The 60,948-nt window shown below is 49.9% G+C and overlaps 3 protein-coding genes across 4 annotated transcripts; 2 read left to right on the top strand and 1 right to left on the bottom strand.

Annotated features, from left to right (window-relative positions):
- Positions 1–249: 249 nt before the first annotated feature.
- DOLPP1 (dolichyldiphosphatase 1) lies at positions 250–17,499 on the top strand. The gene is made up of 8 exons (XM_005146224.3): positions 250–346; positions 8,779–8,879; positions 10,551–10,635; positions 10,903–11,002; positions 11,820–11,918; positions 13,182–13,310; positions 14,081–14,170; positions 14,642–17,499. The coding sequence occupies exons 1-8, from the start codon at positions 271–273 to the stop codon at positions 14,676–14,678; spliced, it is 717 nt and encodes a 238-aa protein (XP_005146281.1). The 5' UTR covers positions 250–270; the 3' UTR covers positions 14,679–17,499.
- A 1,252-nt stretch (positions 17,500–18,751) lies between these two features.
- CRAT (carnitine O-acetyltransferase) lies at positions 18,752–34,204 on the bottom strand. Its single transcript, XM_034067972.1, has 14 exons — positions 34,058–34,204; positions 30,086–30,349; positions 29,534–29,652; positions 27,284–27,337; positions 26,153–26,318; positions 25,440–25,614; positions 24,833–25,011; positions 23,984–24,084; positions 23,414–23,533; positions 22,761–22,883; positions 22,278–22,413; positions 21,780–21,842; positions 21,126–21,263; positions 18,752–20,823 (listed from the first exon to the last, which is right to left on the bottom strand). Exons 1-14 carry the CDS (start codon positions 34,202–34,204, stop codon positions 20,608–20,610), a joined length of 2,001 nt encoding a protein of 666 aa, XP_033923863.1. The 3' UTR covers positions 18,752–20,607.
- Positions 34,205–34,448: 244 nt separating this feature from the next.
- Positions 34,449–60,167, top strand: PTPA (protein phosphatase 2 phosphatase activator). Of its 2 annotated transcripts, none has more exons than XM_034067334.1 (10): positions 34,449–34,548; positions 36,649–36,749; positions 37,994–38,080; positions 42,871–42,996; positions 43,738–43,855; positions 44,408–44,507; positions 45,606–45,730; positions 46,223–46,323; positions 50,607–50,714; positions 55,692–60,167. In XM_034067334.1, the coding sequence occupies exons 1-10, from the start codon at positions 34,524–34,526 to the stop codon at positions 55,764–55,766; spliced, it is 966 nt and encodes a 321-aa protein (XP_033923225.1). In that variant the 5' UTR covers positions 34,449–34,523; the 3' UTR covers positions 55,767–60,167. The 2 variants fall into 2 exon arrangements, with proteins under 2 accessions (XP_033923225.1, XP_033923224.1); XM_034067333.1 differs by having other exon boundaries at positions 34,457–34,481.
- The last annotated feature ends 781 nt before the right edge of the window (positions 60,168–60,948 follow it).

The following is a 60,948-nucleotide window of genomic DNA, read 5'->3' as shown; positions in this document are numbered from 1 at the left end:
CCAATGAGGTGAGGAAATGACACCCGCCTTTCTCCCGATTGGCTGTCCCGCCCCCTGCGCCCTCCTCCTATTGGACAGCGATGTTAGTGGCTGATTGGTTTTGCCGCTCCCCGGGCTGGGTGTTTAATTGGGTGGCGATGGGTTGGCCGGCGCCTCACCTGCCGCGCAGCCTCATTGGGCAGCCGCTCTCCGCGCTCCCGCCCATTGGTCTCACCGCCCCTTAAGTACATTCTGATTGGCCGCGGTGGCCCGGCCCGGTATCCGGGTAAGATGGCCGCAGTCGGTGAGTGCTCGCTGCCCGCTCCGTGGCGGCCGGTCTCCCTCACTCACGTCGAGTATCCCGCAGGTAAAGCTCCGCTTCACCCCAACCGCGCTGCCCTCCGCTCCGCTGCCCGCGGCGGGGCCTTCCCGGCCGCTCCACGGCACCCCTGAGGGCCGGGATGGCAGCTGCGAAATAGTGAGCCGTTGAGCGGCCGGCCGGAGGCGGCGGGGCGCGCGTGCGCCGGGGCGCGCTGCCACATAGTGAGCCGCGGTATGGGGAGGGGGGGAACGGGACGGGACTGGGCGCTGCGCATGCGCCGGGCTCAGGGTACCGAGCCCCAGCTGTGAAGGGGCTCGGGGGGGATGGCGGCGGTGCTGTCCCGGAGCCGTGGGGACCCCCCTCTCGCCGCCCTCCACTGCTCACACCCCGGCTTCACATCCTCCGCAGCACCCCCGGTCCTGGGAGGCTGCCCCTGGGGCATCCCGCACCCCACAGCAGCATGGTGGGGCGGGTGAGCCCCTCCTCGCCCCGCTGTTGGGTGTGTGGGTGATGGTGGAGGTTTGAGGTGGTGGGTTAGGAGGCAGGCTGGCTCCGGTGTGTCCCTGTGGCATGGTGGGGTCTCTGCCCCTGAGCTGGGCCTGGCTGCCGGGCAGGGTCTGTTGGAGTGAGTCCAGAGGAGGCCATGAGGATGATGAGGGGCTGGAGAGGTCCTGTATGGAGCCAGGCTGAGAGCATTGGGGCTGTTCAGCCTGGAGAAGAGAAGCTCCATGGAGACCTCAGAGCAGCTTCCAGTGACTGGAGAGGGACTCTTCAACAGGGACTGTAGCGGTAGGACAAGGGGTGGTGGGCTTAAACTTAAGCAGGAGAACTCTAGTTTAGCTCTTAGGCAGAAGCTGTTCCCTGTGAGGGTGCTGAGGCGCTGGCACAGGGTGCCCAGAGAAGCTGTGGCTGCCCCATCCCTGGCAGTGTTCAAGGCCAGGTTGGACACAGGGGCTTGGAGCAGCTGCTCCAGTGGAAGAGGTCCCTGCCCATGGCAGAGGTTGGAGCTGGAGGAGCTTTAAGGTCCCTTCCAACACAAACCACTCTGATTCTCTGGTCATGCTGGCAGCAGGCAGTGCTGGGGTTAATGCCGGGAGCATGGCAGGCACAGGGCTCCACTCAGGCCAGCTCCTGGCTAGGTGGGTTTGGGTACAGTCAGTGCTGAGAAGCAGCTTGTGCCATCGTGCAGGATGTACTGGGGCAGTGGTGTGATCCACTGAGCTCCTGCACCACGGCACTGCATGCCAGCAGCCTGCCTGCCCCTCGTTGTGGTAGGGAGAATCCCTGATCCATCCGTGTGCAAGAACAAATGGGTCTGTGTATGGATAGCAGTTGTCTAAGCAGTGTCTATTAGGAACTGCTCTTTAGGAGCTCCTCTTTAGGTGATTTGTGCTGGTTTTGGGTGAGATTGAAAAGGATCGTTCTTGGCTGTTTGTTGGGATCAAAGAGAATGGAAAAATCAGGGTATGGAATGTCAGAGTATTAGTATTGACAGTCTGGTCAAACTCAAATCTGGTGGTAACTACGTTCTCAGCGTTGCTAGTTCTCCTCTCAGGTCCTTAACTTGTCATAGAGTGTTGCTGTATGTCTTGGTCAGTAGCTGGGTTTTGGTTCTTGATGAAAGCTCCTCAGTAGTGCAGTACCTAAAGCTTCTGAAGTGCCTGGGGTTCTTTTGGGTTGGAAGTACTCATTTAGCCAGGAGACTGGAAAGTGACAACACTGAAAAGGTCTGACAGTGGAAATGTATTATTTCTTGTCATTGTTGTGTTCCATCCTCCCCATATGGCTGGTTTGTGGTTTTCTGTGATGCTTTATGTGAAAGAGTGATGTTTCCTTTCCTGTGTTGCATTTTCCTTCACCCTTTATGTTCTTGTGCCATCCACCTTCTCAGATATATTAATGTGATAGTCTGGGGGAGATGGGCGCAGAGTCTTTCCACTAGTACTGATATATTCATCTTTGAATCTCATCTCCTTATCTGAGCCTGGCAGCACGCACAGAGCGACCTGTGCGTTCCTTGTTGGATTGCTTTGGGAAATGTAGATGGTTCAAATTGCAGCATGAGTGTTATCTGTCACATCTTAAAGAATGTGACATAACATGATCATTTTCTTTCCGCACTGAGTGCTTTTACATGGGCAGATGGAGAAGATGATTGCCTGGAGGGGCTAAATTACCGAGATTAAGGTTATGTATTGAGATGAACACTATGGTTTGGACAAAACATAATTATGGAAGGCTATAAAGTGGAGGCAAAGGACTGAAACGTTAAAATAGCTTGAGGTACAGAAAAGTCTTAATTTATTTTCCTAGAATCATTTAGGTTGGAAAAGCCCTTTAAGACAGAAACATCAGTGTGTGTCTTGTAGTGAGGAGTCCAGAACTGAACACAGGATTTGAGGTGTAGCCTCACCAGTGCTCAGTGCAGGGGGTGATCACTGCCCTGGCCACAATGATACAGGCCAGGATGCTGTTGGCTTCTTGGCTGCCTGGGCACAAGCTGCTTGTGTTCAGCTCTGACAGTCAGCACCCCCAAGTCCTTTTCCATGAGCAGCTTTCAGCCACTCTTCCCTAAGGCTGCATGGGGTTATTGTGACCCAAGTGCAGGACCTGGCACTTTGCCTTGTTGAACTTCATAGAACTGGCCTCAACCCATTGATCGAGCCTGTCCAGATCCCTCCGGAGAGCTTCCTGTCCTACAGCAGATCAATATTGCCACCAAATCTGGTGTCATCTGCAGACTTACTGAGCATGCCATCGATCCCCATGTCCAGAGCATTGATAAAGATATTAAACAGAACTGGCCCAGCGCTGAGCCCTGGGGAGCACCACTTGTGACCAGCCACTGATAGGATTTAACTCCAGTCACCACCACTCTTTGGGCTCTGCCACCCAGCCAGTGTTCTATTCAGCAAGGAATACACCCATCCATGTCATGAGCAGCCAGTTTCTGCAGGAGAATGCTGTGGGAAGCTGTGTCAAAGGCTTTTTAAAGTCTAGCTGGACAGCGTTTTGGTCTGGCCAGATGAGTTGCAGTAAGATGGTAGGTCTGATACTGTTACCTGGATTTGGGGAAGTGTTCTAACTGTATTGAGAAGGCTGTTTACAGTCTGTATACAGCTCAAGTCCAGGTCCATTAAAGCTGGTAGCTAATGTATATTTATAAAATAGTGATGTTGGCAGTGTGCTCAGCACAATGGAGTTAATGTAGCCTTGTGCTGATAGAGAGGGGTCAGAATAAGAAATAAGATCCTGCTTTTACCAACATAAATTATTAAGCTGTCTTGGCATGTCATACACTGCTGCGTGGCAAACACATTCTGCTTTGGCTCATCCCAGAGGCTGCTGGCCTGGAAAGCAGCGTGCTGAGCTGCTGTGGCAACCAGCTCTGAAACACATCTCCTATCTTTACAGACTTCCAGTGCAGAACTGCTGTCATCCCAGCTTTCATCTGCCAGGAGGGATGGTCCCTCTCACTGTGACCAGGTGAAAAGCAGCCACTGCTGATTTGTCAGCCCATTTTTGGCTTCTGCTTATAAATGGGGAGAGATGTCTCCAGAAGGGTGCTCGTGCTCCCTGTCTTTTATCTCACGTTTCCTTATCAATAGTGATATAGTGGGAAATGCCAAACACACATTGTGTGGCTGCTCAGTTCTCCTGCCATGTCAGCTTTGAGCAAGAGAGAAACAGTGGATGAACACTGTGCTACTCAACTCCAAACTGGTTGCAGTAATGCGGTCTTGGAGGTCTGTCTGAAATACTACCCATAGTAATGAAGATCCAAACACAGGGAGAAGCAGCCAATAATGCCAGTGTTAGTTGACAGTGTGTTAAAGCACACTGCTGAGAGGATGCTTAAGAAACATCATCCTGATATTGCTTTGAGAAATGTTTGATCCTGGTGCTTTTTATATCAGCAACTACTTTGAGATGAAGAAGTGCTCCGGCAGTGCTGGGTTGCTGGCAGGTAGACAGGAATAATCCTTCTTCTGTATATCTTTCCAGTAATCAGCTGGTGATTGCATCAGGATTGTTAAGTCCTTTGATGGATATATAAAAGCTATACTCTGAAAATGTCTAATTGCTCCTTGAACCCATTTCCGCTCTGGATATCGCAATATCTTTGGCTCTGACTTAATGTGGTTGTTTCTTTTCTGCTTTTAAGTCCACTGCTCAGTAATTTCATCAGACCCTCTCTTTCTCATGTGCACTGGGAGGTAACAAACTGCTTCTCCATATCATTCAGGATTTATGGAAAGGTTTTATCCTGTTTTTCCTTTTTCAGCTAAAAATCTGAGCCATTTTCTGAATGGCTGCTGCACACTTGTTATTTCTGTGCCCTTTCTATCAGGCTTTCTGTGTTTACTATCCCTTTTTAGATAATGACACCAAAATAGCATAATAACTTTATAGTGCTGTAATACTAACTTATGTTTTGCTCTTAAAAATGCCTCTCTTGCCTTTTTGTCTGCTGCAGAGCATTGGATGCAATTCTGAAGGTATTGGCTCACGTGAAGCCTGAGGGGGTATTGTTTGATGATAAACTAGATCCTGTTGTGTGCATACACTTAAGGTTGTTTTATCTCACATGCAGTGCTTTGCATGGGATGAGACTGTGTTGCAGGCTTAAAACTCATCTTCAGGGACTTCCTGTCTGCAGGGTGAGTTTCACTGGAGAAACACGGAGTTCCTGCTTTGTTTGGGGTTTTGATTATTATTTGGAGAAAAGAACAACAACTTCCTCTCTTCGGTGCAGCTGGGATTCCTAAAGCTCTGGCACTGTCTGGACCTCCTCTGCTCCCATAGAATCATCAGACACATTCTTTAAGGAGAGAAACTTGCCAAACCCTTTCTCTGCGGAATGACAGAGAATCTTCCTGCTTTGTCAGTTGCAGATTTGGAGGGGCAGGTGTGCAGAATCAACCCATCGGAGCCAAGGTGCTCATGCTGTGTGTGTGTGCTTTGGCTCAGTGGGTCTCGTTGCTATCCAGGATCAGCACGTGTTGCTCCTATAGGAATGTTTGTTCTGATAACCCTTGCTGGGATTCCTGCTCAGGGTGGTAGCTCAGCAGGCAGGGCTCAGTTTGTAGCTAAGTCAGAGCTGTTGAAAGAAGCAGATACCACTCAGTTGTTTGGGTTCTTTAACATGGGGGTTTATATTTCATCTTCCTGCAGAAGTTTCATTTCTGATACTTTTTTATGCCATAATCTGAAGCCTCCTGTAGATATTTTTATGTCCCCCAGCTTGTGATATCAGGATATGCCCAAGTAAAGGGAATGATGATCCACCATGAATATTTGCTTGTGTAAATGGATGTGATACACATACCCTGTGTTGTCTGTGCAATTTGCACGCATGCATTTAGTCAAGCTCGTGCAACCAGCAGCAGTGCCATGAATAGATGCTTCAATAGGAAGTGGTGATGGTGAAGCATCTAGCTTGTGGTAGGATGTGGTTAGTGCTGTTGATTCATATTTTCACATTATATGCAGGTTAAGATAATGTGGTAAAGCTTGGATATTTCCACGGAAAGAGAGCTGGGTGAAGTGTTGAATTGGAGCAGAAGTAGATGCTGAATGAAGGCTGAAAAAGTCCAGCGTACTTCTGAGCTGTGTGTAATGTTTCACCTATTTAGTTCTTAGCCCAAAAATGAGGTAGGTGGGGGCTTTATTTTTGCCTCTTGAGCCACAAATGATGTCCAGAGAAGGCTGCACTTAAAGGGAGAATTTAAACCAACCCCCAAGCTGTATATTAAACAGATTGTCCTTTTGCGTTTTGTAGGAGGCTTTGTCTCTATTCTCAGTGGTTTGAGGAATTGCTTTAAATTCCCATGTTTGTAAAAGGAAGGAAAATGAATTGTTATAAAAAGATGTGTGTGGGAACCTGCTTGCTGGGTCTGACTGGACTGCAGGCAGTCAGCTCTCCTGCACATCCCCTTCCCTGGGAATAGGTCTCTGAGCACACTGGAGTGTGAGTGTGTGTAGGAGCAACACAGCAATCCCGTTCCAAGGCCCCGGGATCAGCACTGACCTTTCTCTCTGAGCTTGCTTTCTTCACGGGGGATTTGCAGTCATTTTGGGGTTGGGTTAGTGCAGTTCTGCCTTGAACTGCTAATCCAGTGAGTATGGTTGGGATGGTGTTACTGAGTTCATCTCCCAGGGCATAGCACAAGTGCGGCCTTCTTAGTGCACAGCTATTTATTTGCCTCCTCCCCTAGAAGAAGTGGCTTCACAATGTGATTTCTGTTTGATTGCTATTAGTCACAGTAATATGAAGTATTACTAATGCTATCTCTGTTCTATTTTAAATGGACAGTTGATACGTTTGGGGAACTATTGTGTTAAGATTGTCTGAGGGAAGGATTTGGTTCTCTGCCTGAAGGCAGTATCGGGGAGTGATAGTTTCTGGTTCTCTTCAAAGTGTGGGTTGTGTGCCAGTGAAGTCCAAGTGGCTTGATTTATTGGGTATATTATTATACATATTGAATTTGGTACTGCTGATGCTATTTAAAGTGAAAGATTACCTCCTGAAGTATTCTTCCACCATCTGCACAAGAAATAGAACCCCTCTGAGAAGATAAATAATCTGGTTTCGTTTCTACGTGACAAAATTATGGCTTGTAGTCTTGAAGTGCTAACTAAGCCTTTATATACCAGGGATTAACAGTGAAGGGTCTGGAGCGTGGTGATTTCTCAATGGTAAGCCATCTTCAGCTGGTAACCCTAGAAGTGGGACTCTTGGAAAGCATTCTAAGGCTTTTGGGGCAGCTTTGATTGTCTGGTGGTTTGTCTCATGAATTCCTCATCATTTGAGACTTAACTTAATAATTAATTTTGTTGAGAGTTTGTGATTTATATGAAACCATAAGGGCTTGATTCTCTATTGCCAGGTAACTGATACTGTCACATCCACTTTGCATTACCACAGTACATTGCTGTTTTGCTTTGGGAACACTTGGAACCCACCTGATCCAAGGCAAAGCTGCCTTGTTGTGCAAGAAAAAAACCCATTTCAGTGTCTTCTAATGCTTTTCAGGTTAAAACCAAACCAGATCCTCTCTTTTGAGGGAAACCCCAGTGTTCTTGGCGGTTTTGTCCTCCAAGTCTCCCTAATTTCACTGGTGTTGCAAACTAAACCTCCTGCTGCTGATGTTGCTGGTGCCCAGACTTAACCCAGAGCCTGGAATTCAGGAGGGATCTGCGTGCTGTACCTGATGAAACCACAGTTATGCTGCAATAACATCAGCAGTGTGAACTCTGTAGCAGTGCAATAACTTTTTTAATCAGCTCCAGTATTTGGAGGTTGAGGTTAAAGTCCATTTTGCCAAGTGCTGTTTAAAATGTGGGTGCGTGGGCTGGGGAGACTTAGGCTCTTGCAGTGGAATTGATCTAGGAATGAGTCCAATGCTCAGCCTTGCAAAGGCATCCTGTTTCCTTCTGGGAGGAGGGAGGAAGGGTAAATGTGTGTGGGGGCTGATCCTTTGTGTTCAGTGATGGGATGGAGAAGATCTGAGGACCAATATAGAAAGTACCATCTCTCTTATGGTGCTCAGTGGGTTTGTTCTGCATTTTGTAGCAACGACTGTCTTTTCTCTCTGGTAGATAGTTCTCATTCTCCTGATGGGAATTGTTGGTCTTTTAGCAAAATTACTTGTGATAATTTTTTGTTTCCTTGGAATTTATGCTGACATCTTCTCTCTAAATACTGTTGTATGTGTCCTTTTCCATGGAACGTAGGCAAGAGAAGCTTAGATCATAGCTGCTCCTTACTGCTGCTTGCCTACTTCTGTGTCTGTGATAGCTCAGGATGAAGGTTTTGAGGTACCTTATGACCTCTTTTGAGGTCCTGTTGTGGCTCCGCAGTTCTCTCTGGGGGATAACTACACTCTTAGCTATAGGGGTGGAAGCCTAATGTCACTTCAATGTGATACCTGTGGGCTCCTCGTTAAAAAGCAGTGAGTTTTCTCCCTTTATCTCCTGCTATGTTTAGCTCTTTATTTCCTCCCCATTTTGCTAATGCTAGTGTTCATGCAGACACATGGTGAGACAGATTAGGGAGCTGATCCAGCTGAAAACTAACCCATTTTAGAAAGGGTGTGGGAAAGGATTTGTTTGGGGAGTGTTTGCTGGTAGTTACTGGCATCGGGAGGCAACATCAATGAGGGAGTGGGAAAGATGCTGCCTCCTTACCTTGAATTCAAGTGACTCTGGGCCCACACCCATGGTCATTGTTGTAAACTGGCTGGCAGGAATCTCTGCTGAGTGATGCCAAGCTCCTCTCATCCCTGCTTTAGAAGCCATGTGCAAGCACTGCTGTCCTCGCCTGGGCGCCTCTTGGGCTGGAGCAGCAGTAGGCAGTCTGCAGTGCTGAGCTTGCCCCTCTGCTCTGATTCAGGACACAAAACAACCCATGCTCTGGTGGCAGGCAAGTACCTGTGAAGCTCACACCAATTTGTTTCTCTTGTTTGTTTCCCTAGGTGATTTCTCTGGTCAGCTTTTAGCTTATTTGAGTCTTGGTCCAATATTCATTATTGTTGGCTTTGTAACGCTCATCATATTCAAGAGAGAGCTTCACACGGTGAGTCCTTCTCCCCCTTCCCAGCTTCTCCTTACGGTAAAAGTCTTTTCCTTTGTCACCTGGTGTTCCTGTATTCACACTTCTTTGCCTCTCTGTAAAGAGCAAGCTTAGGTAGAGTGATCTTCCTGCCAAAGAACAGCAGGAGACACTTATCACTTGTACCAGCTCAAAAGACTGCTTAGGCTTTGCTAACTTGTGTTACTGTGTGGTATGTTTTGGGCATTATTTGTCCAAAACCATCAAGGGAGATGTCCAAGGAGCTAAAGAGTGCTGTTGCAGAGTGAGAACACTCCCAGGATCCAGTAGGATTGTAGGTGGCCCTTGTAGGTTTCTGCGAGATGGGCAGCATATGCAGGAGATGATGTCTGTAACTCAGTAGGATGTGCTTTATTTCAACTACTGAGGCAGAAAAGGGGATACCAAATAGAACTTAGATTCCCAGGGGAATGGATCTGTCTGTGAAGGCAGCTGTCCCTGGTATTTGATCCAGAGCTCAGAAGAGGTTTGCTTCTGCCCAAATGACCAACAGGGGATTCTTGTCATACGTAAGACATGATGCTTTCTGCCTGCTCTGACAGGTAGCTGGGAATCAGCATCATGGATAAATTCCCTTTAGGAGGTATAAACCTCTTGTGAAATTTGCCCTCAGTAAACAGACAAAATAGGGGCCAGTGAAAGGGTTTTGGCAGCAGATTAGGGCCATGGTGTCATGGGAACCAGTGGCTCAAGGGACCTGGAATGGGACAAGGAGGTTAAGCCGATTCTAGCTAGGAGAGGCAGCTGTTAAGTTTTGGCAGCTCAGAGGTTTCTTGTTGACCCAAAAGAGAGACTAAGCTAGAGCAACTATTGCACAAACCCATGGGGGTTTGAGTGCAGGGGCTTGTGAGGTGTTGGTAGGGAGACAAGCATTGAAGTTGGTTTCTAGTTCTGTATGTGGGAAATCACCATTGAGCTGGAGAGGGATGTGAGCTGGCCTGCAGCAGCCTGAGCCGTAGCTCAGGACAGAGTGAGAAGCTGCTTCATCATCTGGAATGGAACCGAGTGTTAAGGAGGCAGAGTATCAGCAGCAGCTGGGAATCTGATCACAGCAGCAGAACAGGCTTAGGGGAGGTGTGTGGAGTGTGGAATTAAAGAGTAAAAATAACTGCTGCCGGTCTGACGGAGTTCAGAATGGGACTGCATTGTAGGCTGAAGACAGCAGCTTCCAGATGAAAATGTTCAGAGAGGGAAAAGCCAGAAAGCCTGAAAGTCACCTTTTTAAGGCTATTTACCCAAATAACAGTGTGTGCACTCCCCCTGTTGGTTGATTGGGAAAGGCAGTCCCTTGAAACCTGCCCTGTTGCTTGCAGGTGGAAGGATGCTAACAAAATTGTTACCCAGCCTCATAACAACCTCTTTCTGTGCATCATCTGAAAAGCTGCATATATACAATGATAGCAACCTCTTTCTGTGTATCATCTGAAAAGCTGCATATGCACAATGTGTTGCCAAATATACAGAGTGGGCTGAAAAAGAAATGCTTTTCTTCCTCAGGCAGAGAACTTTGAAGCCGTTGGTTTTAACTTTAGTAGTCAAAAAAGAAACATATGGTTTGGGCTTTTCTCAACAGAGAGAGCCTGGTAGGTGGGTGGATCTTCTAGATAGGATGACACAGTTGTCTTGCCTTCACAGATCTCTTTCTTGGGAGGGCTGGCATTCAACGAGGGAGTGAACTGGTTAATAAAACATGTAATCCGGGAGCCTCGGCCCTGTGAAGGTATGGAATGACCCAGTGGTGTCCTGGTGTTGAGTTTTGGAATGCTAACTGGGGGGGTGGGGAGGGTTAGAGGGTGTTTTCCATTTGCCTCATGTTGGCTTTGGATGTTTGGGTGCAAGAGGGCTGGCAGAGCCATCTGAGCAGAGCCGTGTCCTGTGAGCTCATGTGTGCAGACCGCAGCAGGATGGGCTGGCTTCGCATCCGGAGCGTTCCAGCTGCTATGGACAGAGTAGACCTTGACCATACTCTTTCTTCTTCTCTTCCCAGAAGCCCATTCAACAGTGACCACAAAATATGGGATGCCGTCCAGCCACTCCCAATTCATGTGGTTTTTCTCTGTCTATTCCTTTCTGTTCCTTTATTTAAGGTAAAAATTCAGTGTCAGGTTTTGGCTGTTACTATGTTGAAACACCTGAACTAGATGGCTCCCTTGCTGTGTGCCACTTCAATGGAATATGGGATGAAATCTAAGGAACTGCACAATTTACTGTGGCTAGGGTGGATGAAGCATGTCTATCTCCATCTGAAGTTAGGTTTGAAGGGTACGGGTGGGCTTCCCATGCCTATCTGGGTACAGGTCTCCTGATCTGCCTTTTCTAAGCTGTGATGATCCACCAGTGTGAGGGAAAAGGGGGGGAATAGGGAGGAGGAAAGAAGAGCTGCTTTCTCATGTGTCTACTCAGTTTTGTCAGTGGGGTTATCTGCACTCTTTTAGGTAGTATCTGTTGCCCACTTGCATGACCTTTTAGTTCGTTTCCCAAATACCAGTTGTACATGCTCTGCTGTGCTGCTCTGAAATTCCTGCTGGGGCATGGCTCTGTCTTGTGCCTGCAATGTGGAGGAAGACAAAACTCACAGTTCCTCCTAGCTTTGTGGATGATGGAGGGACTCTGATGTCTTGGCTCCCTGTTGCATATGCTCAGCATGTGCCTTTCCCATCAGCTGCAGTAATTGTGAGCATTCTGCCTTCCATCACAGTGATCCCTGTTAGCAGCTGGAGAGGGAGAAGTGTGGCTTTCTGGCTTCTCTGTGACTGCTGCCAGTGGGACAGATTGCTGCTGGGATGGTGTTGAGCTGCCCATGACCCCACTGGAGTAGAGCTTTCCTAGGGTTTCAGAGGTAGTGAGGAGCTAAGGGGTGCTGAGCTCCCTGCCACTGTGCTAATGGCTCTCCATCTCTTTCAGAATGCACCAAACAAACAATGCGAGGTTTCTGGATTTACTATGGCGACATGTGCTGTCCATCTGCCTCGTCACAGTGGCTTTGCTAGTCTCATATAGTAGGTATGGAGCAACTGTTTGTCTTATGCTCTCATACAGTCCTGTGGCCTTTAACAGCCAGCAGCCCTGTCATCCCTTGTCCTGCCTTTCTGATGTGATTCTTGACTGCATCGTACAAGTCAGAGCTTTGTGAAGTTGCTGTGTTGCTGAGACCCTTCGAATGAGCAAAGGTGCTACATGTGTGGTGCTTCAGAAGCATTTATAAAAGCCCAAATCAGCTGAGCTTGTCCCAAGTCTTCATGGGCTCCATTGCCATGCTGCAGCCTCACTGCCTTGCCCTCTTGCCAGCACTAATCATGAGAGCATCGCACCATGCCTTGGCACACCAGCATCTGCAGCATGTGCATTGCTACAGTTGATCAGTGTGATTGTTTTGCTTGAGTGATAGTTAATGAAAACATGTGTAGCTGTTTGACTTGCAGGGTTTAGTTGTATGAAGAATACAGAAAACGAACATTTGATACGTACTTTTCCCTGTAGTAGATTAAATATATATATATATACACACATATATATAAAATGAGCTGCAGTGACTAGAGACCAGGCACATTCAGGCTATGCTTTCCACAGAAAAGTAATTACCTGTTGGTGTTCTTGACTCTGCATTAGAGCTGATCCCTTATTCCTGGTTATTTTTAAAGTTCTGACAGGACAATTTCATAAGAGATATATGGTCTAATTCAAATAAAAATTAATCAGAGGAAATGCAGTGGCCTGTGCTAGGCAGAGGGTCAGAGAAGATGAGTTTAATGGCTTTGATATATGGGTGAAAAGAGTTCTGAATGTGACTCATGTCCGTGCACACAGGCTGCTATTAATGCAGGTTTCTGTTTGGCTGCAGCCTTTGTGCTGTCACATTTGGAAGCACCAAAATCATAACAAAAATGCTGTCTATGTTCTTAAGAATACTTTTAAGCTGCAGCTTTGGTGGCCTGGATGGGACTGTCCTGTTGGCTTTGGAGAAGTCTCTTGTAGGAGCCAGTGGTAATAGTTCTGCAACTAATTCAAAGATGCATGAAGAAGAATGTGGAGGGTTAGTGAGTTAAGCTCAAACTAAAGCACTCTGAGCTGAAACTGCTGTAACAAGGCAGTTTTTCCCCTTGTTTTCTCCACTTTTTTGCCAGCTTTTTAATGAGAAAAATAAGATCTCCACTTTAACATCTGGAGCATAACTTGAAGGTCTGAGGGTCCTGTGAAACACCAGCCCTTGAGTCATGCCTCCTCTTGTTTTAAAGCTTGTCTGGTGACTCTTCTCTTCCACTGCAGGGTTTATTTGCTTTACCACACCTGGAGCCAAGTCTTGTACGGAGGTGTGGCAGGAAGCATTATGGCTGTAGCCTGGTTTGCCTTCACACAAGAGATATTAACTCCTCTCTTCCCAAGGATAGCTGCATGGTAAGTCTCTTTATTCTGTGGAGGTTCTGTTCCTGCAAGGCTGCATTCTGTGCATTGCTGGTTTGCTCATTGAATGAGTTTCTTGCAGTGAGTTGTAGCACAGGTGTAGGAGAATTACCTGGCAAAAGAGATGTTTCCTAATCAACCAGTGTCAAAGATGTACTTTGCATGTGATGCAAAACAAACATAAAGGTACTTCAGGCTCCAAGCCTTTAGCTGCAGCTGTGCAAGCCCTGACTGGAAATGGGCTGCTCAGACTTCTATGAACCACCTAAGATATTAGAAGAGAGAATTCCTGGGTTCTGTTCCAGTTTTCCATACTGTTATGTAACCTGCTTGTTCCTCCATGTTTTCTTGTGTATGCATATACAAATGATCCTGTATCTGTACTTGATACGGGTGGAGGAGAGGAAGTTCAAGCAACTGTTCCATGTGTAAAGCCCTACTCAAGGGCTGAGGTGTGGCAAAGAGCTGGAGAAGCCTTTCAAGGAGAGCAGACATTTCTTAATGAATGTCTAATGACCTTATAAAATTGCAAATGCCATTTAAATGTGATGTAGTCTGGAAATATTGTGTAAGGAATTAAAAAGGAGAGGAGCTTTGTGATTAAGTTGAACAAGGAGCCCTCTTCCCAGCCTAAAGAATCATGGAATAGTGGTGCTAAGTCTGGAGCAGGTTTTTTTTCCTCTTTGTTTCTTTTTAAATCGAAACAATGATGAAGAAAAAGACTCATTATTTCTCTGTTTTCCCCCCACCTTGTCCATTTTCAGGCCAATTTCAGAGTTCTTTTTAATCCGAGATACCAGCCTCATTCCTAACATCCTGTGGTTTGAATACACAGTCACGAGAGCAGAAGCAAGGTAAGTTTTATTGTGGGGTGGAGGAGCTGTAGCTGGTTTGACTTGTCAGCTGGAGTTAGTAATTTATTCTCCTATATGTAGATAGCTGCTGTGGATAGAATAGTGCAGAGTAAAGGACTAGCAAGTTGTGGGTTAGCTACTGCACCTGGAAGGGGAGTCTGTTGGGGTGTGTGAGATGAAAGAATGTTTCATTTCAATAGTCTTTCAGCTTCCTAGCTTGTGGGTTTTGGAATTAATTGTTTATAAACATGCACCCACATGTGAGCTTGTGGACACTTAAGAGCTGGTGAATGTTCTAGGTCTGTAAAGAACAGGAAGAACTCAACTCCTTGTGGAGATTGGGGCAGATTTATTTTTGCATGGAGTTAAGCAGAGCCTTACTTTAATCCTCCCCCCTTTTGCCCACTGCCTCGGCACCCAGCAATGGGGCTGGGGCCACCTCTCACCCTTCCCTCTGTGTTGCTGTTGCAGAAACAGACAGCGCAAGCTGGGTACGAAGCTGCAGTGACTGGAAGCGTGGGGACCAGAGAGCGCGTTTTAACGGAGACAGACAAGAGCAGAGACCTGGGAGCAGCAAGGAGCCTTTTAAGAGACGGACCAAAGGAACAGGCAGGGACCATACCCGAAACCTGAAAGCCTTTGCTCTGCTTTAGCAGCTAGCTGGATGCTCCCTGATGCATGTGGGACCGTGCAGGAGTAGAAACTCATTTTCAACACAGATGCACATTGCCGGTTGGAATGTAACATCATGTCTACGTCAGGGGAAAAGGGGGGACAAAATGCCTGGTGTCATGTTTGGGGGAGGGAAAACCAAAACTGAATCCTTTCTGTGACTTTTTTTTCCTTTTTTTCTTTTTCTTTTTTTTTTCTTTTTTTTCAGCATGAAATATACACACTATTTATTTATTTTTTTAAATGGAACTTTTTGTTTCTGGGGCGGGTGAGGCCTTGACCGCGTGTTCTGGTTTTGCCTTTTTCAGTTGGGTTTTTCTTTTTGGAAGAAGAGGATGAAACTTAATCTCCAGCTGATCACACTTCATTAGGGCTTTAATTTCTCTAAGCTCCTTAGGAGGGAGGGATATGAGGATGGGGTGACCGAGGCAGAAGGGAGAGGAAGACTTTGTCCTTTCTGCAGCCAGTTGGGGAGATCAAAATCAATTCCAACTGCACTTTGTACAGATAGGAAGAAAACGTAAAGGTCTGATTTTTAACACTAGTGATGGTTCTGCAGGGAAGCCTGCACGGATACCATGAAGGGGAGTGCGTGTGTGTAAAACAAAGGATAAACTGAAATATACTGACTATTACTTTTTTCCACTGCTGCTCCTGGTGTGTAATTAGCAAGAGTGTCTTTCTCAGAATCTCTTTTAGGTGGCAAGATTATTGCACGTGTCTCATGTTTATTCCATCTCTTCCTTTATCCTTTTATTACCTCAGGGTTGCTGTGATCTGTACAGCTTCTGTTGTACTGAGCGTGCTGCCAATGGCCCTAGGGAGCCCATTGGTGAGAAGCAGTGCTGTGCTCCAGTGAGAGTCAGCCCAAAGCCTTACAAAATTCAGTTGCTTGTCTCTGTCTTGAGCACTGGATTTTTCCTTTTTCTGTTAAAGCTTAAGGGAGGGAGTTTTAAGCATGAACAAAGTGACAACCAGAAATGAATATCAAGGCAGGTGACTAATCACTAGCTCAGCTGCTGGCTGAAGTAGTCCTTTGAGTCCTGTTAGCATCCACCCATGAGCTTGTCCTAGCAGAGACTCCTGCCACCTATTACATTGGCTTGGTTGGGGTTCTGCAGCAGTAACCTTGAATGCTGAACTCCTACAAGCAAGTTTTGCTTTCCATCCTTCTTCCATTGGGATTCTGTGTCTGGCCAGTTTGCTCTCGGGATGCTGTTTCTCTGTGGGAATGTGTCTGCCATCTGTGTGTGCTGGTGATGCCTACAACCTCTGTGAACCATGAGTTAACCTGGCAAGGGCTATACTCACAGTGCTTCAGGGCTGTGCATGGACACTTTCTGTATTTCTAGTATATAATGCAGCAGTTCAAGTGTAACTACAGAGAAGTATTTATTCAAAGCACAACTGACTTGAACTTTCACAGATAAAGGACAGCTTCTGAACTGGCTCAATGGTCATCGGTGTGCCTTCGATGCAGTCATGTGAGCAGAGGTAAACTGACTGTCACATCTTGGTCTTGCTGCCTGTTTTACTATCTCCACTTTAATCAGACTCCTGCATTATAAAGCTGCTTCAAGTGAGATGTGTTTCTGTTCATCTTGATTATTTTTAAGTTTTCATCTGTGCCTGTTGCCATAGGAGTTTGTGTGTTCGTGGGGAGTGGGAGCTGCTGGAGAAACTGTTGGACAAGCAGTGTTAGCTGTGGAAAGATCTAGGAGATAGGAATGAAGGCTGTTTAAATAGCTCTTTCAGTAGCTATGGGAAGTAAACTGACTGCTTTCAGTTGTTACAGCTCATTATTATTTAAGGTCCTGTTTTGTATTTGCACAACATGAGCAATGCTGTTCACATCTGAAGTACCTGAGCACTGGGTCTGCTTGAAGGTGCATCAGAATAAAGATGCATCTTGCAGATTTCACAAGGACGTTGGATCTGACTTAGAGCAGCTCTGTTAAAATGTGACAGGCCATCAGATTGGAAAGCTGGTACTAATCACTTATGTCTTGCAAACCCATTTATTTGCTCTTCCTATCTTTGGAAGTCAACTCACAAAACCAGAAGGGAGATGACAATACTCTCCCCTAAGGACAAGGCTGGAAAAGTGGGTTGTTTCAGGTGTGGCTGGTGCTTCCCTAGCTCCTCTTAATCTGTTAACACACTGCTGTGGAAGCACCTATTGAGAACTAGAATATAGGGAAGAGGTTTCATCTCTTCATGGAGAGCGGTGTAGTGTACAAAGTTGTTCCACTTCATGTTCCCTTCAAACCCAAGCTTCCCACAGTTAGGAGTAAGGGAGAGGAAGAAGAGCTCTTGTAAGACACTGTAATAAATTCTCCTGTTCTCTGTGAGTTGTTTGTAATCTGCATCTTCTGCCTACTTTTGCTGTACCTTTCCAGAAACCTGTGCAATACTTGATACAGTAGAAATTCCTTAGTGATTCCATGGATTTTCTTAACTAAATGGTGCTGTGCAGGAAAAAGATTTGAGCTCTGCCTTATTATCCTACACTTGTATGAAGTCTCCTGCCACTAGTTTTCTGAAATGGAATATTTTCTTTGGAATATGTGGCTTTGCAAGCAGATGCTTTCTATCCCTCCCCTGTACTCAAGGGGGCTGGCTGGAGATATGAAGACAATAAAAGGAAGGTGACAGAATGCTGTGGTTCACTGTTCTTGCTGTCCCTGCACCAACATCCTCCCATAAGGTTGGTTATGCAACTTCTGCAGCGTCTAAGGAGATTTAAGCTTTTTTTTTTGTAGCATTTTATCTGTTTATTGTGTTTTCAGTGTATTCAAAGAACAGTTTGAAACTTTGCATGACATGGATTACAACAACCCAAACAGTATTTAACACAGCTAACAGCAAAGCATGCAACACTACCAGGCTGTGTGGCATAAATTGCACTCATACCCCAAGAGTTATCTGACTATTTTCAGCTTGTTTCAAACCAGTTATTTTCCTGCAACTTAATGGTTTTCTTTTGTACTTCATGTGCGGTTAAGACAATGGGCATCTCTTGATAGAACAATCAGAAACAGGGAGAACAGTATTCAATAAGTCAACACTGAAAAACATCAAGAAGGTATGAATCAGAACATCGCATTTTAGAACTTGTACAAGAAGAAAAGACTTCATAAAGGAAAAAACCTTGCAATGGTTTTAGTGTCCTTTCAAGCACTTAAAAAATCAGCTTCATTCATCTGAATTTCAGCTCTGTATATCATTAAGGATGCATTGAGTGGTTCATGAATCTTGTATCTCTTCTGGTGTGATAGTCTGCTTCTTGCAGCTGTGCTCTGCTGAAGCTAGTGGGATGTGGGATATCCAGATTTAGATCCAGAAAAGATCAATCCTATCTTCTGAGATACAGTCACAGCAGCACATACTTCTTAATCTTTATAGGCACTTTCCTTTGAGAGCCTTCCCCTTTGAGACAGAAGCTGCAAAGGGCCAGTCTCAAATACTTAAGTGATAAATACTGTAGCATCAGTGGTTGAAGGCATTGCAGACAGGGAAAAATAATTCCCTTAGCAACAGGGGTTGATTCAGTATGGGGGGAGGATCACTTTGGCAAAGATGAGTATTCTTTCAATGTAAAAGGTTCCATGAATCCAGATGTTATCCCAGCAAGGTCTGGTCTTTTATGTAGTACTTACACACTTCTGTTTTGATAACACTTGAGTATCCTCTTGCAGTTTTCAGTCTAATTTGTACTGAGAAGCCAATAGAGCAGAGGTTTGCTTGCAGGTCTGAAGTGCTCCTATTGCGTTGATTTTTAAGACTATCTCAGTCCATTTAGGATTCTTCTAAGAGATCAACTAAATCCATGTAGATGGTGTGACAGTGGCAGTTCATACAATCACTGGCTGTGCAGGTGAGTTTCAGTTAAATTTTCCTTTTTTTAAGGTTTAAGTATAAGCTTTGAAATAATGTCCTTTTCGGAAAAGAAAAATGCAGTTATGTTGGTTTGTGTCTTTCAAGAAGGAAATTAGAATGAGTTTTCTTACTTTAAACATGTTTAGTGCAAATTTCTTTATGTGTGTTCCCCAAGGCACTTTGATCATGTCCCTTGTTCTATGATCAGGAAAGCAGTACGATCAAACACTTCCCTGTTACCAAAACAGGCCATCTGACTGCTAATGCTTCTAGTTTAGGGTGATGTCCCAGCAGCCACTCGCTGAAGGGTGTGCAATTGAAATGTAAAATTCCTGTTGCAGAAATAGCACTAGAATTCCTCGTTACCATCTGGTTTTGCTAAATAAAAGTAGTCAGGGGCTTGGATTCTGGTAGATTCATTGGAAACAGTGCTTACAGAAACTCCTATGCTGCAACTGTATGTTTCTAGAGAATCTCAATATAGCCTCAAGTTTGTCAGCTGAACGTGGAAGTGCCATCATGAGTTCTGTCACAGAACAGAGCTGGCACAAGTGTGAGGTGCAGTAAGGAAGAACTCCAAGAGTGGTGTACTGTTACTGCAGGAATAGTGGCTGCCACAGTGCACAAACATCTACAGTGACCACAGGTTCTCAGCTTGCTTCCTGCTTTCTAAGACTTCCCTGCCTTGTTAAAGCAGAGGGGTGTGAAAGTAGTGGGGATTCTGCACCTGGTTTTCCTTTGGCTCTAATAGATTTGAACTCGGTGGCCAGAAATGGAAGTTATGTTCTGGAGCTCCTGGTCAGAAATGTTCTTATTTGTCCACAACTAAGATATAACTCATTATGCATAAATAGATTGTTTCTGAAAGCAGGGTATAAAACCACATTGTGTTAACATGTGTGCCCTGAAGGAAGCAAGGCTTGGGGCCTCTGGCTGCTGAACAGAAGGGCAAAATCTTTTCCTCAATTCCAAAGGAAGGTACAATGAAGCAAGTGGCCTGCTAAATGCATGGGCAATCTCTTCTCATCTCTGCAGATATTAAGGAACATAAAGCCAAAGCTAGCAAAACAGGGGAGAGAGGTCTTCTAGGAGCTTTGTGGGGATAAGGCTTTACACTGAGCTTGAAGATCTATGGCCAGGACCACAAAGCAAGCTTAACAGATAGCCCAGAACAGCAAGAACAACAACAAAAGCCCACCTGAGTTTGTAGCAAATGGTATCTGTTGTAAATAGGGTCAGTGCAACAGAAAGGACATCCCAGCATCCTGAAACTGAGGGGAATGGGACATTTCCCAGGCTTGTAAAACATGTAATGGTTGGAGTGCCTAGGATAAGTAGTGCAGTGCACTCTGATGGGACTGGATCTGTTCTGACTTCAAGAGCTTCTTTCTCCCCTTACCAAAGTTCAATGGTGGAAGTTGTGCTAGAGCAGCAGAAAAACCTGTAGTCAAGTCTGAAAAACATTGCACTCTTCGGAAGATTAAACCACCAAAAAGACTTTATGCTGCAGCAGTCCCATCATATAATAAACATTCCCTGCTTTTCTTGGAGAACTGCCTTCCTCACGCAGTGGGTCTGGATGCTGGTAAGGACTGTGCTGCTTTCCTTTACAGCAAGTTCCATAAAACTCTTATGTCAGTCCTCTTTGAGGACAGGAAGGTGCACTTTGCATTGATGGGAGAGAACAAGTCAGTTCAACTTAAGACAATGTTGCCTCCCCACAGAGTTAATATCTGTGGGTCACTATTCTGTAACCTCTTGCTGAAAATAAATGGTAGATGCCTTCATAGGTTCCAGTGCAAAGTGTCCCCTCAATCAGGAACTGGGAAATTCAGTGCATAAGGGATAGCCCCTTTAATGTGGGGGCTTTGCATCATGTGTGCCTCTTACAGTTTGGATCTAGGAGCAGACTGGAGCAAGACCCTCATGTCTAGCAGTGCTTTCTCAAGGTAATGTGCCATGCGGGCTGCGTTTGTGTCAGCGCAGCTGTTGAATGCAGAAATTGCAAAGTTGATATGTTCATCCATAGGGTTATAACAGATTCCGTAGCCATCTGGAACCACGGGGCCAAAACACATCACACAGTCTGTCTTTGCTGGGACCTGTGGGAACAATGCAATTAAAAACTGAACCCGTCAGAGCCATCACATGCTACCAGCCCTGTCAACAGTGGCAGAAACTGCTGCTTTGGGTGATCTTGGCTTTGGTTATGCTATTGTTTTTGCAGGCTTGAGAAGGGACTGTGGCAGCTGTAACCAGATCTTCAACTTTACTGGTAGCAGGCTTAAAATTTCTGGCTCTAAATGAAGATTAGTTGCTAAGAGAATGGAATGAAGGAGAAATGTGGAGAAAAAAGGCAATGAAGAGAGAGCGCATTTCTGTCTTTGCTTTGGATGAGTCCTACCTGGCTGGTGGAGAGGTTGAAGTGCATTGCAATAGCATATGCTGTGTCCATGAACAGTTCAGGTATGCTCACTAGGTCCTCGATAGCTTGAAGCTTCAAGCCTAAGAGGTGGCGGTCTATTGCATTGCCCCTTACTGCCTGGAAGGAAAGAAGGCTTCATGAAAGCCTGTTTAGCAGCAAGTGAGCAAAACTACCCATTTCTCTGGCTTAGAGAGCAGAACACTTCTGATAATCTCTAAATGCTTAAAGTTGGGAGGAAACCTGGTCTTGCCTTTAGGACTGTATATGTCTTGCTTGTAAGGACTCTGACATTAAAACACACCAGTGGAACCAAGCTTAAAGTTCCCACCTATGGGCTCCCACTGGTTTAAGGGGTCCTCGTGCAACTTTGGCATTTATCAGCAACAGTGATAGTGAGAACTGAAGCTGTGTTCGTATTTGTTTCTCTCTTTCAGGTCAGTCACAAGAGACACTTGAACCACTAGTTAAGAGAGGATTCAGGCCGTGGCCTAGAGCATTCTCAGACTGAACTTAGACCTATGGTCAGCACTAATAGCCACATTGCTGTGTCAGCAGAGAAAGCTCTTGAGGTCTGATCTTTCACCAGAACCCTCACTTGCTGATAAAACCCCGAGTCTTGGTGCAGTGACTCACCATATCAGTGTACTCCCTGTGGGCCTGGACAGCTCTCCTCAGCAAGTTGGCTTTCTCCTGGTCCTGAGAACACACAGACATGTCTGTAAGTTTTTCTGCAGAATGAAAACCTAATTTTGGCTGTTCCTCTCTGATGGAGGCATTTATTGTGTGAATATATTAGGATATAGATATATATATAAAAATATATTAGATTTAAATCATTAGGTCTGCATTACTTCATTCTGAATTGAGCTCTCCATCTGTCAGCAGCAGAACTTGCTCTGAGTAGCTGAACAGACTTTTAGAAGGGACACATTACTTTTTGGTGGGATTAGAAATGTTCACATGTTGTCTCTCAGGCTTTCAATACATGTGACAGGAAAGCCAAAAGAAACCCAATACTAAGTTTTAGGTTAACCTCACGCAGGCTGCAGGTCTGTTTAGCTGAAACAGCTGCCATAGGGTGAGCCACGTCAGCAGCTTTGCTCTTTTTGTGGATTCCACTTCAACCCTCACCGATTTGTCAGGGCTGTCCATTGACTGCACAAACTTGAGGGAGGCCACAGAAGCGGAGCGGATGGTGTCTGTGCGGCCCAGGCGGAACATCCGCAGGGATGCGCTCTCATAGGTGGCACAGGAACGGCCATACATCCTGGAAGGTGGAGAAGGAAGTCACAGGAGTGAGTTTGTCCTGGGAGAAATGGCCATGGGAGAAAAGCAGAGGAGCTAAGGGAGAAGGGGAAGTTTTTATATGAGTGAATCCCTTTGATAGCTGACTTCTGATGCTTCCTTGCTATGACTGAACAGGCACAGAGGGGTAAATCTCACCTACTGTTTGGTAGCTGCCACAAGAGATCTGCTGTTCAGTCCCTGTGCATGGAGAAAACACAGGACTCGGGAAGCAGGCCATAGCAACCTGTGAGAGACTTGTCTGTGCTGCCTTTATGAAGCTCATATGTTTGATAGTGAAGAGGTGGTGAAGATACCTATTGGTCTTACCTGTAATATGCTAGCTGCAAGGCCAACTGGATAAAAGCGTCAGGACTTATCTTCTCTGACTTGGGGAAGTCTTTCCCAAATTGATGAAAGACCATGACTTTGATATCCAGGTCTTCGACCAATCTGCAAGGCAAGAAGAAGAGGGTGCTCCTTTGTGTGTTGCTTGTTCTTGTAACAAATATGTGCATTTGCTTTCACAAGGCTCAGAGAGAATGGGCTATCTGGATCTGGACTGTATTGGGACAGAGCTTCATCACACACAGATTTATTCGAGCAGCACGATGGAAATGAGGTGGTTTTGGCCACTGCTGAAAATCTTCACCAGGTTAGATGGGCTTCTCTGTGTGTGTTCATGCTCCAGTGTCCCTAGTTAAACCCAGTAAAGCCTTCCTCTTTCTCAGGAAATAGGATGGATCAGTAATTGCCTCTGTTCAGCATCTCTGACTTTATTCCTAGCTTGTGGCTTTAGTGTCCTTTTCAGATAGGTTCAGTGCTGCTGACCCAAGAAGTCACTGGGAAAAATCCCTGGCTGCAGTGGGGATTGAGTGCCTCATTGAAATGAGTGCCTCATTTAAAGCACTGACATGTTCATAAGGGGAACATGAATGACTCCCTCTGTCACTCACCAGACCCTTCCACTGCTTTGTACTTACATGTTGAGGTCCTGCTTTGCCTTCTCTATGTCATTCTTGATTTCTGGGGTGATGTTAAACCGCAGCTTTTTGGGCATTGGCAAAGGAGTCATGGGTGATTTTACCAGCTTGGGTTTCTTCCTGCAGAGAGAAATGGATGTGCTGAACCAGACCTTTAACATGAGGCTCCACTAAGCACACCTGAACCTGGGTAGAAATGCACAGATCTCTGCTAGCACCTTGTGATAACAGTCACAGGCTGCAAAATTCCTCATGGTGCCATTACAGTGGTTTTTGGAAGGGTGTGAATGAAACTCCTGTGCCTTCTGCCCAAAAGAAACACCTCTCCCAGGTGAAAGTCCTGTTCACTCTGCCATTCCTGAGAGTGGAAGCAGCAGCAAAACTGACTAGAGCAGCTTGGCCACTTGTTTCTCATCACAGATACAAGAACTGCTCTACCTAATGAACAACCCTTACCCTTCCTCCAGAACAAATTCCTAGGGGTGGGCTGTGAAAGAGTTATGTTCTTGGGGAGCAGGTGGTTTTAAACCATCTCCAACCCTAGGGTAAAGTAGAGGAGGCAGGACTCACGTGTATTCCACAATGTGATCCAGAAGAGCAATTATGGGGGGGCCTTCTGCTGGAGCATGCTCATATACAAGACCACAGGAGCCATCTTCAGCAATGATGAACTACGAGAAGCATGAGAGGACAGTGTGAGGACAGGCATGCAGGGTGTGATGCAGGACCTGACTTACTCTCACTTTTCAATTGGCTGCAACATCTAAGCTTTATCCCATCAATGAAGACTTCCAAATAGGAACAAAATAGCTGAAAACATTACAAAGAGTTCAACAGATAGGAGAAGAATCTTTTAAAGTACCATTGCTACTATCCACAAGCCAGGATACACCAATTAATGAAGGGTAAGCTTGAACAGGAGCTGCTGTTGAAGGCTCTTGACAACGCTGAGCGGAGAAGAGATCAGAGGGATGCTGTGGGATGGCAGCTTGTGTTGGAAATAAAACAAAGTGCCATTGGGCAGCTTCTGGCAGGAAGAGAAGTGACAATCCTCGAGGAGATCCAAGGCACAGCCCTCCCTACGTTGGGGCTGCCTCCAAGCAGACGAGGCATTGTTCACCGCAGGCAGAACATTGATTTACAAGGAACACAAAGAACTGCTGCACTGAGTAAGCGTGGGCAGAGGCAGCAAAAGAAACAAAAGTTCCTAAGGCAGAATGAGTGCTTGTGGTGACTGCAAGGGAAAACTGTAGGATCTCATGCTGTCAGCCACCACACCTTGTCTCCCCTATGAGATACACTCTTGATAGGAGAACTCTCCTGCAAAAGGTTTCTGGGATTTCTTGGACCTCTGTAGCCTCAGGAAGCAGCAGCTCCTCCAGACCACATCATCAGCATCTATAGAGCATCAGCACTTACTTGGATGGTTTTGTCGAACCATCGGTTCCCACTGTTGAAGCGACTGCCTCCTCCATGCAGCATCTGAGCGGCCACGGAGCTCTTGTAGGTGTCATCAGACACCCGTGGCATAGGTGCATCCAGGCAGATAGTGCAAATGCTCTTCTCAATGGCACGCACAGATTCCTTGTTGGTCTTATCTGGGGGAGAAATGAACAGCACATGAGGAAAGGGAGTGGGAAAACATTGGAGGGAGGCTGAAATTTGAAAGAGCGAAGGACCCACTGTTGGATTCCTATTGTACCTCAATGCAATACTGGTTGCCTAGGGGTGTATAGTAACTAATACTGTAGCCAGCTGGGTTGTTACAGATTTGACTGTGTTGCATTCACCCTCCTATTTTTACATTTCTTGCATCCCACCCATCTGCAAGGTGACAAACTGCAATGTCAGGTCTCAGACTTCACCTGTGTACCTTCCAAACCAAAAATACCCCTACTTTGCAATGAAATCACATTGCTGCTTTGAGGTGAAAAGCTCCTTATCTGTCTAGAACAAGCTTCCAAAGGAGAGAATGGAGCAGAGCACAGCAGAGAGGTTGGAAGTCCAAGTTAGGGGCTCCACAGACCTTTCAGAAGGTTGTTGTAGGCTTTTGCCCAGCTGTTTCGGTGGTTGGTGGTGAGGATCCCAACAGGTTCCTTGTTTGTTTGGAGGGAGGTGTTCCATATCTTCTCCAGCTGAACGAAGATCTGGTCAGTGGTAAGGGGACTTCCATCACTGTTGTAAACATCCAGCTCAAAGAACTGAAGGGGAGAAGAGCAGGCAAGGACAGAGACAGAACATGAGAGATGATCTTCATTGCCCAGCCTCTTTGAGAAGGTAAGAACTGACCTAAGAACTCTGCTTGTAACCAGACCTTTGAAAGGATGCTCAGAATTGAGAGACCCAAGTCCAACTTCCCATACAGGCTATAAATACAGTCCAGGTTTTAAGCAGCTCAGAAGCCATGGTAATAAGGGCTGAAACATGTGAGCAATTTCTGTTTCTGAGACTCAGCTGTGGTGGTAGGGTCTGTTATTCAATTTCCACTTCCCATTTCCAATTCCAGACATGGTCTCTAAGCATTGAGAGACAGGAATTGCAGGGACAGGAGCCAGGAAGAGAGTGGTTTTCTGCCTCAGTCTGTTGCTCGCGCATGGCAATGCCAGCTGTTGGCCAAACAGGATAAAGGGAGCAGGAATAAATCCCTGGTGAGGCAAACCTTGCTGTTCCCTTTCCTCTGGACCACCCCTAGCAGAAAGGAACACCTGCCTCTGAACACCCCTTGAGAGCTCACCATACCTGGAAGTTGTGAACCACTGTGATGTGTCTGGACTGGCTCTTGCCTTTGGCGTAGTTGACGATGCTGTCTCGCTTGGGCCCAGGAATGCGGCAGGATGAGAGGATATGGTAGTACTGGTTCATGCAGAGGGGCTTCCCACCCATGTAGTCCACTGGAAGGGTCTCACTGGAGACACAGCAAGGTAAGGAGGAAGGGGGAGGGAAAAGACATCAGTCAGAAGGTTTGCACTGCCCACACAAGAGAGAACAGGCTCAGCCATGCAGCTGCTGTCACCTGCTCCAGAGAGACCTAAACATGGTGGTGCTGATGCTATAAAAGAGGGCTGTCATTTCCCATTCCTCCCAGCTTCCTTAATAGGGGCTACAAATGATGCCCGTTTGCTGGCCTTTCATTTCCTCTGTAACACCAGAGTAAAAGATCTCTGGGCCTACTACATAGCTTAACATACACCAGAAAAGAATCCAGGGCAAGATATAATGGGAGATGTGCTTGGTTCCTGTGAAATGGCACAAAGAGGTTTTCAGCTGTAATTCTGTGTGGTGAGTGTCTTAGTGTGACTCACGAACTAGACTGGGACTCGATGGATCACTTGAGCAGTCATATTCCAACTGCCCTTTCCAGTGTTAGCCCTGAGCCTCATCTGAATTTGGATGTAAAGGTGTGATGTTGGTAATGTGTTGGTAAATGTATTTTTGGAACATAAATAAGGCACATTTAGCAGAGTTGGTGATCAGAAAGGAAATGGGTCAGGAGGAATAACTTTCTTTAAAGTTCATCTCATCTGACTGGGAGATGAGAAACAGCAAACCCAAACCGAGAGGAGCAGGTACCGCTGCCTGAGCTGTAACTTGTTCTGTGGGCAGACAGCAGCATGTAGCTCTTCAGAACTGTCAGCCAGGCTCACTCTTTCTAAGCATGTACACATTCCAATGGAAGTATTAAGGTAAACAGAGAAGGTGAAGAAAGCAAAGCTAAGTTTGCTTTTTTTCCAGTTGCAGTGATGTTGGTTGCAATATCTCATTTCAAATGCATGCTGTCTTCTCTTGCCTTCCTATTTGGAAGGGAGATTTATGGCCTAGGTTGAGCCTCTGACAGGAAGACATGAGCAGCCAGGAGGGTCACTAACTCACTTGTCAATCATGGACTTGAAATCCAAGATGCCCTCAATCAGGTTGGCAGCAAACCTGGAAGAATATCAAACGTGACAAGTTAAGATTCAAACAGAACATCCAGGGCTGAAGTTCTGCCTCATAGTCTGTTGCTTGCGCATACCAATCCCAGCTGTTGGCCAAACAGGATAAAGGGAGCAGGAATAAATCCCTGGTGAGGCAAACCTGCAGCTGGGAGGGCTGCACAGCTGCTCCCTGCTCCTTTCACAGCTCAGCCTTTCTGCCAAGCCCCTGCCCTGCCCATCTCTGGTTAGGTGATGCAGCCACTCTGGGGCTGTGGTTCCAGATTGCTGAACAGTCCTACCATGTACAACTTTCTGTAGCTTACTGTATAACCAAGGAACTCTGGACACCTTTCAAGAACTCAGGGTTCAGTCCACATGTATGACCCTTTAACAGCAGCATTTTTTACTGATGTATTGTGATTTTATACCAATTAGCATTAAAATAGCACCAAGAAAAGGGGATTTCTGCTCTCCCCTGGCCAGAGGCCACCTCTGTGTTTCAAACCAAGACAAGCTGTATCTCCCTGCATCCAAAACTCACACTGCTAATTTAGTTCCTGCCTGATAAATGTACTGCTGCTAATGCACCTCTTATGAGTACTCCTGTGGCATTGTGGGGTCTGAAACAAATGCAGGCATGCTGCACGCTCCCACTGAGGGGTTGTGCTCACCAGGATCCACATAAACACAGCAGGGAGGGAGGCTGGGACAGGCCACATCAAACTGACAGGTTGGCCTACTCTGAGCCAAGAGCTCTCACCCACACACAGGAGGCAGGAGGTCACTGTGACAAGAGGTTGCAGTCAGATGAACTTCAGGGCTTTAAAGTGGTGCAAGCATTTGGCATATGCAAGCAGTGTTGTGTAGGTTTGCTCAGCCTACTCATCCCTAGTAAAGATCAAAGGATGTAACTCCAAGAATCTGAGGGCTGTTAAACAAACAAGTCATCCTGCAAGGGAGTTTCCCAATTTCCCAGCTTCATTGCAAATCCTGAGGCAGTAAAACAGCTGGGAAACATCAGTGAGAGAGGCTGCTCCTTCCCAGAGAGCAAGCAGCCTGGGAGCAGAAGCAGGGATTGAAGGGCAGATGGGGCAGAAGTGAATTGACTTGATTTTAGCCAGCAGTGTGGCCAGATTGAGGAATGGAGAACTCTGCTTTCTACATTTGCCTTCTGGTTTCTGCAGCTTTAGTTGCAAGCTGTCAAACTTCCTGCAGCTGCAAACCATACAAACATGCATGTAGATTGTGTTTTACATAGGAACCCAGAATCTTATGCAGCTGCTCAGTTCCACTGGTTGGGGCACTGCTACTGCTCCAGATCTTATCTTCTGCTTGGGTAAATTAAGGGTGAATAATATGAGCAAGAGCTTTCAAAGATGTTTGGTCCTGCATTGTCCCTGTTTGTAAGGCACCTCTCAGGTGTAGCCAAGGAAGTAGAAGGGAGGATTTGTTCTCAGCCTCACTGCTCCCCTTTTGATCTGCAGAGCAGTGATGACTGGTAACTGTGGCAAAGGTAAAGCTGTATAAAGGTCAGTGCTAAAGTTTTGCAGATGGGTTTAACACTTGTTATGGTGGTTAAAAATTAGAGGAAGAATACAAGGAAGAGAGCATATAGCAGGGTTTGACTGCAAGGGAAAGCTCCAAGTGGAGGGGCTGCTCAGTGGTAAGTTTCCCAAGCCACAAATCACAAGTGAAACAGCACAAGAGGGGCAGTCCTCTGCAGGAACAGGCTGAATGACAGTCCCTGCAGAGGCTCCCTCATCCCTATCAACTAGCAAACTCCAGAGGCATTCCTGGTTGGTCTCCCTTATATGCCTGGGCTACTTTTTCATGCCTACTTTAACTGCACACACAATCTTAGTGCCTCTTAGTCTTCAGTGTGTGAGATAATCCTGACAGTGCCTCCAGGCTGTGATTTGTCCATCTTGCAATGAATTTCTGTGCTAGAGCAAAGACTGATAGATAGTTTTTTAGTCCTTGTTTAGCACCTGAACCACTGGACTCTTTGATTTTCCCCCTTGACAAAATACGTAGGTGCAACCAGAAACTTCCTTATCTGTACAGCCCTCTTGCACAGCACAGATGGCTATCAAACGTGGGGACCACATGATGATTACTCTTTTCCAGTTAGCCTAAATACCTTCCTCCCTGTCCAGCAGAGATAGCTCATCCCATCTGAAACCTAGGGAGGAGAAAAGGACTTTACCTGAGCTGACCTTGTCGATCCAGAAAATCTTGCTTGGGTAAAACCACACCTGGGCTGGAGTGGACCACAACGGGCAGGCGGTATTCCAGATAAGCTGTCTTCAGCCACCAGTCTGAGAGCTGGGATGGAGGAAGGAGACATGGAGGTATGGCATCTGCTGCTGTCTGACCCAAGCCTGGCTGAATGGTCTCAGCATCCTGCCCTCACTTTGCAAACAAGCTGTTTGGGTTCTATGCTTTGCACATGGAAGGGTAGAGAGCAGTTTGAATAAGGAGGTGGGGGCTCTTGGTGCAGAGCTGGAGCAAAGGCTTTTCTTCCATGTCTTGGGGCAGCTGTGTGGTGCTAACAGGTTAGAGGCTTCAGAAGCCACAGACAGGGTCAGTGCCTCCCTGTTGTACCATAAATCTCTCTGCTCATGCAAGTGCTGCTGAGGAGCTTGCACAGCTCAGCAGCAGGTGATGCCATAAAACCAGAGGTGCCAGTGGATGCAGCCAGGACATTGGAGAGGTGTGGGTAACACCCTCCCCAACCAGAGCCTGGGGCCTGACCTACCCAGTTCTCTGTTTTCTTGGCTCTCCTCTCCAGGCCCCTCTGCAGCCTCTCCCCAACACCTCCTGGTTTGCAGAACTCAGCCACCAGCTCCTGTGTGTGGTTCAGCTCCTCCTCGCTGATGATGGGCTGCAGAGCCAGCAGGTACCGGTCCAGTGTCTGCTGCAGCGGCGGCACTGGGAGATGGGGCAGTGCTTCCTGATGGAGGTGGAATCTGCCAGGGATCTTGCCTAAAGCTGTTGGCTTCAGCAGGCCACAAGGCCTGGCCTGCAGAGCACAGAGCAAATGTCAAAGACAAAACTTCCCCCTCGTGTGGTAGCAAATAACCTGGATCTGGGAGTATCCAGCCCAGCCTCTCTGAGGCACATGGATGTCTCTGCACAGGAGCAGAGCACACAAAGTGCAAAAGCAAGGCACAGGTCTACTGACTGTGCTACAGATGGTTGTAGGACATCCAGAAAACCTGCAAAAGGGAAACTTGATCTCCCAAGATACTGATTCTCAGCTTGTCAGAGGAAATGCTGCCAAAATAATGATCTATCTCCCACTCCCTGGGCACCTTTCCAGCTGTGAGCCTCCATGCATTCGACAAGTCAAACCCTTCCACCCCATGGTGATTGGGAAGAAAGTAAATCATGAAAGAAATACTCATCTTACTATCAGAAATGGTTCCATTCCTCCTTACACCAGCCTGAGGCTAGAAAGTTAAGCAGAACCCATGCGCCAAATCAAACTACCCACTGGACTTTGAGGAGGCAGAATGTAGGTAACTTTGGGACAAGATTAAAATGCTTCTTCCCTGACTGGCCAGGGATCATACGTCCCAGTGACAGTCCGGAAAGGACTGGCTGTGATGTGTAGGCCTTGGGGCAATGTTCCTTTATGCTGGTGAGCCTCCCAGTTACTGGAGGACCCAGCTATACCAAGAGAAGTGCCATCCAGTTGTACCAGTGTGGGACTGGCCAGATTATAGGAGCCTTTGGAGAGGGAACAGAGGGAATTGTTCAGGAAACTGTTTCCTGAAGTCCGAAGCCTTAGAAACCACCATACCATTTATCTGGGTGGAGAAATGGAATGGAGCAAACCCAGCCGCTAACCAGGAAATGAGCTGCTGGTTTTCCCTCAAAAGAATACCAATGTGTGAAGCTCATCTTCAGCATGAGGATGTTTAAATTGTTCTTTAAAGGTTTTCAGTTCCCTCTGCTCCTCCCCCTCTATTGGATCCACTGAATCGGATGTTCTCTAACAGGACTCTGGACTTTGCACTGTTCAGTGCACTGCAATGCAATGGAGGATGCAAAGCCAGTGAGAACATTCCCTTTGATTTCCAAGGCAGTGAAAAGATAGCTGTCCCCCCACCTCCTCCAAGAACAGAGAAGAAGAAAGGAGCTAAATCTGCAAGGTGACAAAGCCTCTACATGGTACTGAGACCCCAGAACTCTGAGATCGAGGTCTAGAGAAGGTATGTTAAGAACAAGAGAAGGGGGAATTGCTGAAGCATGAAAGCGGAGCTGGGCTGGGAAGAAATAAAGGCTGTTAATGCTGTCAGTGTGGGCATACCGTACCTCCTCTGCTTGCTGCTGCTTCCTATCCATGGCTGGCAGGACAGACAAGGCCGTAAAGCTCTCTCTCTGCCTGTCTCCGTTTCCTCTTCCACCTGACAATGTGGTGCCCGTGCAGGGCATCACCTCATTAGTAAACTGCCACGTGGCTGCCCTGATCAGAGGGCTCAAGGCCAGGCCCAGGAGAGCTTAGGGGTAATCAGAGCATCAGCGTGCATCAGCTGTCACCAAGGCACCTTTCTGGGGAGCCCTCCCACAGCCACCAACCATTAGCCCTGCACTGCCCCATTGGGACTTCCTCCTTAGAGTCTCTTTCTGAGCCATAGCTCTGGACCTGCAGCCACGGCAGAAGTGAAGGCATCCTTTGCTAGGACTGTTTTCATGGCTGGTGTGAGAGAAGCCTGAATATCAGCAGGAGAGACCCCAGTCTGTGCCTTGGAAGTGCCACTGTGGGCTGCTGCTGGATGGGATGAGCTGCGGTGGTGATGGGCAAGTTAGGGCCATTGCTCAGGCAAAGGTAGCTGAAGGCTGTAAGAGGAGGGCAGCTCTCCAGCAGGAGCCAGACATGAGCCATCATCTCTGTAGGGGTGTAGGATTAGTTGGACATGGGCACACATTCACCCTGGGGCAAAAGGCAGTGTCATAACCAGCCTCATGCATGGCCATTACTGCAAGAGGAGGCTTTGGGCAGTTCTGCATTGTCAACCCTTAGAATAAAATAGGTATCTCCATAGCAGGGCAACACCAGAAGTGTGCAGTCATGAGGAGTATCACCCCCTCCGTTGTGTCTATGGGGTAGACAAGCTTAGTCTGAAGATCAAGATGATTCCAAACAATTTTTGGATTTTTTCCTGTTACCAAAGGGAAAACCTAAACCAAATCAGCTGTTAAAACGTGGAGCACATTTGTGCCTTTCCTGTTTTATGACTGCTTAGCTGGTTGGTTTGATGTGAAACTCAAGTGTTTGGTGGGAAGAGGCACAGGGATCGCAGCTGAACAGAGGCAGCAGCTGGCAGCAAATACCCCACCTCTCCCCACAAGCAGCAGGGAAACCACCACCAGCAGAGAGCAGGGTGTGCATGCAGGGGCAGGACAGCTCTCGGGCTGGCATTGCTCCCCAGCCACGTTCCAACACGGCAATGACCTTTTCCAGAGCCTGCAAAGCTGGTGGGAAGTGCACCTACAGCCTGTGGCTGGGGCAGTGCCTGATTCCCAGCATGGCTACAGTATCTAGGGTCAGATGACAGAGGCTTGTCTCTTTATTTCTAAGTTAGAAGCTGAACTACCCTCTAGCCCACAGCCAACCAGCCCCTCGGGAAGCGTCTCCAGGAGCACATCCATTCATGTGGCTGCTGTCATCCTGCTCTGCCTTCTCCTCCCTGGGATCCATCAGTGCAATAAACAGTTCCTTTAGGAGTGGGGTTGACAGCTCTGCCATGTGTGTAGCCTTCCCCTTGCTTGCAGGGAAAGCCATGTTTTAAAGGCAAAGCTTGCAGCTACAGATGGCTGCTCCCTGGGCCTCCCTTGCCTCTGACCAGCACCCACCTCCCCTGCCATCACCCAGCCCCAAGCCCCCCATCTCTGGTGACCAAGCCACTGAAGAGCCCAGGCTCACTTGAGCAGTGTCCCTCCTGCCCCTGGATAAGCAGCACTCTCATGGCTCCCTTTGCACGCTCCTCACAACCCAGATCCTCTGAGCGAAACGCCTCAGCCTCCATGGGTCATGGAGCCATGGGTCTCCTCCATACATGGGTCTCCTCCATGCTGAGGGTGTGGGGCCGGACCCTGACAGCACCAACCCGGTCGTGCTGGGGTGAACTTTGGAGAAGTGTGGAGCCTTCTCCTCCCTCACAGAACCAACCAGGCTGGTAAAGCCCTTTAAGCTCACCCAGTCCAACCATTCCCAGTCCAACCATTCCCAGTCCAACCATTCCCAGCCCTGCCGAGGCCACCCCTGCCCCATGACACTGAGGCTTCGTCTCCACAGTGTGCACACACTTGCAGGGCCGGTGCCTGCAGCCCTGCCCTGGGCAGCCTGTTCCAATGCCTGAGCACCCTGTGGGGCAGGAATTGTTCCTCAGCTCCATCTAAACCTGCCCTGGTGCAGCTTGAGGCCGTTCCCTCCTGTCCCATCCCTTATTCCTTGGGAGCAGAGCCCGACCCCAGCTCATCACCCCTCACCCGGCTCCAAGGGGCGGCGCAGGCCCCGCCGCACAACCGGCCTGTGCCACCGTGCGGGGGGGACCCGGCCCCGGCTCTGCTGCCCCCCCCGCTGTCCGCACAGGAAAGCCCCGAACCGCTGCCAGCCCCTTCCTTCCCGGCGCGGGTGGCGCAGTCCGGCCGCCATATCCCATGCCCCCCCCCCAATCCCGGTCCTCCTCCCGCCGTGTCCCGGCCGTGTCCCCGCACTCACCGCAGCCTTCGCCACCCGGGCCAGCATCGCTCCCTGCCGCTCGCCGCAAGGACACCTCCGACACCGGCTGCCACCGCCCCGCTCGGCCGCCGAGGGGCGGAGCCGACCCACCGGTATCTTGGGGCTGGACGAAGCCCGCGCCGCCATCTTTGTGAAGGGCACGATCCCACGGTGAGGGAAGGGAGCCCCGCGGAGCGTCGGGGCGGGGATGCGGCTCCTCTGTCCCCCGGGAGCCGGCGAGAAGCGTCCTCCTGCTCGCTGAGCAGCGCTTCCTCGCCCCGCTGTCCTGTGCCGGCACAGCAGACCGTGCCCCACACAAACATGGCGGCGCGGGAGGCTGGGAGGGTGACAGCCCCGCAAGTGACAGGGCCGGGCGGCGTGCCCGGCTCAAAGATGGCCGCCGGCGGCTTCGGTGTGGCCGGAGGTGAGGGGTGAGGGGTGGCGGCAGCGGCGGGGCTCCGGGAAGATGGCAGAGAGCGAGCGGCGGGCAGGTGAGGGGCGGCCGCGGGGCCTCCGGGGCCGGGGCTGCGCTCGGGCTCCAAGGGGGAGTCCTCGGGGCCTGGGCAGGGTGTGCGGGAGGAGGCCGCAGGGCCTTGTGCTGCCGGGCCCCGGGCTGAGGGGAGGGCGACGCAGCGAGTGCCCGGTTCTGAGGGGGGTGAAGGAAAGAGGCTTTGAGCGGCTGCGAAGGGGCCCTGGAGCCGCCGGACCCTGGGCCGGGCCCGGCCCCGGTGCGGGCTGAGTCCCGCTGTGCTTGTTCCCCCCCCGCACCCCGAGACGGCGGGGCTGGGCTCTGCACCCACCGCAGGGGCAGCCTCAGGCCTGCACGGTCGGGTTTTAGGGTGCTTGATCTGGTGCTGGCACCCCCAGCCCGGTTATTGTGGCTCCGGTTTCCCTTGCTGGGATGGGGGCTGTTTGCAGGGATCCATTGCACCCCCTCCCCGCGAGCGTGGACTTCTGGTTCTGTATGGCTGTAATCCCTGCAGCCTGCACTGTGCTTCCTGCTTTCAGGATCTATGGGCCTCTCCCCAGGAGGGAATGCACAAAGTGAGTGTCAGGAAAGGGATAGTTGAGAAACAAACAAGAAAGATGACCCAGGTTCTGTGCTGAGGCAGAGGCTGGGCTCAGACCCGGATCCCCCCACTCCAGGGCACTGCCCTGGCCCCATCTCTGGCCTTTATGTATTATCTGTATTGATGGAACAAGTCGTTGTTTGCCTCTTCCCACCACGGCTCTGGAGTTTGTCATTGTTTTGGTGTTCCAAGCTCTTTTTAAAGTAAGAGCTCCGTGGTTGCTAATGCTGAGCCGTGTGCCGAACTTCCAGGAGAGCCATGTGTGGCTTTCATGTATATCCCCTGTGTGCTGTTCCTCTGTCCTTGTACCTGGAAGTTTTACTGTCACTTTGGAATTAACCATAAAACCCCCGGGCAGGTGATGAGGTTTGTTCCAGAGATGAGGAATCTGAAAGGCAGAGAAGCTCAATGACTCTTGAAGCTTGTGTGTCCAGCCTGCAGCAGACACAGGTCACAGTGGTTCCTGTGACTTGGGATTCCTTTTCCCCCTTAATCTGCCTCCAAGACTGCACTGCTCTGCTGCAGAAAGGGCTGCTGATGCTCCTGGGTAGTGTTCTCTATGTAAATGCAGCTCATTATGGTTTAAGGAGCTGGAGTTTGTGGTGTGTGTTATGGAGCCAGTGCTTGAACTTGCGGTAGGGCAGAAAGCAGCCGCTGAAGCTGGTGCTGAGCAAATGCTTTCAGATGAGCTGGGATTAACAACCTGAACCGGGTGGCTCTAACACAATGCAGAGTTTCACATCAGCACCCAGGTTCCTTCACGGTGATCTCCTGCCTGCCTCTTGCTGTTGGAAGCTTACACTTACAGGAGTGTAACGCAGATCGCCTCTAACTTCATGCACCGTTTGTGGCTTCCAGTGTCCCATTGCCATCACCCTCACAGCAAACCTTGGTTTGGAGGCTGGGGAAAAGAGCCCCTGCAGAGCATTAACAACTTGTGTTTGGATCAAATATTACATTCTGGGCTCTGGGAGAGCTTTAAAAGGAGATGATCTTCACAGCATCGCCCTGGAAGAGGCTGTGTCTTGGAATCCTCCAAGCCCTTGTGCTGCCTGGACCAGGGGCTGCGGCTCTGGACTGCCACCTATTGAATTGCTCCAGCTTTACCTTTGCAGGAGTTGGCCTTTTTAGAGGAAAGCAGTTCAGGTTTAACACCCTAAACCCAAGGCACGGTTAGTTTGTTAGCAGAGCTCAGTGCTCCACATGACCTGAGGCTTGGCTTCATTAGACTGAAACTAGGGGGTGTTGGCTTTGTTATCTCCTGCACCAGCCTCTCTGTCTGGGTGGGAAATGCCTCTTTAGTGGGGAAAACAAACGTCATGCCACTTTCTGAAGCCTTGCAGTGTCCTTAGGAGTTTGTTGTGTGGGGATTGGGAGGGCACTGTTTGGTGAGGAGGACTTGGTGAGATAATAGTGCGAGCTGGGAGAGTCTCCTGAGAAATACATGTTGCTTTCTAAGAAAAGACAGAGAATTCCTTCTTCTCCACTGCTTCTATTTTACCTCTTTTCTGCATCTCCCAGGCACCACTGAGGAGGTGACTCCTCCCCTCCAGCAATGCTTCATGATCCCCAAAAAGGAGATAAACATGGTTTCTGACATGGCCAAGTGGAAGCGTTCTCAGGTACGGCTCTGGGCTCAGGGAAGGCTGGTAAGTGGTGGTTATGCTTCAGTGGCAGCCAGATCTGGTCTGGGAACAGCCAAGAGGTAAAGCAGGTTTGGGCAAGTAATGGGAAATGAATTGGTTTGTGTTTGAAAGCAGAAGACTCACTGCCTGTTTGTAGGAAAATTACTTGGCAGCAAAATGCTCCAACAAAGGAGGGAGCCAGGGAGAGCCCAGATGTTGAGAGAGCCCAAAGATGCTTTAAAGTCATTAGTGCTCCCTCCCAGCAAGCTCGACAAGAAGCTGGTAACTATTCCACCCTACCTGGTCTGTGCATTACACCAAAACTGGATTTACCCAGCACTGATTGAGCTCTGTGTGGTCCTGGTCCTCTAATAGCACCAGTCTGAGTTGGTTCCTGAGGCCATCCCACCCTGCTGTACTGGAAAGGGCTCTACAGCCCAGGCCTTCAATTGCCTGGGTAATTTCTGTTTCCAGTATGTGTGGAGCTGGTGGAACAGGCAGGTTCTCCCCTCTCTGCCTCTGAGGGCTTGGTGTGTTAGCCCAGACTTGTCCCACCTCTTAGGAGCAAGTTCTCCCTTCCAGACTGATCTATGATGACTTAAGAGAAGCTTAAGTTATAGCCAGGTGTCAGGCAGATCTTTGAGAGCAGCTTCTTTGCTTGGTCTCCTGGGTTCAAGGACTTGCTCCTGGTCAGCATTTCTGTGTAAGAGAGGCCTGAGGAGGGAGAGGTGGCAGTGTGCTTGTCTGCTGCTCCCAGACACTGGAAATGGTGCTTCAAAAACAGCCAATTTAAAGGAAAGAGCAGCCTGGGCTGTCTCCCACTTCTCTAAAATGCATGAGCATGGGAGGAGATGAGTAGAAGGGGGAAAGGGGAGATAATGGTGCAGGTTTGGGAGAAGCAGAGCAGGATGTCTGGGCACAACTGAGCCCAGCTGAGCTTGACTTTGACCTGGCAGGAGGCAGGGAGCTGCAGGAATGATTTCAGGGGCAGTGTGAGCACTTTTAGGATTGTCCTCTCTGTTTCCACAGGATGCAGAGTTCGTGGTGCAGTCACCATCTGCCTCCTGCCCAAAATAGCAGTAACCTCACAGCCAGCCCAGCACCTTGGCTGTCTCCATGAGAGCAGCATTGCCTGTTGGGAAAGGTTCCCTGGGAGTGCAGGAGTGTTTCTATGCCACATTGCTTGGTCGGGCAGACCATGGGTACTCACTAATACCCTGCTTTCTTGGGTGCGTTTGCAGGCATATGCAGATTACATGGGCTTCATCCTCACTCTGAATGAAGGTGTCAAGGGCAAGAAGCTGACCTGCGAATACAAGGTTTCAGAGGTAGGAGAAGAGTTTGGATCCCTTCTTTCTTCTTTTCTGCCTTTTTTTTTCTTTTTCCTTTTCTTTTTGGCTCCACGGTGAATCTTTCCTAGGTGAGGAATGAGTTGGCAGCTTAGCTGGGAGCCAGGGAGTATAAATGCAATTGGGGATGCAAATGTCAGCCTGCAGTCCTCCCTCCAGGATGCAGAGGTTCTGTGTGTGCTCGCTGGATGGGAAATGAAGCAAATTACAAGTGGAGAGGAGCTGGTGAAGAGGAGGAGGATGCAGAAAAGGATGTATTTTAACCCTGTTTTCACAGCAGCTGAGCTGTGCAGGGTCTGGTTTGAAAGTGTGCAAGCTCAAGGCATGTCTTTGACCCTGCCTTGCCATAACAAACTGTTATGGGGACTGCGCAGCAGACAGGAGCTGGGGTGGTTCTGTCAGCCTATGGGGCAGGATTGCCCCTTCCAAGGTGTTAAGCAGAAAGGATGTGTTTTTCCCCTTGCTTCAATGTGACAGTCACCTGGCTCTGCTGTGGCCAGTTTTAAGGCTTGTTCACTTTATTAAAGCACAGCAAAACCATTTGGAGCCAGAGGGAGAGGGCAGGTGTCCTCACTGGTGTTACTGCCTGGCCTCAGCCACCCTCACTGCTGGCCTGAGGGCTCTCTGGGTGCTGCTGTGATCTGCAGAGTAGATTTGGCCACCACCTTTGCTTTTGTGCTGCATACTGGACCCCCCTCCCTTGGTCTGTATTCAATGAGGAGATTCTTGGGTGTGTTTTACTGCTCAAACTTTACCATGGTTGTGCAGGAAAGCTGGGAATAGTCTAAAAAGATCCAGTCAGAATGAGAAGCAGGCCGGGCCCTGTGTGTTTGGGGCTTAATTCTGGTGTGGGAAGGCAGCCTACAGTAATCTTTAACCTAGTCATTTATGTTTGAAGCAGGCGTGTTGAGTCCAGCCTTCCCTTCTAGGAGCCAGTGTATGGATGGGAAACTTGCTTGTCCTTCTTGTGGAGGGGGGATCAGGGATAATATGTCTCTCCCTAACAGGCTTTGCGTCCACCTTTTGTTCCTTCAATTCAGTAGAAACTGCTGTCAGATGCTGCTCTTGCTTTCCGCTGTTTGCATTCACCTCTGAGTTTTCTCTTTGTCAGGATCTCGCTCATTCCCAACCATTCACAGAGCAGTTCTAGGGAAACAAAGCATTAAAAATGAGCAAAACAAAGGAGGGGGAAAAGCCATTCTCTGTCAGCCCCTTGGAGCTGTCAGTTCTGTATCGGGGCTGCAGCAGATCCCTCTTGGAGTGAATGTTTTCCATCCATGCTTCCAATCCAGGTGACAAGAGACACAATCCCACTGCTTGGGAAGTGGCAGGGAATGTGTCTCACCCCCCTGGTGCTGAGGAGAGCAGAAGCCTGTGGCTGGAGGCACAGGTGGAGCATCCCCAGGGTTGCCTTGTTGATGAGGTTGCCTGTTCACGCAGGTTCCTTTGTAGATCAAACTGCTTATCTGTGCTTTTAAAGGCTCAGCCCCTTGTGGCCTCTGCTTGCATCTCTGCTCTGCTTTCTTCTCCTTTGCTGTACCTGCTGCTGATGTGCTTTTGTGCCATCCCATCTTCCTCCCTGATCAAATGCTAGGGACGCCTTCCTTGGGCAAATGACCTCCTGGAATCCTTTCTGCTGAATGTGTATCCTCTCTGTGACCTACTGCTATTGCTTTGCTATGGAAAAGAAACAACAGGGAAGTATACGGTCTGCTGTGCTTTGAACGAGACAGCTTAATGGTTTCCAGCATAGCATGTGTCAATACCAAACTATCTGCTGGATCCTTTGGGGCTGAGGCTCTTCTGAGACTTGCTGAGCTTGCTCTGCTCTTACTGCAGGATTGCATGGAGCTGTCTGGGCTTTTGCTGGAGGCATCTGACAAACAGCGATAGCTGAGCTGTTGCTTAGGACTCTGGTGTAGACATTGTGTCTGGCACAAGGTTGTCTGACTGATAGGCTGTGACCTGCCTTCTCCTCCTGCAGGGAATGCTTTTCACATGGGGATCCATGCAGCAACTGCTGGGGCTGCAGCCTGGAGCACTCTCAGAGCTGTGACTTTAATCAGAGGAGCAGGGCAGTGAGGAGGAGGAGGAGGAGGTCCATTTTGGCCATGTGAGGCACAGACCTTCCTTTCACACAGTCCACTGCACTGGGGAAAACTGGCTGGTCTGGAGCTCCAAGAGGGAAGCATCAAATGCCCTGGTTTTAGGAACTCCCCCCTCCTCAAGGAGCCCACAGGGGCAAGCTGGGTCCCTGCAGGCAGCTTTGGCTGCTGAGATGCCTTCTCAGCACCTCTGTCTGCCTGGCCCCTGCTCTTGAGAGATGCTGACAGGTCTGTGCTCTGTAGGAGGCTCTGTGGTTTGCCTTTGGGACCGGTGGCAGGCTCGGGGTCAAGGCGATGCAAAATCAGCACAATGAGGAGAGCAGGGGGAGGCTGTCCTTGCTTTGATCACTGGAAAGGTAAAGCAAAAATAGAGCTTAAAAGCCTAGCCAGGCAAAATCAGGCTGCAGTGGTGCTGATGGTTGTGTTCCGGGAAGCTCAGCTCTTCCCCTCCTTCTCTCCCACCTGGGGTTAGCTCTGGATCTAGGATTTCCTCTGCTGGACAATGGGAAGCAGCTTCTTTTAGCAGCCCCCTTTTCAAACGGCCTTGAGCCCAAAATGAACTGCATCTCTTGAATTATTTATTGGCATGGCTGAGCCGGCAGCTGGGTCCTGCTCTCCCGTCTGCAGTGGGGCTGGGCTTTTTAATCCCTTTAAAGCAAGTGAGTGGGGAAGGGGAGGTTGGACCCTGCTGCTCCCCAGGGATAGGAGCTGGTCCTTGCCAGCCATTTATCCAGGCAGCTCTGAGTGCTCACTGGGAAGGGGTTGGGATACGGGGGCTGCTGGGAATGAGCTGCTGGTGCCGGCGGATAAATCACCAGCATGGTTTAATTATTTAATGCAACCCAGGGCTGGGGAGGCTGTTGCTTAATTGCAGGGGAATGCAACAGCCAGGAAGGAGTAGGGCTGAGTCCAGACCTGGCCCCGAGCAGTGGGGAGGTGCTGGGTGTCTGCAGGAGGGAGCTGAAGCAGAGGGGGCTGCGCTGCCTTGGTCCAGGTGTATGTGGGGCACTGGCCTGTAGTGGCTCCAGCTTCTGGTCCCCTCTGTCCCTTGGCACTTGGGCCTTAGGTCTTGTCTTCAATCTGTCCTAGGCTCTAGCCTGGCTCAGCAGCCAAGTGTTGAGGTCCTGTGGGGTGAGTGGATCTCTCCCCTGCCCAGTCCTGCTTCCCACTGCTGATCCCGCCATGTCCTCGGGATGGCAGCTTTGGAGCTGCTGTCTGTGGGAGGTTGTCTGCCACAGGACCCTTCCTCCTGGGAGCAGAGGGTGCAGGGAGCGACCTGCAGCTGGTTCAGCCCAGCTCTGCCATGCCCATCTCTGCCTGCCCCTTCAAGTGGCACTTCAAGGGCTGGAAACGTGCTGGGCTCGGCTCTTTCCTTGTCCTCCCGGCAGGCAAGACGTGAAGGATTGAACCACAGCCCAGGAGACCAGCGGCTTCACATGCCTCCAGCAAAGTCAAACCAGCCGCTGCTTCTGCTGTCCTCTCTGTCCCCTTGAAGGAGGAATCCCCTCTTGAGACACAGGAGCTCCATTGCCCGGGGCCTGGCCAGCTGCTGTGGTGGCTGTGGGCTCTCCGCCTGCTTGGAGTCAGGCGAGGAGAATCCCAGTGCCTTTGGCAGGCTTGACCAGTCATCAGCACAGCCCCTACAAGTGTTGGGAGCTGCTTAAAGTGCTGCCTGTGCTGTTGCCTCTTGGTGCTGCATGGGCAAGGGAGGGAGGAGGCTGTGTGCTTTGACCAGCCCTGGTCCTAACTGTACAGTTTGAGACTGTGCTGTATTGCATATTGGATCTCTCTTCCTTCATGGCCACAACAGTGTCAACTGCAGTCACTCTCTTGCGTCCTACACATTCCTCCCTTCATGCTAGATACAAGAAAGGGGACTCTGTTTTCTTGCTGTTGCTGTTGTTTTCCCATCAGCTTTCTGTTTGTGATGGGATATTTCTATGAGAGCTGAGGGCTTCTCATGCTTGCTCTGATGAAACCGCTGTTGGCAAACCAGGCTGCCTCTAGATAGGTTGTATTTTGCCACTGAGTATCCCTGGGTTGGAGCTGCCTTGCTGCTGAGTTGGAAGCAACAGGAATTGTGCTAAGGTTGACTTGTGATTAGGCCCTCCTGTGCTGGGTGCTGTACCAACACCAACGCTGCTAATCCTGGCTCCTAAGAGACACTTCAGGGCAAAGATTAGAGGCCTTGAGAAGGGCAGATCACATCACCAGCCACTGGTGAGGTTATGTAGTAAGTGCCATGCTGTGTCCAATGGGGGATGCAGGACCCTCAAGATGCAGAGCCTGAGTTTTTTGTTGGGGATCCCTGAACTCTATAGCACTTCCCTGCTGCTCAGTGCTGTGTGCCCCATAGCTGGGAGCTTGCTGTAGCAATTCTCCCAGAGGCTTTACAGCACAGTACTCTTAACAGCTCATGAAAGACTGTGTGGGTGACTGAAGAGCCTGCCTCAGGCTGGGCTTTGTAGTGGACTGATCTGCTGAGGGTAAGGCTAACCCAGCCCTCTGCGTTGCAGGGAGGGTTGGCACATCCTGTTTCTGCTTGTCACCCTTGGGAAGAATGGTGTGGGCTTTAACAGCTCCAATCCAGAGCAGAGATACTGGAGCCTGGAGGACTGCTCTAGTTTATGTCACCGTGACCCTTCATCTTCTTTGTCTCTGTAGCCCATTGAAAAGCTGGTGGCTCTCCTGAACACCCTCGACAGATGGATTGATGAAACCCCACCAGTGGATCAACCCTCTCGCTTTGGGAACAAAGCCTTCAGGACCTGGTATGCCAAACTAGACCAGGTGAGCATGGCTTTCCCGTAGCACACATGCAGCTCCTACAGCAGGGTAGCATGCCCAGCAGGGGCAGCAGGACAGCTCCATCCCTGTGTGCAGCCAAGCAGCCTCCAGAGGAACTGCTCAGATGAGCTGTAAAGGATCCACCTCTTGATATGCATCACTTACCCCTGATCTGGTGCTGTCTTCTCCTCTTATGAGAGCATGTGATCCATATAAATGCTCTTGGATGGGTCTCCTAGTCCTGGATGAGCCACAAGGGCCTTCCAGACCCAAGGAGCTCCTTTGGTTTGTACCTGCCCTCTGGCTGCTGGCTGACACACAAAATCAGAGGAAGGTTGTGAAACTGCTCCAATTCCTTCAGCTCAGAGCACTTGCCCTGTGCTGAGCTCTGGAGGTGGCACAGTCCCAGCCACAATGAGCTTGCAGGTCTGCTGCTCTCTTAATGCTTTTGTTGTGTAGCTGACTCAAGTGGGTAAGTGGGTTGATGGACTTGGATGATCAAGGTTTTTTTTCCTGCACAATGCATGTGATCTGGGTAATGTCAGGACAACCTCTCCCTGGGTTGCTCCATCTCTGGAGATGACCTCTTCAACAGGAGATTCCCTCCTCTGCTGTGCTGGCTGTGGCCACTGTAGGACTGCACCATTGCAGCTCCCACTCCGCAGCAGTGTCTGAGCAGTGGGACTGTTTCCTGGGGATGGGACACATCTGCACTCCCTCAAGGGTGTCTGTTGTGTCTTTCAGGAAGCAGAGAAGTTGGTGGCAACAGTGATTCCCAAGCATTTGGCTGCTGCTGCACCAGAAGTGGCTGTGTACTTGAAGGAATCCGTGGGGAATTCCACCCGCATTGACTATGGCACAGGTACCTGGGCACCAAAAGGCAGGAGAACAGGATGGTGTGGGTGCCAGGAAACATGGCTTTGAACCTGGATAGGTAGAGGAAGAGGAGGACGTGGGTAAAAGGATGAAGAACTGGAGGTGGTGCAGTGCTTGCCAGAGAGCTGCTGCTCGCCAGCACCAGGGGGAGATGTTGTCCTTGGAAAGGGACCCAGTGGCTGGGGTTTTGTCAGCTCAGGGAAGGAAATTCAGCCTTTCCTCCCCTCCTGTGTGTCCCAAGCCAGAGGCTCATGTCCTAGCTCACGGTGGCGAGACTATAGGTACCTTTTGTTCCTACACTGGGAGCTGCAGTTCCTTTCTCAAAGTTAATAATGGATGTCTAAAAGGTACCTTTGGGGGGGTGTTGTGTGGTTATGAAATACTGTCAGCTCATGGCTTTAATAGGGACAATAGAATTAAGGCTCTTGAGAAAGGACTGTGACTGCTATGATTTCTGAAGAGCCGTTGTGCCTACAGGAATCTTGTCCTGGGCTCCAGAGACACCAGTGTCACATCTCTTCATGTTCTTTAACTCCAGGTCATGAAGCTGCATTTGCAGCCTTTCTCTGCTGCCTCTGCAAAATCGGTGTGCTCAGAGTGGATGACCAGATGGCCATTGTCTTTAAAGTATTTAACAGGTGAGGTAATGGAAGGAAAAGGGCTGCAATGTGGCAGGTCCCTGTCCTCTTGCAGCTGGGTGAGATGTTACTGCCTGTTCTATGCACCAGACTCCTCCTGTAGCCTTGTTGTGCCCCTTTCTTCCACTCATCCACACCCATTTGGGAGTGACAAAATGAGCCTCCTCCTTGGGGTATGAGCTGAGCAATCGAGGGCCTTCAGAGGCATGTACATGGAGAACATGAGTGCTGAAGGCCTTGCTGTCCTGAGCAGAGGGGGAAAACTGAAGGCAAATTTAGGCAAAACTAGGAGGCAGATGTGCTGTTTAATGGTCTGTGTGGTGGGTGACCCATGATAACTGCCTCCAAAAGAGATGAGAGCGCTTTGTCTGTTAGAGGCAGTGTCTTTCTGGAAGGTTACTTGAGCTGAGCACCAGTTATTGAGCTTTGCAGAGGTACATGGGTGAAGCTCTGTGCTTTGTAACAGACAGATCTGATCAGAGGATCCAACAGCTCTCCATGAAACTGACAGGTCTCCACTGCTCCTTGAGGTGTGTTTCCAGCCCAGGAGGTAGAGTTGGTACTGATGAAGCTGCTGGAATGCATGTTTGGAATCCCAGCTGGAGCACTGTTTGGTGGCAGGGAAAGCATTTCCTTCTGTGGTGCTTCCAGACTTAATTTTCCAGCTGAAAAGTGGAAGTAGCAGTTGCCATAAAGGGGAAAGCTTTCTGAGGTCTTCTGGAAGTTGTTCAAAAGAGAGCAAAGTGTCAGTGTTTTCAAGTAACAGTGTGGGCGAGGAAAGATCTGCACCAACATGAGACGCATTTAATAAAACAGAGCTGTGCCACTTGTTAGTGATTTTGGTGTGATTTGTTAGTGAATTTGGTGTAAAAATCCCCAAACCAACAACAAACCAAACCAACAGTTTTTAGAAGGGGATGCAGTTTACTACTATAGGTACCTTCAGGCTGCTTTCTGTGGCAAAGGAGTTGAATTCTATGTACTGTGCTGTATGTGGGGGTCCTGCTTGTGGGCAGACTGGTGGTTCTTGGCCTCATGTAAGTCAGTGGAGACAGAAGATGACCTTGTCTTAACCCTTCCTTCTCTCCTTGGTCCCAGGTACCTCGAAGTGATGCGAAAACTTCAGAAGACCTACAGGATGGAGCCTGCTGGCAGCCAGGGCGTGTGGGGCTTGGATGACTTCCAGTTTCTGCCTTTCATATGGGGCAGTTCCCAGCTGATAGGTACTAATGAAAACCTTCTCGTGTCCCAGCCTGCCCCTGTCTGTCTCAGTTGCAAAAATGTTGGGGTTTGAGACTTTTAAATTCAAATATGTCAAATCTGTGTGTGGTGCAGCACAAGAATTTCCTTGAGGCTTGGATTATTGTGTTTTTTCCCTCAGCTTTCCAAATGAAGTTAGCTGCTTAGGTTGGGAGGCTTCTCTGTACAGTACATCTGTCTTCATTGCAATTGATGCAAGCTTTTTAAAAGGAGAGGTTTGGTTTTGGAGCTAGAAAACACATTTCTTTTTTTTTGCCATGGGGAGTTTACCAGTGCTGAGGCACTGGAGTGGGAGATAAGATGGAAGGGGGCAGCTCTGTGATGGCTTCTGGAGAGCTCTGCAATGGGGGGATCCTGTTTCTTCTGAAAGGGGGACAGGAAAAGACCTGGTTGAACTCGGTCTCAGGAGGGGGATAGCATCCAGGTTACTTCTTATTGTCTCTTGCTCTTTTTAGACCATCCAACTCTGGAGCCTCGACACTTTGTTGATGAGAAGGTGGTAAATGAAAACCATAAGGACTTCATGTTCTTGGAGTGCATCCTGTTCATTACAGAGGTGAGGACTGGAAGGGAGTTTGTCCCACAGGGAAGTTCTCTTTACAGTAGATACTGTGGTTTTCTCTTCCTCCTTTGCTTGTTTGTTTGCTCTCATGGAACTGTGTGGATGAACCATTGTTGCATGTCTGAGGTGCTCTCCTTGAATGAGTTAAGACAGGGATGTTGAGAGGGAAGTATAATTAGGGTAGATGGGCTGTGGATTGCAGTTGAAGGGAGCTGTAACAAGAGCAAACAAATCACCTTGGATCAGTCAGTGGGAACTTGGATGGAGAAGACTGGTGCCTGCCTGCAAGTATGCTAGGAAGATGAAGTAGGAGCTGCAAACCAGCTGGGCTTGCCAAGATCACCTCCCTTCCCTGCAGCCCTTGGGTGCTGCCTGCCAGGCTCTGGGCTTCCCCTTGCTTAAGGGCAGGATCCCAAACCTCTGTGCACCGTGGTCTGCTCCATGTTCTACCAGGAGCTGCCCATTAAATGTGCCTCATTTGCACACAAGCTAGAGCAGAGGTGGTGCTGAGATTCACTCAGTTGACAGCACTATCAGGGCTATGTTTCTGCTCAAGCACTGTAGGGTTGAGGGGCTGGTGACACTCAGCCTGTTGCCAAACGTGGGCAGTGTTTCTCAGTGAGGGAGCTCACAGCTTTCTGCCCTCAGCTGGATCACCTGGCCATGTTTCTGCTGTCCCTCTTCTGTGTGGTCTGTGCAGAGAGCAAGAACTCCATGCTCTGCTGTGGTAGGGGATTTATTGTCTCTATAAGACAGAGCTGCTTTGGAGGTGAGAGTGTGATTCTTCCCCTTTGTTCTGTTTGCTTTCCCCCCTACTCAGCTCTAATTTAGCGATTAGAGAGAAGGGAGGTTACAGAGTATGAACTTAACCTTCCATGTAGGAAATTTTCATGGAGCCTTTGGCACAAACCCCATTTCAAATCCTGCTGAATCTGGTAGGGTTTGTCGGTACTTAGCACCTCACAGGGTTTCACCCTTAATGCAGACATAAATCTTGCCACAGGTAGTAAAGAGGTGCTGGTAGAGGAGATCAAGATGAGGACAGGAAAGTGGGAGCCAAGATACTTTAAGCTTCATTATGATTTGGGCCTCTGTTGTACCCAGACAGTGCACTGAGCTGTTAAAAACATAAACCCCTGCATCCCCTGACATGTTTGTATGGAGTATTCTGCAGTGCACAGCGAACACATCAGGTTTAAGATACACAGCACCGAGCTGCAGCTTCAGGTCACTCTGCTTTTGCCTGCAGAAAGTCAGCTCCTTGGGAGGCTTCTAAAGCGAGTGATTTTCCTCCTTTTCCTGCGCATTCGTTGAGAATCCTGGAATTTGGCGTTTCTCTGAGTTCCTCAGTGCCACCTGGTGGCAAGGAGCCCTCCTGGCGTGATGCTGAGGGATGGCAACAACCTGCGTTGGTAAATGCATGGGGTTTTCAGTCCACCTTCATGCCGGCACTGCTTGTCTTTAGGAAAGATTTTGCCTTTAAATTTGGGGGTTTTCTTTCTCTCCCCAGTTCCTGGGAATGCTGTTACTGCCGCTAGGTGGGGCTGGGACAGCCTCGAGTGCCCTCCAACCGCTTGCTCTCCAAAATCAACAACAAAATAGCAGGGAAAAAAGAGGGAAGGGATTAAAACCTTTAAGAAATGAGCGATGTGATTTTCTCCTGAGCTTGTCAGCTGGAAACAGCTCTCCTTTAGTATTGCTAAACACGTAGCAAACACCACAGCAGTTCCCGTAGTGTCTCTGGTACGTGTTCCAGACATGAGAGCAGGTTTTGTTTCAGCAAGCTACAATGGAGGCTGGTTGTTTTCCTTCAACCAAGAGAATATGCTCTTGAGCAGGTATTTTTCTCAGCCTCTGTATGATGTTTCAGGGTATGAATGCACACTGTCGTGTTTGCCACGTGTATATTTAAACCTCAGGCTCTTCAAGTAGCAGTGAGATGATGTCCAGCCTGAACTCACCAAGCACCACCCTGCAGGAGCCTTGCGTAAGCTGGGAAATCTGTGGGGTTATTTTGGACCTCAGTATGTGGATCTGGAATAGGGTGAGGTTTATGGAGCTGACTGGAGCTTGAGCTGTCCCCTTGCTGCCTAAGTGTGCTCTGGGGTGTGTGTGGTACCCATAGGCGCAGGGATGAGGATGGTTTGGGAGCATCTCTGTGGTGCCTTCTGCCATAGGGGCTGTGTATGGCAGTGGTGGCAGGGCTGTGTTTGTGCAGAGGAGGGGTGCGGGTACCCCCTGGCTGTTGCAGTGGAGCGCTGTGATTGCCCAGATGCTCCTCCAAGGGCCCAGGGCAGGCAGCAGGAATTTCAGCTTCAATCTGGCTTCTAAATTTGGAGGTTTGGGAAGGGAGGGCTCGGGTTTCTGCTGGAAGGGAAGGAGCTGACAGGAAAGCACAGCCTCAGCCGTCCCCCTCCCCCCGGCACTGACAGAGGAACCATTTACAAAAGGCCGATTCTCTTGGGAACCGAGAGGCAGGAACGCCGCGTCTGTGAGTAATTTCCTGCTCAATATGGCTGCTCTGACTCACTCCGCTCCCCTGGGGTCACTGCGGGACTGCAGCGTGCTCTGCCTCTGCTCTCCCCTCCCGCTCTCCCTCTTCGCCCTTTGTGGCTGGAAGGAGATGATTCCTTTTGGTTCCCCCTCCTTCATCCTCCTTCTTTTTCCCTCCCCAGTAGGAAACCATAGCCAAGCCGTCCCTCACCGGTGCCCTGCGTGAGGAGGGCCAAGCATGGGGCTGGAGAGCCACGCTTGCCTCTTCTGTGCTCACCAACATGCTCCCTCCAGCTTACAGGGGGGAAAAAGCAGAGCGGTGGTGGCTGATGCAAGCTGTGCCCCTGCGAGGAGCAGCGATGCTGGAGGGAGGTTTGGCGTCGAAAGGCACAGAGCCACAGCTCCCATACGGGGATGCTGTGAGCGACCCGCCTGGCGCCGAGCTCCCTGGCAGCCTCTGGGTGCCAAATCCTTAACACAGCGTCGTGCTTTGTGGATCTGTGCGTTTCATCTCATATCCACGAGGAACGTGCACGGTGGAGGGGAGCGGGGATGGCTGAGCAGCTCATCCGTCATCCCCCGGCTCCCAAGCACTGCGCTCTGCCAGCTGCGGGCAGAGCTTCTGGTGCTTCTGGTGCTCCAGCCCCGTGGTCAGTGCGTTTGGAACATGCTGTCCTCAAGCAATGGGGTGTTCTGGCTTTCCCTCCCCTTACCCACTCTCTTTGCTGCCACACAGACATTGCAGAAGGGCAGCAGCTCTTTTCCTCAGCAGATTGATTGGCTTTGCTTGCTTTTAGAGCAGGCAGAGGGGTGGGTTTGGAGGCTCTTTTCCCACCCTCGCTCTAGGCCTGTGCGTGCGCGGAGGGAAGGGGTTAGTTGTTGGAGAAGGAGAATCCAAGAGATTCCTCTCTCCCCACGCTCCCTTTTAGCGTGAGCTTCGGCCTTGTGGTTTCTGATGTCATGGGAACTTCGCTCAGTCAGAGTGGCTGTGTTGTGTTTCTTTTTCTCCCCGAGGGTCTGGTTTTGTTCATGGAGGAGAAGGGGAGACAACGACCCAGGGAATCTCCATGCAACTGTCCCTGATTGCAGCTCCCCCCCGGCCTCCCTCCTGCAAACCCTGGGATATTCAAATACAACCCCCCATATTCAAGATATATTTAAAGCATCTGCTGCGAGCCTGCAACTCGCAGCCATGGAGCCAGTTTGGAGAGTGGGATTGGAGCGTGTCCCCTCTGCTCCTGCCTCCCCACAGAGCCCTCCTGTGCTAGAGGCAGGTGTGGAATGGGCTGCAGGCACCGGAGCTGCTGCCAACCTGCACTGCCCTCTATTCAGGGGAGGCAGCAGCGGTTGTCACTGCTGCCTGTTGTTGATCTGAATGGGGAATGAGTCATTTTCTTGGAAAGCCCAGCAGAGCTGCACTGTGAGGTTTCTGGGTAGAATAGGAACAGCGTTGAGCCAAGCTCTACTGGGGGGCGGGGGGGGAGAATGGGACTTATGTGGGGCTTTTTTAATGCAGTCAGTAAAAGGGAGGTGTGCAGATTAGCAAAGTGTGGCAGGAAAAGGCTTAATTCCATGGAGGAAGGTGTGGAGCTGGATTGCCATGGCCTTGTGTGATGTGGCCACAGCAGGAGGGAGGGAGGGGAGATGCAGTGAGGTGGCTGCTGCCTGGGTCACAGGGCTTGGTGGGAATGTTTGCTTGGAGAGAGTGTGAGCGTGAGTCAGTGCTGGTGCACGAGCATCCTGGCTGGCCTGGCTCCCTCAGCCCTGCTCTGGGTCTCTTTCAGATGAAGACGGGTCCCTTTGCTGAGCACTCCAACCAGCTCTGGAACATCAGCGCCGTGCCCTCCTGGTCCAAGGTCAACCAGGGCCTCATCCGCATGTACAAGGCAGAGGTGAGCACCATGGGCAGGGGGAGGCTGCTCTTGCCCACACGCCTCCTCCCTTCCACTTCACTGTGGGTCAGCTCTTCTGCTGCTCCTCGATGTGGGGCCCCCATCACAGCTGGTTGCTATCCCATGCTGAATGGGGCTTGGAGGCCCAGAATGGTTCAGGTGCTGCTGGCTAGGAGTAAGCTTCTGCCTGCCTAGTGTTTGCCCCTAGTCCAGTCCCAAATTGGGCATTCCTTGCAGATGTGACTTTTGCCCTTTCTTGTCTTCCCATAGTGCAAGTTGCAGGTCTCCAGATTAGATTATGGAATCATAGAATGGTTTGGGTTGGAAAGGACCTTAAGATCATCCAGTTCCAACCCCCTGACATGGGCAGGGATGCCTCACACTAAACCATGACAGCCAAGGCTCTGTCCAACCCGGCCTTGAACACTGCCAGGGATGTAGCAGTCACCACTTCTTTGGGCACCCTGTGCCTCAGCACCCTCACAGTAAAGAACTTCTTTATATCTAACCTGAAACGTTAGGGCTGGTGTCTTGCTCTGCTTGGCTTTCTGGTCCCCAGACTGTTGTTTTACCAGCTGAAGGAGACTTAGTTTAAAATCATCATCCCATGTTCCAGGAGCCCCAGAGCAGGCTGAACCCTTCCTACCAATGTCCCATCCATGCAGTGTGCACGGTGAGGCCACCGCTACCTCCTGGCCTTGGCAGCCCTCCACGCACCGGGGCTGTGCTGGCGCTGCCCCAGCAGGCTTTCCTGGCCAGCCCTGACCTGGGGAACTGGGCAGTTTTGGCTCTCCCTTATCTCTCCTTCCTGCTCGAGCTAACCCTGAGCTTGAGGAAGCAGGACAGGAACCACCACATCTGGGCCTCCGGAGGGAACAGCCAACAGGCGGCATCTCTTGCTGGGAAGGATGGGAGCGTGTTGGCTGTGCAGGGTGGCACTGGCTGTGCTAAAGATGCTGGAGGAGCAGGGATGGTGCAGCTCCCTGGGGTGCCTGGGGGGGACCAGCAATGCTTGGAAGAGTTAATCCTGTTCTCTGTGGTGTTTGCTCAAGGCAGCCATGCTGCTGGAGCTGGGACACATGGCAGAGGCTGGCGGGCAGCTCGGGCCCAGCGCACAAAGGGGTTAACTGTGCCGAACTCGGCGCTCCCTCCCCCAGCCCTTCCTCTGCACTGCACATCCTGTGTTTAGGTTCCAGGCCACATACCTCTCTAATCTGTGAGGTGTCACTCCCAGGCCCGCTGGCTCCTTCCGCCCCCAGCTCAGTTTTCCTCCCAGCCTCCAAAGAGGAGAAGTGGGGCTGGGGGGCGACCCCGTCCCCTGGTTGCTCCTCAGAGGGGTGCCCCTGAGCTGCTCCTCCGGGACTGCCCCTGCTCACAGCTCTGCTGCCTGCCAGGAAACCCGGAGCTGGAGGCTCTGGTGTGAGAGCTGGGGGGTGATGGGGAGACCCCAGCCCTGGGAATGCTGTTAAAGTGGTCCCCTAAAAGCTGGAGTGTGCCCTGCTGCTGCCTCAAGCCCTGCCTCCATCCTTCCTTTCCTTTGCATCAGGTCTTCTGCATGATCTTTGGGTACTCCCCAGGCATCCCATGTGCCCTGTGCTGTTTGGGTGCTCCTGTCTGGTGCCCCCCATGCCCTGCACTGTAGGGTTGCTCCCACTTCATGCACCACGTACAAGGCTGGAGGAGCTTGGCAGTGATACACCCACATGCAGTGTCCATGTCCACTGCTGTTTTGGGGCAGATCTCTCTGGCACAGCTTAGGGATCCTCTAGGAAGTGCTGGGCTCCTTGGCTCCTCTAGGTGCACCCAGGATGTGGTCTCTTCTGAAAGCCTTGGTCTGACTTGAATAGTAGAGGACATTCTGTGGGAATGCTGGATCCAGTACTGGTGGGTTCCTGGAAATACCTAGAGCTGCGTCAATGGGGAGAGCACACAAACTGCTGGGGATAGTAATGACACAAATCTAGGCTGAGGTGTAGAAAACATTGAGTCAAGCAAAGTCCCCCTCCCTTCCCCCTGCCCCTCTGATCACCCACTACAGGTAGATCAGGTGGAATCAGACACTGATGGAAGCTTCAGCTCCTGAATGTGTCTGGGGTGGCTGAGAAGTGCTCAGTGCTGGGTTTTAAATAGAGGCAGCAGCAGAGCAAAGTGCTCACTTGCTAGGAGCAGACCAGGAGATGTCAAATGCTCACTCATAACCTGCTCTCACTTGGTAGCAGTGGGGCAGTCCCCAGACCTGGGTCGTTTAAGAGCACTGTGGATGCTTTATCTCTTCTCTGTCCCTTCTGTGGGATGACTTTAATCAGCCAACAGGAAGTCCAGGTACATCCATACGGCTGGGAGTTCTGGTCTGGATTTAGGTACTCAAGGATGCTTGCTGCAGGGTCTGGGAGTGGGCACTAGACTGAAGACAATGAGTCTTCAGCTCTGTGTGTTTATGGAATCTCAAATGTGTCTATTTATAATATAAATATAATGGGTGAAGATGTGTTCCGTTGGAAGCGCAAGGGCATTCCTTATTCTTTCCATCAAAAGCAAGTGAAGGAGTCGACAGAATAGAATCTGGTTAAAGCAGCAGCCTTGATGTTTTCCCCCTGAGCCTGCTTTTGAGTCTCCTGACCTTTCCTTCTCTGCAGTCACTCGGGAAATACTTTCCATTGTAACTAATCTAGTCCCAGTTCCATCTTTAAAGGCTGGACTCGATGCATGAATCTACTCCTCAGTTGAGTCCCGAGCAGACCTTCAGCGGGAGCAAGATGGTGACAAGAAGAAAATAAACCTGTCCCTTCCACTGAGCCAGTGTTGGCTGCATCGCTCTCACCCAAAATGATGCAAGGATAGTCCTGTCTCTTGGCCCCTTTAATAATCCAGTCAATTTGTGCTTGTCCTGCTGGATAGAGGAGAAGGTTTCTCTGCTTGTCTTCTCTTGGGCTGGCAATATGTTAAGTGGAATGGATAGCCATTGTTCCCATTGGTGGGAAAGGCTCTTCCATCTGCATCCCAAACCAATCTGTCCTTCCATGGGACCCCTTGGAGCTAGTTGGGCTGACATTTCTAGCTGTCAACATCTCCAGTATTCATTTGTCAGCTCTTCCCTCATGTCACTGTTATCCAGCCTGGCTTCCTCCAAGGGTTTGTCTGAGGGGCTGTGCAGAGAGATGGCAGCAGCTCTGAGCCTTAGGAGGCTTTCAAGGTGATGTGTCCTGAGGGTCACAGGACTTATTTCTCCTTGGTGCCTTGCCATGGAGGCGTGTGGTTTTCTGCGTGGCTGTTATTGCCCAGGATTGGATACTGCTCTGCTGTACTTTCACCACCTCCAAACTTGTTTTGGCTCTAGCATGTGAGCAGTTCAGTGCTGGAACCAGTTGTCTGACCTCTGGCTCCAGAGGGATTACCGTAGGCCTGGGCTTCTGAGCAAAAATCTGCCTGCTTGCCTGTGATGACAGCACAGGGGCAGGCTGCAGCCTCGGGGAAGAGCTGTCTGCAGCACACTGCTTCCTCCCCACTCTGGGATCTCCCCCACTGCAGAGGGTTTAGCTCAGCCTGGTGAAGAGTGCAAGGCTCCTATGGAAAGAGGAGTGGTAACTACGGCATGGCTCTTGCCTCCCTTTGGTAGGAAGGAACTGTGCTTTGAAGAAGAGCCTGAAGGAATGAGTTGTGCATCTTGTGCCTAAGATCTGCCTGGGAGGCTGTTGGCAGCAGACAGGAGCCAGTGTGGCCTTGACACCCTCCTGCTGGGGCTGCAGCTTGTGGGGAGCTGGGTGCCTGCTTAGTGCAGCATCCATCCCTCCAGCTCTGAGCAGGTGCTCTTTCTGCCAAGAACATAGATGGATTCCTGATAGTTGGTAGCTGCTGTGTTGTGGTTGTACTTCACATCTCCTGTAGAACAAGACTCCCATCAGCAGATCCATTACAGGGGAAAGGCTCTCTTCCCAAGAGCACTTGGCTTTCTTTTTCTCTCTTCATATCATGCTGTCTAGGGAGGGAAGAACTTGCCCCTCTGCCTACAGTGAGGAGGTGGCCACCACCTCAGTAGTCGTACCCCAGGCACCCTGGTAGGTGAGTCCCCCTTGCAGCACAGTGAGGTGCTCTATGGCCCTTGTTCAGCACAACTCACAACTGACATGAGTGATGGTGTAGGTGCAGTGTGGGGTTGGTCCACACGTACTGCTGAGGTTTGTGTGTCTGGAGGTGAGTCTGCTCTGGGCAGTCTGAATCTGCAATGACTCAAAGAAACAGAGCTCCTGAATGGTTGTGCCAGGCTGGTGCTGCAAACCAGGCATGGTTATTGACCACAGTCACTGACCTGCCTGCCCTGGCAGCATGGTGAGCAGAGGAGGCTGTGCCCTCACTGCCTTGTAGTGCGTGTATATGGCTGATCTGTGATCCATACTCCTTCCATCATTACTCTGCAATGGTGGTGGGAATTTCAGGGTGAGAGGTTGTTGGGAATAGTGTCACGTCTTACATTATGGCAGCAAAATCCCTGGTGCTTGTCTGTCAAAGACCTGAGAACATGGAATGCAGTTTGGGCAGTGCCTTGGGGCTGCAGGGTGATGCCTCTAACCCAGTGTGGGCACTGTCCTGGAGAGGGAGATCCTCTTCCCAGGGGGGATTCTGCAGCTCTGAAAGTGTTTGTAGAGTGAAGCTCTTCAAAGAGATCAGCTCCAGGAGAGGTGGTGAGAGAGAGAAAGCTGCTGACATCAACGTGCTGCTTCTGCTCATGCTCCAGGCCTGAATTTCAGCAGGCAACAGGCTCTGCCTGAAGGGAAGGGGATGGGATTATGAAGTGTTACTGGGCTGAGGAGCCTGACAGGGATGTTGTGGGGGGAGACATGGGACCGATCCCTCTGCCTGCAGCTGAGCCAGGCGGCCCCAAACCTGCTGCCTCCTGACCCCAGAGGCAGGATGTAGCTCTGGCTGCATGCGTAAGGTGGAAATGTCTCCTGAATTCACCCTTCTTTATCTCTCCTGCAGTGCCTGGAGAAGTTTCCTGTGATCCAGCACTTTAAGTTCGGCAGCCTGCTCCCCATCCAGCCTGTGACGTCCTAAGGAGGCCGCAGGAGGAGCAGAGGCAGCGGAGTCATAGTGCGGCGCTCTTCCTCCTCCCCTCACCCCCTCCTCATCACCGTGCCCGTCACACACAGCCCATTCATTCCTGCACATCCTCATCAGCAACCACAGATCCAAAGCACTCGCTGGCCTTGCATGGGAGATGGGACATGGAGCAGCTCCTCCTGCACGGCCTCAGCACGTGGATGTGTCACCAGCGCCCAAGGCAGGGCTGTGCTTCGCTCTGCAGCGTGGCTGCTGTGAATGGGGTTTGAGTAGGGGCTGCCTTGTAGCAAAGACCCTATGGTGGGAGGGGGGTGTGGAGGGGAGGAAGGCACATGTGTATGTGTCGGGCAGTGGTAACTGCAAGTTCCCTTTTGAAGTTCATTGAAGTTTCCTGTTGCTGTTTGGTTTGCGAGGGGTGAGGTGTGAGCCCGCGCGTGTCTGTGTGCAGCCACCTCTGCTCGCATGGGGAGGGCTGAAATGGGTCAAGGAAGTTGTAGGGAATGTCTGTGGGTTGCTGGAAGCCCAGGGTTCACCCTTCCCTTCTTGTGGATAATGAAAGCCCCCTCCCTCCGTCTCTTCTGCAAGGTTCCCTGGGTCTTTCTTTCCCACCACCGCCTCTTCTCTTGGGTGAAGCTGGAATCCTTTCTGGGCTGTGAGGGGCTGAGCTGGCTCTGGAGCCAGACTCGAGTTCCCTGAGGGACCCGGTTCTGTGGGAACAGCTATGAGAAGACACTGCTTGAGCGGTGCCTGCTGAGGCTCCCTCTTAACGGGCACAAAACCTCACACGTTCACACACATTCATCACTGGGTCCAACCTGCCCTCTGGACTCCCTGTTTCCTCCCCTGTGCTTTGCTGCCCCGGGGCTGGGCTGGCCTCAGTGGCACGAGGTGACCGTGGTTGCTACTGCTTGGTCATAAATTGTAGTGACAGCCCCAGAGCAAAGGGATTTCCCCTCGAAGCAGCATGTTCCCCAGCTCTTTTAGGGAGGCATCCCCAGAGCAAAGGCAGCATGAGGGGGTAAGCATGCAGCTTTACATGCGTTTATATACTTGTGCTGAAACAGAAAGCATAAATAGTCTGGGTTAGCAGGTTATACCTGAAGAAAGCTCTTTCCCTTTGTCATTCCCTGCTGGTGTTGCTGTGCTGGACCTTGGGGAAGAGGGACCACACTTCCAGTGCCAAGAGCAGCAGCATCTCAAAGGCAGGTGAATGGATGGAGATATGGTCCAGATCATGCCAGCAGCATCACTTGGGGGCCAGGAACGGCTGGTGCTGGGTTTGAGATGAGCTGGTGTGGATTGACCGAGGTGGTCATAGCTTTGCATCTGGAGAGGGGACGTTTCTTCTGGGGGGCTCCCAGGCTGGGAGTGAGGGACATGGGGCTCTGGTGTGGTGTTTGCAGCAGGGATCCTTTCCCTGGCAGTCCCACAAAGCAGGAGGGGGCAGTGGGGCTGCCCCAGCCAGGCTGTGGCACTGGTGGTGGTGGTGGGGAACCTGCCTGTGGCTTTTTAACTTCACTTTGTATTTTCTTCACTCTTTTTGTCAGACCAGCTCACTCCTCTTGTAAAGGTTCTTGGGGGAGGGAGAGCAAGGAAAGAGTCTAAATAGAGGCAGTGAAATGCAGGTGTCTGTAGAGCTAAAGCAGAGCTCTCCAGCGCTGCTATTGTCTCGTCTGCTTCTTGCTCGGCCCTGGGCAGGGACAAGGATCTTTTGACCTGCTGAAACAACCCTATAAGCTTGCATTTGGAATGAAACTGGAAGACTGGGGTTAAGTCTTGATTTACTCCTTAATGGGATATGTGTTTTGTGTTGGCTTTCCAAACAGATCCATTCCTGGTGTGGTGCTGGTGGTCAGTGTGCTTGCTGGGACCCAATGGGTTCATCTTCAGAGGAGCGGTTTAGTGCCAGGAGTGGGATGACAGGCATTCCATGCTGTGTGGCTTTTGGCAAGTGTCACCATGCTTGAAGTGGCTCTGCAGCATCCGGCTGGCAATGGCTGAGCTAGAGCCCATGGTATCCCAAAGCTGCCCAAGATCAGGAATGTGTCTCTCCAGTCATCCCATGGAAATGGGGCTTCCATGCAAAAGGATGGGTAGAAACGTTGACATCCATGCATGGGAGGCACACCAAGAGGATGACACACGGCACCAAAACCGGGTGGGGAGGAGCTTCCTTCCCCTGCAGCTGCAGCCACTGCTCCCTGGGGATGGTGTCCCTGCACCGGGGACCTGCCCAGAGGAGGATGCTCACGTTGAGCTCTGTGTTTCTGGCTTGCCTGAGTCTGCAGATGTGTCCTGCTTAGGGGGGATTTGGACTTCAAACAGCTGATTCTTGTCTGAGTCTTATCCCCCCGCTTGGGATGTGCCCCTGTTGTGTGGCTATCGGCTGCTTGCCTTCCCCTCACTGCCACCTCTACTGTCCTCAGGGCTCTGCTCCTCTATCTATGGCTCCACACAGGTGGCAGCTCCTCCACCTCCACCACTGTGGTTTTGATTCAAGTCTCTGTGTTTTGCACTGGGGACTCTGTTAGTGTCCCCCCAGACTGGGGTTTGCTCTTCCCTTGGGAGCAGAGCCAGCATGGCTGGAGCCTTCAGCACAGGGAAGAGGCTTTGTGGAGGCACTTGGCTGTGTTGGTGCCTGATCTCTTGCACCAGAATTGGCTTATTTGACTGCATGAAGCAGGTGTATTGTCTGTCTGTGTCTCCTTCCTGTGTCTTTCTATCATAGGTATGTTTGTTTAATCAACACTTTGGCTGTGTCCATCCCCCTCTGTCCCAGCTTGCGTTTGGCAGGCAGGTGATGTGCGAAGCCTGTTCCCAGGCCAGCAAATACCTTGAAGATCAGAGACTTTGGTAACCAAAGGATGCTTGAGCCTTGTTTGTGAAGCAGGGGGAGAACTGGAACCCTTTTGCTTTAGCTGTTTCTCCTGTCCTGCTGTAGGGGCTGATTTGGACCTTCCAACATCAGTTTAGTCAGCAGCTTTGTTGGATTCCCATAGGGAATCATACCTGGACCTTCTCAGGAGTGGTTGGAGTGAATATAGATGTGCTTTGCAAACGCTGATGTTCTTGTCTCTGAGTTATATCTTCTCCGTCAACACAGGCCAACTGTGTGAGTGCATGTTGCTAAAAGCAGCAGCAGGGTGGAGGGAGGGATGGATGGTGAGCAGGAATATCCTCTTGGATCATAGATGTTTTTGAAGGCACTTGAATTCATCCTGAGCACGTCCCTTGGTGACCGTGACGCGCTGGGAAGGGGAAGCAGATGTAGTGTGGGTTTCTCACCATCTTCCCCATCAGCCCAACTGACCAACCCAGGCTTTTAAGCTCAGTTTTCCCAACTGAATCCTTCGGGGTTGCCATTCTTTGGCTGGTTTGTGGTGTTATTCAACACTGTCTTCACATCCCTCCTTTACAAGTGGTTGTTCATGGCAGCCAGGAATAAATGAAGTAAGAGTTAAGCAGCCGCGTGCAGTGATGGTAGTGAAAGAATAGAACTGTTTCATGCCATTGTTGCTGCATTAACTTGTCCCTGGTGTGCAGCTCAGTTCCATTACGTAGCGCTGGGTTCCTGCTATGAAATAAACAAGTCCCCACTGCAGGACCAGCAGTTGGTGAGCAGCAAAACCTGAGCTGGCAGTTTCCAGGATGCAGATGTGCTTTGTATCCCAAGGAGCTGGTGTAGAACCATGCACGAGCCCTGGATGCTGCACTGTGTCCATGGAACTGTGTTGACTTCCTTCCTGAGAGAGGGAAGGAGGCAGAAATGGGTGGGAGAAGGTGGGATTGGTTGTTAAGGATAGCTGCTAACATGACCTGAACTCTCCCGCTGTCAATGTGCCAGTGGGACCCTACTATGGTTGAGAAGCCCACAGGGATCTCATCGCTGCTTCAACAAGCAACTTCTCAGATGTAGAACAGAACCAGGCTTTTGGAGGTCATTTCATGCTCCAATGGCCAAGAGGAGACATCTTCATCCTTTAACGTTGCTTCCCCTTCGGTGGATGAGCACTCTTCCCTTTGGCATTGGAACAAGCTCCTTGAGCATCCTTGGGACTAACACCTCTTTCCCTGGACTGATCTTATGCGAATTGTGCCAAACTCCAAACTAGGATGAACCAGAGAAAGGGCTGAACCCCGACGAGCATCTTCAGCTTGGAGAGCTGCTCGTTGTGAAGAGCAGGAGGCTGGGAGCAGGCTTTGGAGGTTAGAGGAGGCTTTTGAGGAGGTGAAGTGGGTGCTTCTGCTTGCTATAAAAAGCCTGGGCTTGGGAATGTCTACATCGGGCGGCTCTGTGCAGGGCAGAAATAGTTGTTGAAATTGGAAGGAGTCGCTCCCCATGTTCCTGGTTGCAGCTGTAACACTGATAATAAATAACATCAAAATCCCCCATCAGGATTTGGGCTCCTCAATGCTCACTGCATGCACACCCATGAGAACAGGATGGGGTCCTGTGGGAATGGCACTGCAAGGCCTGGATCCACTGGCACCGAGGGGTGTGTTTAGGTCCTCCTGAGCTCATACCTGCTCCTTTCAATAACAATAGATTAAGGATGTGGTCAAGGATTTGCTGAGCCTACAGATGGAGGCAGCAGAGAAGGCAGAGGAGCAGTTCCACATCAGTCCATCTGTTTCTAACCCATCAGGGAGAGATAAACCCCAGCAGACTGCACCGCCCAAGTCAAGGTACCCAAATCCTCTGTTTTGAAATGAATTCCTCCTTAGTTTTATGTGTAGAAACAGGGATTTGAGAGGGTGAGGTCTGTGGTGCTGAGCCCAGCCTCACGGTTGCGTGGTTGTGCAGCTATAGAGCACTTGATTTATGCAGAGTTAATGAGGTACCCAGCACTGTGCTTCTACAGCCTTGTGTAGACACACACCACTTGGGTTTCAAGAGGTAATGCTGCTAAAGAGAATATGATGCTGTACTATTGCTACAAGAGCAAAGCATTCCAATATTCCAAAGACTCGATATGTCCTGTAATGGCTACAAGCTACATCAAACTGACTGGTGTGGTGGTTAGAAAGGAATTCCAGCTAGATTATAAGGTACTGGAAGGTATTCTTTTATGGGGCACTGGCTGATCAAGCAACTGCTCTGCACAGGGTTTCCTTTCCCATGTTCAGAGCATATACCTTTATCAGTTCAGGTATTGCATCTCCCCTGTGCAAAAAC

Source organism: Melopsittacus undulatus, chromosome 11, assembly GCF_012275295.1.
Source record: "Melopsittacus undulatus isolate bMelUnd1 chromosome 11, bMelUnd1.mat.Z, whole genome shotgun sequence".
Classification (NCBI taxonomy): domain Eukaryota; kingdom Metazoa; phylum Chordata; class Aves; order Psittaciformes; family Psittaculidae; genus Melopsittacus; species Melopsittacus undulatus.
Note: the sequence above shows the minus strand (reverse complement) of the source record. Positions and strands in the feature narration are given on the sequence as shown.

Bases quoted from the DNA above. Each gene is read 5' to 3' on its own strand.
- DOLPP1 (XM_005146224.3), top strand. From the start codon at position 271: ATGGCCGCAGTCGGTGAGTGCTCGCTGCCCGCTCCGTGGCGGCCGGTC. The intron at 8,880-10,550 runs GTGAGTCCTTCT...TTGCCTTCACAG, and splicing joins TCAAGAGAGAGCTTCACACG to ATCTCTTTCTTGGGAGGGCT. The intron at 13,311-14,080 runs GTAAGTCTCTTT...GTCCATTTTCAG, and splicing joins TTCCCAAGGATAGCTGCATG to GCCAATTTCAGAGTTCTTTT.
- CRAT (XM_034067972.1), bottom strand. From the start codon at position 34,204: ATGGCGGCGCGGGCTTCGTCCAGCCCCAAGATACCGGTGGGTCGGCTC. The intron at 26,319-27,283 runs GTGAGTTAGTGA...CTGTGTCTCCAG, and splicing joins TTCAAGTCCATGATTGACAA to TGAGACCCTTCCAGTGGACT. The intron at 25,012-25,439 runs GTCTGTGGAGCC...TTTCTCCCCCAG, and splicing joins CTACAACAACCTTCTGAAAG to ATAAGACCAACAAGGAATCT.
- PTPA (XM_034067334.1), top strand. From the start codon at position 34,524: ATGGCAGAGAGCGAGCGGCGGGCAG. The intron at 43,856-44,407 runs GTACCTGGGCAC...CTTTAACTCCAG, and splicing joins CCGCATTGACTATGGCACAG to GTCATGAAGCTGCATTTGCA. The intron at 45,731-46,222 runs GTACTAATGAAA...TGCTCTTTTTAG, and splicing joins GGGCAGTTCCCAGCTGATAG to ACCATCCAACTCTGGAGCCT.